At 40.2% G+C, this 72,089-nt stretch overlaps 3 protein-coding genes and 1 pseudogene across 4 annotated transcripts; all 4 read left to right on the top strand.

Annotated features, from left to right (window-relative positions):
• The first annotated feature begins 4,852 nt into the window (after positions 1-4,852).
• LOC128829208 (keratin, type I cytoskeletal 19-like) lies at positions 4,853-14,301 on the top strand. The gene is made up of 8 exons (XM_054014500.1): positions 4,853-5,400; positions 7,986-8,068; positions 9,731-9,887; positions 10,165-10,326; positions 10,455-10,580; positions 10,734-10,954; positions 12,128-12,156; positions 13,979-14,301. Coding segments are annotated over exons 1-7 (1,188 nt in total). The 5' UTR covers positions 4,853-4,962; the 3' UTR covers positions 12,129-12,156; positions 13,979-14,301.
• Positions 14,302-20,324: 6,023 nt separating this feature from the next.
• On the top strand, positions 20,325-27,686 carry LOC128829203 (keratin, type I cytoskeletal 15-like). Its single transcript, XM_054014494.1, has 8 exons — positions 20,325-20,964; positions 22,340-22,422; positions 23,634-23,790; positions 24,708-24,869; positions 25,171-25,296; positions 25,414-25,634; positions 26,673-26,698; positions 27,255-27,686. Exons 1-8 carry the CDS (start codon positions 20,362-20,364, stop codon positions 27,356-27,358), a joined length of 1,482 nt encoding a protein of 493 aa, XP_053870469.1. The 5' UTR covers positions 20,325-20,361; the 3' UTR covers positions 27,359-27,686.
• Positions 27,687-30,148: 2,462 nt separating this feature from the next.
• LOC128829349 (keratin, type I microfibrillar 48 kDa, component 8C-1-like) lies at positions 30,149-41,618 on the top strand (annotated as a pseudogene).
• A 1,050-nt stretch (positions 41,619-42,668) lies between these two features.
• On the top strand, positions 42,669-68,478 carry KRT23 (keratin 23). Of its 2 annotated transcripts, none has more exons than XM_054014420.1 (8): positions 42,669-42,768; positions 57,451-57,533; positions 59,064-59,220; positions 62,405-62,566; positions 62,673-62,798; positions 64,938-65,158; positions 66,480-66,511; positions 67,922-68,478. In XM_054014420.1, the coding sequence occupies exons 1-8, from the start codon at positions 42,748-42,750 to the stop codon at positions 68,023-68,025; spliced, it is 906 nt and encodes a 301-aa protein (XP_053870395.1). In that variant the 5' UTR covers positions 42,669-42,747; the 3' UTR covers positions 68,026-68,478. The 2 variants fall into 2 exon arrangements, with proteins under 2 accessions (XP_053870395.1, XP_053870394.1); XM_054014419.1 differs by lacking the exon at positions 42,669-42,768 and adding an exon at positions 53,143-53,641.
• The last annotated feature ends 3,611 nt before the right edge of the window (positions 68,479-72,089 follow it).

Raw genomic sequence — 72,089 nt, 5'->3', positions numbered from 1 at the left:
TGCACTAACTCGCTGTGTGGACAATGCTACAGCACAGTGAAAGTCCCAGGGTGTGGCTTAGCAGTCAGTGCTTTCAACCCTAGATTTTTGTAAGGCATTCGATCTAATCTTGCATGACATTCTGATTAAATCAATAGACCCATACAATATCAAGAAAGCACACATTAAGTCAATTATGAACTGGCAAATGGAGAGATCACCAAAAGCAGGTGTCAGTGGGGGAATCATAATTGAATGGGGAGTGTTTCTAGTGGCGTTCCACAGGGATCAGTACTGAGCCTGATGCTATTCAATATTTTCATAAATGATCTGGAAATAAATATAAAACCACTGCCAGTGGAGTGGTAAGCAATGTTGAGGTCAGGGCAATACAGAGCAATCTGGATCGCTTGGTAAACTGAAACATTCAAACAAAATGCATTTTGCTACAGCCAAATGAAAAGTAATACATCTAGGAACAAAGACCACAGGCCATACTTAGAGAATAGTGGACTGTATCCTGGGAAGCAGTGACTGAAAAGAATTTAGGGGTCATAGTGGACAAGCAGCTCAACATCCAGTGGGATGCTGTGGCAAAAAGGGCCAACGCGACCCTTGGATGTATAAAGAGGCAAGTAGTGAGTAGAAGTGGAAGGATGACTGTACCTTGGTACATGGCATTGGGAAGACCAATAATGTAATACTACATAGAGTTCTGTTTTGCACATTTTAAAAGGATGTTGCAAAATAGGAGCGTGTGCAGAAAAGAGCCACAAAAATAATTCACGGGCTGGAGAATATGCCTTACAGAGATATAAAGAGCTCATCTGTGTAGCTGATCAGAAAGAAGATTAAGAGGTGAACTGATAACAGCAGTTAGGGTTATTGGACTCTTTTGGCCTTAAACTGTGAATTTATGAATGAATTTATGAATCAGTCCTCTCAGTTCACCACTTTATAAGCACTAAATTCACTAAAAAAAAAAAAAAAATTCCCAAGCAGAGGATTGGGAATGGGGAGCCTCTTTCTCACACCACTTACCAGCGTAGTTTGCTGGAAGCCAGTTCTTACAAAGCACTCCAAGATTTGGCTTCTGCTTTAACGTTCATTACATCCACTTTGTTTTATTTTAGATCCCCCCCCCATTGTAGAATATTTGCATAGAAGAGCTAAAGACAAGTAATGGTGATACCACTTCACTCCCCAATAACCATATTATACATTACAAGAGATTGTGATATCTCACTTAGCAACCTTCTTATATTTAATAGTTTTTCCTGTATGACTTCTCATGAGATCACCATGCAGTTCAATGTTCATTTCTGTCACCACTCTGCTTTATGGCTGCAGAACTTAGATACTGAGGGGCAGATTTTCTAAGGAGAAAACAGCAGTTAGGCAATTAATTCCAATTGAAAGTCCACATTATTTGCTATCATGGAGGTCTAAAATTACAGCTGCCAACTTCCAGGGCTCCCTCTGATGTTCATTTGGAGTAGGGGTTAAAACTTCCATGATTGAAAGCAATGTGACACAATTGTCCACCGTGATGTGTGCAACAAATTGTGGTGAGTTGTAATGAATGATAGGATGGCATGATAGCAGGATAGTAGATAACCTAGACTAGTAAAAAGTTCAAGAGGAAATGGAAGCTCTCAGATACTGTGCCATTTAAGTAGATAAATAGAGAGGGAGGCTGTAATGATGAAGAGGAGAAAGGTCATCCCTATGGTATTCTTCAGGGCTACTTACCTGCTAACAGTGTGAAGGAGACTTAGAAACAAAGAATCCATGGGTTTGTGTCTATGTTTGTCACCTAAAGTACTCTGCTGCGATGTTGGCACAACACTATATTTTGGAAAAGAATAAATATTGCATTGTCTTTTTTTATATTCTGACATTTTAAAACAAAGGAATTAGAGGCAGAGTGAGTGCCCACAATTAGGTTTAGAGGAGCTTGTGCTGGAAATACGGATCTCTCAAACAGACAGCATGGCAAAATATGGAAGTGCCTCAATTGTCTAGTCACCATATGTTAGAAATGGCCATTAACAGCCAGCCCTATCCAGAATATATTAGGCATTTTTAGGATGGGTAGTCTGATGTTTGTCACACATTTGCCAACAGGACTATACAAACCAGACGCTGAAGTGGACATTTCTCATATTAAATGTAAGTGCAAATCACAAACTTTCAAAACAATGCCTGAATACAATAGATTACACTCTGTGATTTATCTTGTGACATGTTTAAAAAAAGACATATACAAGGAAACAAGAAGGAAGAAAACAAGCCCAGCTAGCATACAAGCCTTTGTTAAATTGGATTGTAGCTCCTAGCTACAAGCTATTTATCTGTATATTCAAATTTCTGTCCTCTGGAATCTGAGTCCCAATCCTTGGTGAAGAAATTGTGCGCAGAACTGCTGGTACCATTAAACAAGTCTAACTTGTTGATCAATATAGTGAAAGTTTGAAGAGCCCAGCTCTTGAGACAGAAAGTTCTTTTTGCTAGATTAGTCACTAAGGTGCCACAAGTACTCCTCGTTCTTTTTGCTGGAGTTTTTTAATGGTATAGATGACTCATGGGGCAATAACGGAGTATGGAGTTCTTCATCTATTGGTCACAGGTACTAACTGGTGACTAAAAATCATTACCATCCGATGTCTGATCATGGTCTTTGTTAAATGAATTGGTGGTCTCAGTGCAGTTCCTAGGGGGCATAACAAATACTATTAGAATTGGCTGTAATATCTTAGTGCTTTCTTGAGACCCAGAAGAGAGGCCAAGCACTGAGCAAGTGTGAAGCCTGGAAACTCTGCTCTCCCAGATGTGTTACTTTCATAGCAGGGTTGAAAGAGCAATGTGAGGAAAGCTAGCACTGCCACTGCCTGTGCATAGAACTTTTTGGAAGAAAAAATAAACTTGTTGGTCCAGGTAACCTGCAATTTCTACTTTGCAGCTTGGCTATTTACACTCTCTCGATGTAAATTTGGCCTGAAGTTTGCAGTCAGTGGAGTTATTTGAACAAGTTGCATGTAACACTGCTGGGCACTTTTAAACACCTGCTGCATTTCACTGTGTACGTGAGGATTATCCACAGGCACTGAGTTGGAGTAGGTATCTTGTTTGGCTTAGCTCTTATTTTTGTATTGTTCGGATTGTATCCAAGGAGCAGAGGCACCGTCTTTCTTAGTTGCCGGGGGGTGCTCGACCCCTGATCCACCCCAGGTCCTACCCCCACTCCACCCCTTCCCCCAAACCCCTGCCCTGCCTCTTCTGCACCCCCGCCCCATCTCTTCCCACCCTCTCCCCTGCCTCTTCCTGCCCATGCTCCTCCTCCTTCCCCCCAGCGCCTCCTACATGCTGCTGAACAGCTGATCCACAGTGGGCGGGAGGCGCTGTGAGGGAGAGGGAGGAGCTGATCGGTGGGGCCCGAGGCATTGGGGGGAGGGGGAGGTGCTGATCCGCAGGGCTGCTGGTGGGTGCTGAGGAGTGCCCCAGCCTGGCACCCCATGCTCCAAATGTTCCCCATAGTGGAAGCATTTCCAAATGGTGTAATGCTCCTCTGTTCTTGGAAGGGCTGCTCCCATCCTGCAGTGGTACCAATAGGATTGTTCCACAGCAATGCGCAATGCTGGTGGGCTGCTTTGCTCCTGCCATTCTACAAGTAACATTTCTTGACGCAGCTGAGGGGAAACAACTAAAGAAAGAGACGCAAACAAAGGACAAAGATAGGCCCAGCTGGAAGGGTTCTTGTAGATAAGTCAGAAGCACCAACAACATGACTTTTCTGGCCAATTCATCTTGGATAATAAAGGATTTTTACACTGCAGGAGTAAGGGATACTGCTCCTATCCCCTGCTTTTAGTGGCAGTCACACCCTTTGCTAAGTGAAAGGACGAGTTTAGAATCATGCACCTGACACTATGCTGCTCAACCCAGCAATGCTGTGCGAATGAAGGTTAAGGAACTATCTGAAAAACAGTAGGAAAAACTTCCGAACTGACAAGGTGGTGAAGCACTGGAATAAATTGCCTGGGGAGGTGGTGGAATCTCCATCATTGGGGATTTTTAAGAGCAGGTTAGACAATCACCTGTCAGGGATGGTCTAGATAATACTTAGTCCTGCCAGGAGTGCAGGGGACTGGATTAGATGACCTCTCGAGGCCCCTTCCAGACTTACGATTCTATGAATTAGGGCTAGGGGAAAAAAATCAAACCATGGCTCACTGAAAGAGATTGTCATATTATGAAAAGAAACAAAGATTTTAATGTAAGTCATTTCTACCATCAAACCCTTTGTCCTGCGGGACTCCTAGAAGGAACTGAGAGCAAAGAACCAGTGTTTGAGAAATTTTTCTTTGAAAGAAAAATTTTATAGGAGAAGTAATTAAAACGTTGGGTAAGTGTGGGAATTTATTTTTCCAAAGCTCTCTCCTCACAGTGCTGTTTGTCATCTGGGCTCCCTATATACAAGGCTCTATTAACAGCCACTAACTGCATTACTATGTGTTATAAACCTTCTTCTGAAATTACCCAAGGAAAGTTTTCACAATGGAGGCACTGTACAGTGCAGAAGGGGTGTGTGCTTAAGGATCTTTTGTTTCAGTATAAGTAAACTAGCATTCTAGAGTCACAAATGTCTCTTTGAGCAGAGCCACATACTGTAAATCACACCTTTTGTCTGAAGAGGAAGAGAAGGGAGAAAAAAAAGAAATCTGGTATGTCTGAAAGTATTTGGCAAAGAAACACAGCCCACTTCATATCGACTGACCAATAAGAAGAATTTCAGTGTTGGCAAAAGGCTTACGGCTGTTGAATTCCACAGGGCTTACATATCATGTTCTATGGACAACTCCCATTGTCACAGGCATAAAGGCATAAAAGACACCCGGTGGGAGAAAGAATCTTTCACTCCTGCTTCAAGAGCACAAACTGTGTGAACTGTGCTTAGAGTTGGATCCTTGCTATCTACTCACCATGTCCACTTACAGCTCAAAGCAAATAACTTCTTCTGGGTTAGGTAATATTAGTGGTTCCTCACTCGGTCGGGCTGTTGGTTCCTTCAGGGCTCCAAGTATCCATGGAGGATCTGGTGGCAGGGGTATTTCTGTCTCTACTGCTCGGTTTGTCTCTTCTGGGGTAGGAGGTGGCCTTGGTGGTGGATATGGTGGTGGTTTGTATGGTGGCTTTGGTGGTGGCTTTGGTGGTGGTGATGGCCTCCTTTCTGGAAATGAAAAGTCAACTATGCAGAACCTGAATGACCGCCTGGCGTCCTACCTGGACAAAGTACGTGCTCTGGAGGAGGCAAATTCTGAGCTAGAAGTTAAAATCCGAGACTGGTACCAGAAACAAGGACCAGGGCCAGCCCATGACTACAGCCTATATTACAAGACTATTGAAGATCTTCGAGACAAGGTAGGTGTTAAAGTTTATTAAAAAGCATCTAAGGATAGACCCTAGGGTGACCAGACAGCAAGGGTGAAAAATCAGGACAGCGGGTGGGGGGTAATTGGCACCTATATAAGACAAAGCCCCCAATATCAGGACTGTCCCTATAAAATCAGGACATCTGGTCACCCTAATAGACCCAAATGTTTGTTAAAACAGCATATATATCATGTGACTATTATTAACAGATGAAAGGAAAATGTTATTATCTGTAAATAATGATAACTGTTTTATTATGTAGTTTGCAGTAACAATGAAAGACAAATTCAGCCTCAATTACATTTCTGAAATTTAATAAGAAATGAAAAGAAAAGCTTCAATAGAAAACTAGCCAAAAGGAATGGTGGATTATGGGAGAGTAGAAGGGTGATGTGAGTATGTAGTGAATCAGAAGGGATGGACAATGATAATGCCTAGTATGAAATGTATCTGCTATTAAAATTGTTAGCTAAGAAAATGTGCACAAGTGACACCTTTAATAGTCAATGGTGAAATGATTTGAGGGCCCCACTAACTCCCACAAACACATTTGCTCAATGCCCCTGAAAACAGTAGTAAAGTCCTTACGTTTTTCTCAATTAATTCTGCACAGTTATTATACGAAATTTAGCCTTGGTGTAAGTGAAGGTAATTCCTACTGAAGTCAACGAGGGTCGTATCAATTTGGTTTTGGAATGATTTTGGCATACCAAAAAAAAAAAAAAAGTCATCCTTCAATTTAAATCTTGTCAAACGACTAGGTATCTGTCTATCTCTGCAGTCACCTACCAATCATACACTTTTGTTGGAGACGCTGGACAGCCAGTATGTGCACTGCTTTACCAGTTATCAGAGAAGATGACTATCTCTGAGTTGATATTTACAGTTAAAATAAGAACCGACCCAATACAGGGGTTTGCAAATGTGAGCTGGAACACTTCAGAATTTTAACACGTGAAACTGAGATTTTTTTAACCCTTTTTATTTTGCCTCCTGAGCTTGAACTTTGAAGTGTTTAAATATGTTACTTAATGAAAAAAGAAACAGCCAACATTAACTAAATTAAGTGCATACAATACAGGATTTATTCTGCCCCAGCAAATTCATTAGTGCACAATAACAGTTTGTTTAAGGGTGGTACACACCTTAGAAGAAATACATGATTGCTGATTGAACTATGTAAACACTCAGTCTCATGAGAAAACTTAAAGTTTATTTTTCAGATCTTAGTGTGAAGTTCATGACCCCACCCACACAGTTTCCTTTCCCTTGGGCTTACCTCGCTCACACTGTACTGATTTCGGAAATCAACCTCCGAAAAAGAAGAGCTGGAATTAGATTCTCTCATTTGAAATCTCCTGGGCTCTTGCTCTTTATTCCCAACTCATGAGAGTGAGCAGCTTCCGCTGCTTTCCCATGTGATCTATTGATTTCTGATACTCATAGAATTTAAGGCCACAAGAGACTACCAGATCATCTAGTCTGACCTTCCCTAAACCACAGGCCATCAACACCACCCAAGATCTAGCCATCGAAATTAGAGCAAAGTATTACAGTCCACAAGAGACCAGACTATTATGTGCCACAGGCAGAGAACTGGAGAGACCAATGCCCAAGGCCCTGCAATGGAAGGGAAATGATAAAGTGACATATATCCAGATAATTCTGGCAAGTGACCTGCATCCACACACCGCAGAGAAAGGTGAAACCCTGCCAAGGTCCCCACCAATCTGACCTGGGGGAAAATTCCTTCCCCACTCCACATAAGGTGGCTCATAAAAGTACATTTGTCAGGTAAGGTACACAGGGAAAAAGTTTTAAGTAAACAGAACTCTCTGTGTTACAGGAATCACTCAGCATTCTGGAGCTGGGGACCCTGCGGTATGATTAGGCTAGGAGATAAAATACATTCAAACTCTATACAAATGTGATATAGAATTTTCATATATTACTATTATATTGTATTCCATTATAGAGTTATATACAAAGGCATCATTTGTCTTTATTTATATAAAAGTAACATGAACCCCCAAATCTCTGGTCAGGGCTAACACAGATAAAACCTCCTGAGCAGAATTTCTGGCCAGGGAGACTCCGCAGACTTCTTTGCTCAGCACCTCTGTCTCCTTGTGGCTCTTTAATACCGTGGTAGGGTTAACTCTGCCGATGTCAGTGGAATTCAGTGAGCCTGCCCAGAGGAGGGGTCATTTCCTGATCTACATGCTACATCTCAGAAACTGATGGGTAGATCCTTAATGGCAGATCACACAAAGAAAGGGGCAAATCCATTCCTGGTGTAGCTTCACAGCCTTGAGTGGAGTTATATTCGAGATTAATTTTGTCCAGTATGTTAACTGAAGACCCTACTGCCCTTGAGCAAAGAGAGACAGGCCTACTTTAGGAATAAAACAAAAAGACCTGAAATGTCAGTTACTCAACTTTAAAGCCCCTCATAGCTTCGTCAGAATTTCACCAGAATTTCTTGCGTCTTGTATCCTGGATTGTAATGAATGAGGCATATGGTCATTTCAGCCTAGACTGTGACTCACGCGGTGCCACTTGGCTTTTTCCAGATTCTTGCTGCCACCATTGACAACTCCAAGATTGTTCTGCAGATTGATAATGCCAGGCTGGCTGCTGATGACTTCAAAACCAAGTAAGTAAATTCCTCGAAGGCCAGGAGATACATACTGAAAGGCAGGTTGCCGGCCGTCCAGTTTTCGACTGGAACGCCCAGCCAAAAAGGGACCCGGTGGCTCCGGTCAGCACCACTACCGGGTCGTTAAAAGTCCAGTCAGCGGTGCAGTGGGGGCCCTGGGCTAAGGCAGGCTCCCTGCCAGCCATAGCTCCCCATGTCTCCCGGAAGTGGCCACCAGGTCCTGCGGCCCCATGGCTCATGGACGGCCAGGAAAGCTCTGCGCGCTGCCCCCACCCTGAGAGCCGGCTCCGCAGCTCGCATTGGCCAGTAACCGTGACCCGCAGAGCCTCCCTGGCCACCCATGCATCTAGTGGCTGCAGGGACCTGGCAGCCGATACCTGGGAGCCACGGTAAGTGCCACCGGGACCCTGCACCCCAAATCCCCTGCCCCAGCCCGGAGTCCTCTCCAACACCCAAACACCCTCCCGGAGCTCGCACCCCCCGCAAACACCCTGCCCCAGCCCCCTCCTGCATCCCAAATCCTTCATCCCCTGCCCTAGCCCAGAGCCCTCTCCTGCACACTGAACCCCTAATTTCTGGGCCCACTCAGAGCCTGCACCCCCAGCCCAGAGCCCATACCTCCCCGCACCCCAACCCCTGCCCGGAGCCCTTTCCCAAACCCCAAATCCCTGGCCCCACCCAGAGCCCACACCCCCAGCTGGAGTCGTCACCCCCCTCCTACACCCCAACCCCCTGCCCCAGCCCGGTAAAAGTGAGTGACGGTGGGGGAGAGCGAGCGATGGAGGGAGGGGGGATTGGAGCAAGCGGGGGTGGGGCCTTGGAGAAGGGGTGGGGTAGGGGTGTTTGGTTTTGTGTGATTAGAAAGTTGGCAACCCTAACAGAAAGGCAGGCAGATCTTCATGTCATTATTATTTGGAAAAGCAAAAGGAATGTCACTAAAGCCCATGCATTAAAACTAGACAATAAAAATGTGGTCTGAAAATAGATATAGTTAATGTATAATATGGGTTTCACAATGTACCTGGCTTAATCAACCAACCTTAATGGGTTGGGTGGACCTCCTCCTATATGTTAGCAGACACAAGTCTATAAAAATCATGACACAATTCAACAAAGTTAATAATAGCTACAATAATGAGGATGCTAAGAATGACTCTGTAGAGCTATATAAGGAGCTTTATAAAGATTAGAAAAATTGTAGTATAGCATCCTACAAGGTAAATGTATAGCGTGTAGAGGGGAGATCACACAACACCTTCCTGCACAATGTCTTGCTCTATTAAAGTAATATCATTAAATTCCATACATTAAATTAGAGCAGTGCTGTACATGTCACGTAAGTTATGCTGCTCATACCAACCTATGTGCAAAGTATTGGGATAGATTCAGTATTACAAATATAGGGCTTTTTTATACAATGAAGAATCATAGAATCATAGAATATCAGAGTTGGAAGTGACCTCAAGAGGTCATCTAGTCCAACCCCCTGCTCAAAGCAGGACCAATTCCCAGCTAAATCATCCCAGCCAGGGCTTTGTCAAGCCGGGCCTTAAAAACCTAAAGTCAAAGTCAAACGCAAATGGTAATAAATACTATTTGCCCCTTGTTCTAGTTTTTAATAACTCTTGGTTTGTTTTGTTTTTGTCTGCTTTTTTGAAGGTATGAAACAGAGCAGGCGCTGCGTATGAGTGTTGAGGCTGACATCAGTGGCCTGCGAAGAGTCATGGATGAGCTGACCCTGGCCAGAACTGACCTGGAGATGCAGATAGAAAGCCTGAAGGAGGAGCTGGCTTACCTCAAGAAGAACCATGAGGAGGTAAAAAACCCAAAGCGTACATTTGAAAATAGCAGTAGGAAAAAGATGACTGATATGTAGGAGGGAATCTCAATTTTCTCAGTTATGTTGGGCTTTCTAGTAGAATATAAAAAGCCTCTTTATAGATTGGGTAAATAAAGCCTCTCACCTGCAAATATTTGAGAATGGTCAATCAGAGGTTAGCTCTTGAGGAGAGGGGGTGAATTCAAGAGAGATTAGTAGTGTCTTTCACTAATGCTTGTGCCTTCTTGTGTCTTTCTCTGCAATGTTACTATAGGAAATGAAAGCCCTGGGTGGGCAAACAGGTGGCCAAGTCAGTGTTGAGGTTGACTCTGCTCCAGGTATTGATCTGACCAAGGTCCTGGCTGACATGAGAGACCAGTATGAAGTCATGGCTGAGAAAAACAGGAAGGATGCTGAAACTTGGTTCAACAGTAAGGTAAAAAAAATAAAACAATACAAGACAGAAGAAAATAATTTCAAACCTCTTGTAGAAAAGGGCTCCTACAGCCTTTTATGATCTTCAGAAAACTGCACTCCATTTATCAAATGTTTTCCCTGCTTCAGACTGAAGAGCTGAACCAAGAAGTAGCCATCAATACTGAACAGCTGCAGACCAGCAAGACTGAAATCACAGATCTGAGACGTACCCTTCAAGGCCTGGAGATAGAGCTTCAGTCCCAGCTTAGCATGGTATGTGGCAATTTCTCCCAAGATTTTCAATTTATAAATCCCTGCTAGGAAAGATATGTGACCCCTAACCAAGGGTGTTTCCTTTCTAAAGACCAATCCTGTATTTGGTGACAGCCTTTGAATTTTTTTTTCTTCCAACTTCTCTATTCTCAGAAAGCTGCCTTGGAAGGCACCTTGGCAGACACTGAGAATCGCTATGGTGCCCAGCTGGCACAGATCCAGCACCTGATTGGAAACGTGGAGGCACAGCTGACTGACCTTCGAGCTGATATGGAGCGGCAGAATAGTGACTACAAGCAACTCATGGACATCAAGACCCGTCTGGAGCAGGAGATTGCCACTTACCGCCAGCTGCTGGAAGGCCAAGACTCCTAGTATGTAACTATACTCACTGCAAAAGATATTTGAGGGTTGTTACACTGTCATGATAGATCAGGGGGAGGGATAGCTCAGTGGTTTGAGCATTGGCCCACTAAACCCAGGGTTGTGAGTTCAATCCTTGAGGGGGCCATTTAGGAATCTGGGGCAAAAAAATTGGTCCTGCTAGTGAAGGCCAGGGGGCTGGACTTGATGACCTTTCAAGGTCCCTTCCAGTTCTATGAGATAGGTATATCTCCATATATTATATTATTATTCTGTGGGAACTCTGCACCACAGTGCATTCCATGTAAAATACACTTGGAGACTCTAAAATGTCCAGTGGACAACATTTGCAGGATACATGACAAATCTGCAAATGTCAGTGATCCTACCCATGTTGTGCAGATGGGAATTATTATTTTGCATTATATATAGCTACATTAATTATTTATTATTTTTATTAATTGATTAATTATTACTAGTTAATTATTTGTTTCCAGTAATGCCTACACCATGCTAGTTTCTTTCAAACAATAAAAGAAGGCACAGTCTCTGCCCCAAAGAGTTACAAATCTAAATGACAAACAGACAAAGGGTAGAGGAAAGAAGTAGAATATATAAGTAAAGTAATCAAGGTGGTAACTGGCTATTAGTTACACAATGTCTTAATAACACAATGTTGTTAGTGTTGTTTTATAAAATAAATAGATTATCTCCAAATATCCACAGCTGGTTCTTTTCAAAAGTAGGCATCATGGTGGAAGTGAATCTTAAGGAGGGATTTGAATGCAGACCCAGTATCTAGCTAATTTCAAACACCCGTATAACTTTACCCAGACATGGTGCCATAGCCTTCTCTCAGTTCATGTGTGGCACCAAAGGGAAAACATTCCTCATATTTTGGGCTTGGACAGATTCTTAAATTTCTCATATTTAATTTATTTCCTTAGTTCCAGAATCCGCTTTGCCACCTCTGTCCTTTTCTGACACATTTTCTGTAGTTTCCTCTTCCCTGAGCTAAGGAACAGAAGAGTCAGCACGGGAGCCAGCAAGGAGATAAACCTTTCGTTCCTGATGCTGAAACGGGCGCCTGACAGAGAGACTTTACTTTTTCATATCTTCCTCTCATCCAACACTTGATATTTGTGGTTGTTCTTTGCTATAATTATTTTCTCTTTGTGCCACAGGATGTTTTGGACCCCTTCTGGAACTGCTGGTAAGGATCCTTTCTCTTTATGGGAACCTTTAAAAGGCAGAGTATTTTTATCTATTGATGAGTGGTATCCATCTTGGTGCCTATGCCACACGTCCAGTCTTCACCTGGAACGCCCGGTCGAAAAGGGACCTTGGCGGCTCTGGTCAGTACTGCTGACTGGGCCGTTAAAGGTGCAGCGGGGCTAAGGCAGGATCCCTGCCTGCCCTGGCTCCGCGTGGCTCCCAGAATCATCCACCACCGTCCCTGCGGCTCCTAGGCGCAGGAGCAGCCAAGGAGGCTCTGTGCGCTGCCCCTGCCCCAAGAGCCAGCTCTGCAGCTCCCATTGGCCTGGAACCGTGGCCAATGGGAGCTGCAGGGGCAGTGCCTGCAGGTGAGGGCTGTGCGTGAAGCCTCCCTAGCCACCCCTGAGCATAGGGGCCACAGGCACCTGCCGGCCACTTCAGGGAGCCGCCTGAGGTAAGTGCTGCCTGGAGCCCGCACCTCTTCCCACACCCCAACCCCCTGCCCCAGCCTCAGCCTCAGCCTTGAGTCCCCTCCTGCACTCAAATTCCCTCCTAGAGCCTTCACCCCATGCCCCCTCTAGGGTTGCCAACTTTCTAATCGCACAAAACCGAACCATCTTGCCCTGCCCCCAGCCACGCCCCTTCCCCACCCTCATCCCCAGCCCCACCCCAGTTCCCGCACCTCCAGCTAGAGCCCTCCCCCTCCCCACACTCCAACCCACTCCCCAGCCTGGAGCCCCCTCCTGCACCCTGAACCTCTCATTTCTGGCCCCACTCTGGAGCCCGCACTCCTAGCTGGAGCCATCAACCCCCTGCCCCAGCCCGGAGCCCCCTCCCACACTCTGAACTCCTCAGCCCCACATCCCAGCCCGGAGCCCCCTCCTACACCCCAAATCCCTCATTTCTGGCCCCACCCCAGAGCCTGCGACCCCAGCTGGAGCTCTCACCCCCTCCCGCACCCCAACCCCTTGCCCCAGCCTGGTGAAAATGAGCAAGTGAGCGAGGGTGGGGGGAGAGCAAGCAACGGAGGGATGGGCAATGGAGTGAGTTGGGAGCGGGGCCTCAGAGAAGGGGCGGAGCAGGGGTGGGGTCTCAGGGAAGGGGCAGAGCAGGGAGAAGGGCAAGGGTGTTTGGTTTTCTGAAATCAGAACGTTGGCAACCCTACATTACTTCTGGTGATTGATAGAATTCAAACAATGAATTTATTAGAGCATAAGCTTTCGTGGACTACAGCCCACTTCTTCAGATGCATACAGAGTGGAATAAATATTGAGGATATATATATATATATATATACACACACATACAGAGAGCATAAACAGGTGGGAGTTGTCTTACCAATTCTGAGAGACCAATTAAGTTGCGGATACAGACTAACATGGCTGCTACTCTGAAACAATGAATGCCATTCAGTCTAGTTAGAAATTTTTAACAGATTACAGCTCCTTGCTAGGGATCTTTATATAGTCACCGCAAGATACTAAAGGTGGGGAAAAGTATCTAAGCACAATAAATGGCTATGTACACAGCCAAGCACATAGACATTCCTATGGGTGAGAGGACTATGAAGAAATTCAAGACTGACCAGTTCAGAACTATTATGCACACATTTAAGGAGAATTTGCTGTGAATGTTCTTGGGTCCACAGTATCTTGCAAAATACTGTGGAAGTGACACATGCTTCAAATTCAATGATATTACAAAGAAAAGTTCTGAGAGGGAGGATTAAGAGTTGAGGTTGGAGCTAAACTTTTCTCTCCACCCGCTGAAGCTGTTTTCACCTGTGTAATCGTTGTTCTTTACCTCCTTATGTACTGCAGGTTCTCAAAGCAGCAGCAAAAGAGAGAAGGTGGCTGATGGAAAGAACTACTGAAGAGACTCAGACTATCTTACTTTCGAAGAATAAAAACACTAGACAAGCAGGAATCAGTATTAAAGGGTGCCATCACAAACAGACAGTAGTGCTTTGAGATATTCATTTCTAAGAAATTCTAGACCACACAATGGTCAAGGTAGAATAGGGCCATTTATTAGTGATACATTTATGAACTGGGTTAGCTGTTCTTGCATTTCCAGTTCTCTTTTACTACTATTTTTGCTGTTTCTACTGTCTAATAAAATCATCTGATTTATGCAAACTTTACTTATGTCTGGTCATTGTGATAAACTGAATAGATATTATTATGAATAGCAATGGTTGTGGCCAACTGAAAAGGACTATTAAAGTACTCTTGGTAAAAACATGGTGAGTGGGAACCGGTGTTCATGGGTGGAAGAATAAAGTATGTCAAAAGTATGTCAATGGAATGAGATCCAATAGAAACATATAGGATCCCTCAAGATGGAAAGTTATGTAAAATCTTTTCATGCACTATATAGTCAAACACATTTATCCTCAAACTAAAACGAAGGGACCAGGAAGCCAATTCAACCTCTGCAGTGTTGATGTAACACATCCCCTGTAATTAGCGCTGATAAGTAAACCAACCAAAGCATTTTGTATCAACGTTAGTTTCAGAATGGTATTCAAGTGTAGCATGGCAGTAATTCTAATCTGTAGGTGGCAAAGGCATGGAGCACTGTGACAACTTCCACATTAGAGAGAACAGCTGCATTCTCTGTGCCAAGCACAGACAAGAAAAGGCACATCTGGCTAATACACTACCTGGGATTGCGAGAGCATTTGGGTATCCAGAAGTATCCCAAGACCATGAATCTCATCCACAAAGTGTGAGCAAACCCTTTTTAATCATGGGGGCAAACACCATACTGGTGCATTCATTTGGTAGTGACTCATGGGATTTGCCAACACCATTTCCTGCAGCACCCTGGATTTTCCTTGGAGATTTCTTTCCAAGTACTGACATGGCCTGTCCTGGCTTAATTTGTTGGAATCTGGCAAGATCACATTAGAAAGTTGTCTGATTGAAAAATAACCACAGGGGGAAAAATAATGAAAACACCTCTTGTCCCCACTACAGAATCCTACCCACACAGATCAGGTCTGAGGTGCATTGACAAAGGCAGGGGAATGAGGGGGAGACTAAGACAGGAACAGAAGTTGCACTGAGGTACCTTGGCAGAGCTGGAGGTGAGCACAGAATCAGAAGAGCTGGGAGTATTGCAGGTCATGAATAAAAGCATTAGCTTTGGTAGAGATGAAGCTTGTTCTAAAACAGTATATCTTTATATTTTACATCTGCCTGTGGGAGCAGAGGGAGAAGTCTGTAATGCATCAAACACAAAGAGGCTTCTGTATCTCTCATTCAAAGTTGCTGACTCACTTTCTAACAAATGTTTCATATCAAATTGCAAATCCTTTGTCTCCTAAACTCAGTGGTTACACCTGGAATCCATTCCAGATCAGCAAAGATCTCCAGTTCTGTCTTTATTCTCCAAAGGCTATACACAGGAACACATTCCATGTGGGTTTGTAAGTTTTGTCAGAGTTCTCTTTATTCCAAGTGTCTGAACAGAGAGGGTGTCCCAATAGAGTACTGACATTAGTTAGCTTACAGCAAGTTACATGCTCACTCAGTAAGTCAGGTTCTTTGGCATTGCAATAGTTAAAACAATACGTGAAAAATGCTTAACCCTCGAAGTGCTTTGCATTATGTGGACTCATGAGGCTGAGTATTTCTATCACGCATCGTTTGTGTAATTAAATGCTCCAGGGTAGAAGGTAAGATGTATGGGGACACTTTCCTGCATGGACATCCTACAGCCAACATTTTCAAATTTCAGTATCTAAAGTTAAATACTAAATAGACATTTAACCATGTAATGGAATGTCCTGATTTTTAGAGGAGCTGAATATTCACAAATTTTATTGAAGCCCTACCTGCAGATAGTCAGCAGCCCTGAAAATCAGGCCACCTTTATTTAGGCACCAAAATATGGATTTTAGTGCCTAATTTTAAGCACCAAAATTTGAAAATGTTGGCATATACTCTTACCGTACTGGAAGGTTTCAGGTGAAATATTCAATGTAAAATCATTCAGATAGTGTCACCTTAAATCTGAAGTCTGGCTCTCTCAGTTCATTCAGAAATGGACAGCCTCCCCTTCTTCAAGGGTATGTGATGAATCGTTATGGTTTGACCACACAAAGGCTGGGTAGGTCATGGTGACAAACAAGCCTCTTTCTGAATGGAACTCTTTGTCTCCATGAGCTGAAGGGTGAATATTTTTAAAAAAATCCATTAACAAAACTATGACAATACCAGAGTTTGCAGAGTGCAGACATGCCAGAGTACGTCTGCCAACAAAGCTCTGCCAAGACAGGACAAAGGGAGTAGTTTATACACAGCTTAATTTGGAATTCCTCATTTGCAGAGGCACAGTACTGAGTGTAAGGGTCAAGTATGAGGTATAAAATCTTAGGGAAAGATTAGTGTGAAGTGTGCAAAGAACACAAGTGGCAAGCTCAATACAGCTCCTACAATCTCAGTGGGTGGGGGGCTCTGCTGTGACTCCCTCAGTAGAGTCATTTCCACTTCATACCGTGCTGCAGAAAAGTGCTGGATGAACAAGACAGTGAACCAGATCTCAGCTGGTGTAAAACGGCATCGCTCCACTGACCTCAAAGAAAGATTCATTTGAACACAGGAGGGTGGTGAAACTGGGGGAAGTCAATGCTTGGGGAAATGTAAAGAATTGTTTAGGTGGTTCATACAACAAGAGTAACATACAGAAATAGTCTCTAGAAAAAGATACCCACATTTGTTAATATCAGGATTCACACCTAGATCTAGAGCTGAACTAATATTGGGGGGGGGGGGAAATTCAGTGAATATTTATTCAAATTCAAAAATGAATTTTGATTAGCCAAAGTAACTTTTGATCTCAAGTTTTACTAACGTGAATACTCAAGAAAAGCAACATCTTAGCTCAATTATTTGACAAAAGCCAATTAATTTCACACTGTCTATTTGACTATAAAATAATATATTGGCTAGTTAGAGAAGTAATCCAAACAAGAGCCAGTAATAATATTATGAGGCTTATGTAAATAACCAACAGAATGTGAATTGTGAACTATAGATACACACAAATTGTTTACCAGCAATCTGCACTCACTGTGGACAATTTGATCATTTTTCTTTCATAAGAAGAAGCAACACTCAGACTAGGACTCACTGAAATGAACTTTATTGTGAAAGCATCTGTAAGAAACAGCAATTGGTTCATGCTGTAAAAACTTGATCCAGAACTGAACTTCTCCAAAATTCACAGGTGTTTGGCACCTTTGGTAAGAAAATATTACAAACAATATAGAGAAAAAATATAAACTATTGGAACAAAGCTGGCCTTGTCATTTAAAATGAAAAACAAATCAAGAATAAGAAGATGGAAAGATGGAAAGGGCTGAGATCTGCAACTGCTGTGCCCTTTTGGGATTGCAGGATCTTGATCACGTGAAATATGCCCTGAGAATTCAGGCTCAATGTTCCAGAAGGAGGAATAAAAACATCAGACTCTCTGTCAAGCTGCTCTTCTGAGTTATGTTATAGGAGAATAAATTAAGCTGTCTTGCCACCAGATTGCTTTTATTTTTTCGGCTGCATCTGCTACCTACCGTTCATGAGATCCTGTCCAATAACAATCCCGTGTGTGCATGGAGTAAAATAAAATCAGTAAAGCATATTTCACCCTCAAGCGTCCAAAGGAGTTATTATGAACAGTAAGTGCAAAAAAGATTTAAAATTATGAAAAATCTGTTTAGTATCCCTTTAAAATCTATGATATTTTCCACAAAGACTTCTGTTGAAATCCAGGATTTTAGTGAAACGGAACTTGATCTTGCTTATTAGAGGATCAGTAGGAGTTAAACTGAGCCTAGTAGCATGTACGTTTCAGCATGCTTACATTACAGGGGTTTTATGGAACATTCTTCACTGTTAGAAGGGTTTGTTGAAACTTGTTCTTTAAGATACTAAAGACTTGGTGATATATAGATTTGGCAAGCTACTAAGAACTATCAATCAAGCCCATGGCAAGACTAAGCCTCCATGGCTTAATTCCAAGCTCAGTTTGAAACATGCTATCAAAATTTGGAAATATACTGCCTTTTCTCTAGAGTAGGAAAGGTGAGAAAACAGAGTGTGAGAGGGCAGTATCATAAGCAGTTGGTTAAGGTGTGGCTCAAAGAGGAGCAGTTGATATAGTTCTTGGTTCCCAGTGCCATGTCTTTCTGGTGATGTATCTCTAGTGCTCCATTCAAGTGTCAACTATGCAACCTCACAAAAACCTTGATACTGCGGACCGTTAATCTGAAACCTCCCATCCCATTTTCCAGTGTATTTATCTATATCCAATTCTGCAACTATGATAGATAGAAACCTCTTTTATTGATGTTGCCAGCAAACACATAACATTTGTTGTTCTTCTTTAAATGTTTGATTTTAATGTACATTTGGTGCTTATGAAGTGAAGGGCAGGAAAAATTTCTCCCTTCACCGTTGCTCTGTCAATACACATCAGGTCCTACAGTACAACCTCTGCTTCCAGTACTTGGCTCCCTATACATCACTCCCAATGCCAGTCAGTCATGACCGGCAGCATTTCCAGCTCCCTAAACCTACAATTCTGACTTGTAGCATGCCCTACTACTCCTCATGCTAACCCCCAGTCTCCAGTAAAAACCACTACTTTCATCTAAAGAACAATCTCCTTGGAAACTGTCATTCAAGCACCACAAAAGGGATGCAGGGGCAGAGGGAACAGGGGTTTTAAGAGCAATGCTACTTTGTTTCCATCCTCTCTTTCTCTCTCTCTCTCTCACACGCACACACACCACTCTAGCAGGATAGAACAAATAACACTAGCATCAGAAATCTCACAAGTTCAGTCTCATCCTGTCCACAAAGGATGTAAAGATGTTTCTTAACAGCATCCAGTTCATGTTGCACAATTACACTAACAGATGATTGATCTGTGTTGTGGAATTTCATCAGAGAATTGTTAGGACTGAAAGGGACACATAGTTTACTCCCCTGCTTTTAATGCAGGACTAATATCTTTAGATAATTTCTGATAGGTGCTCCTCAGGCTGTGATTTTGAAGATCTCAATTTGATATTGATTGCACCTTCATTTTCAGAAATTTGTTCAATTTCCATGTGGCTATCACCATTAAAACGTTAACTTCTATCTGACTGAAACTTTTCTGTTTAATGTTCTATCCAGTACGCATCCACTTGATGTGGAAGTGAAGTGAGGTTCTTACCCACGAAAGCTTATGCTCCCAATACTTCTGTTAGTCTTAAAGGTGCCACAGGACCCTCTGTTGCTTTTTACAGATTCAGACTAACACGGCTACCCCTCTGATACTATCCAGTATGTTTAGCCTTCGCAACAGTTAGCAGTGGGAAGCTCTGCCACTTCTTCTTTGCAGCAGCCTTTTAATTACTTTTCACTCATCTCGTATCATCCCCGTTCTTCTGTTTTCTCTTGACTGTTACCTCCCAATAATTATTCAGTTATTTTAATAACTATGAACACTGTCTCCTGGTCATTGATCACTGTTCATTTGAGATTCACACACCAGCAGGATTACGTGTTTTATGTCTTAAACATTGAGGTTCCAAACCCTTAAGGATGATTCTGAGCAAAGAATAGAAATAAAAAAGTAGCTGATTCTAAAGTCTTGATGGAAACAAACCATGATTTATTTATTTATTTTTAAAGGGTGGAGGGACAAGCAGCCGCAATGGATAAGCTGCTAAAGATGCATTTGAAATGACTGTGGAAGTTCATATAAAACAAACTTCACTTTTGTGGAAGACTTTTTCTTAAAGTGACTACAGTGTTTTTTGTTAATGCATAAATTGGGGGTGGTCAAACTCACTTGGTTTTTCTTTTCTTGAATGTAAAAAAAAAAAGTAAAACATAATCCGAGTGTCAGAACTGTAGCCTCAAGAAAAAACAGACATGCATTCATCCTGAATCATACCTTTTGTTTAGCTGAAGAAAAAAAGTTCAGCTCCTCAGGATGTACAGCCAGCTGTGTTAGTAAGCAAAATAATTACAACTTGGCATCACCCTTAAGGGTGGAGATCTTTTGGGGGAGGGTTGGCGAGTGGGTTTGTCATAGAACACCCACCGGGGTTGGTATAAATGGAGCCCCACCACAGTGCAGAGACTTACTCTCTTCTCCTAGGCCAAGCTGAGTAACTGACACCGGATCCTTCAGCGCTGCTGTCATGGCTACTTCCTTTATGCAGAGCTCCTCTTCTAACTATGGTGGTGGTCTGGGGATTGGGGGCGGTGGCTCCTCTCGTGTTTCTTCAGTCCGAATGGGAGGATCCTACAGAGCCCCAAGTATCCATGGAGGATCTGGTGGCAGGGGTGTTTCTGTCTCTTCCGCTAGGTACGTCTCCTCTGGAGGTGGATATGGTGGTGGCTTGGGCAGTAGCTATGGGGCTGGATATGGTTCTGGCTTGGGTGGGGGCTATGGAGGAAGTAGTGGCTTTTATTCTGGCTTTGGAGGAGATGCTGGTGCTTGCTTTGGAGGAGGTGCTGGTGGCGGCTTTGGAGGAGGTGCTGGTGGCGGCTTCGGTGGTGTTTATGACTTTGGTGGTGGCTTGGGTGGTGGTGATGGAGGCCTCCTATCTGGAAACGAAAAGGTAACTATGCAGAACCTGAACGATCGTCTGGCGTCCTATCTGGACAAGGTGCGAGCTCTGGAGCAAGCAAATACTGATCTAGAGATCAAAATCCGAGACTGGTATCAGAAGCAAGGTCCCACTAGTCCAGACCGTGACTACAGTCCTTATTACAAGATAATTGATGAACTCCGAGACAAGGTATGTCATTCATATTTAGAAAGGATTGTTATAGCAATTTGTTATTATTAGTGAATTGCACATTCCAACTTTTTAAACCAATTAGAAAGAATTACAAAGTCATAATTTCTTGCCAAAAAAGTAAATGCATTGTGGATAAAAACACTCCAGCAGAAAAGAAGGGAACAGCTATTGCTGTTTACTGTATTGAAATAAAAGTCTCACACTGAAAATGGAGGCTTTTTTTTATGTTAATTGAAAGCTCTAAGACAATAACAAAATGGGACACAATACATTAAAGTTTATCCATAAATTGTAAATCAATCAAATATTAAACAATGTAACAAAGTATAAACCATGGCCTTCAAAAGTAAGGAAGTCTCCAGGGCAAAGGTAAGGTGAAATATTGTATTGTGTAAGTTTATTTTCCATTTACCCTAGGTGTGAATTGAACGTACAGTTTAACTTCCCAGTGTAATTAATTTATAAGGATTATAAAATTTGTACAAAAGTACCACAGAATAAATTTAAAACGAGAGAAACATGCTTATGAAAAGTTAGATTTATATTTTGAGTTGATTATTTCATACACATTTTGGCAAGGAGAATGTTTCAATATTCTGTTGCCATCAGAACTGTACAGGGTAATAATGTGCTGTCAGTTTTAATTCTTATTTCATTTTTTATCTTAAGAACATTAGCCCAGAGAATGAAAGGGTTGGAATTTGTTGCCATTAATTGCATGAACTGAGAGATTACATGAATAGGAAGGAGAGGGAAAATCAAGCTGTCTAATTCCAGTCTGACACACCCACACTTGCTCCAGATAAACCTCAAGATCTCTGTTCTACACTCAGCTCCCGGGTCCACGTTTAGAATATGAATAATGTTTAGCTTTTTTTAATTTTTCCATGTATAAGCTATGAATAGTATGGTGTGGGGTAAGGGTGATATAATGAAATGTGTTTTTTGGAATCCATAAATCGTGTTTTGATTAATGATTTATCACCCAGATCCAATCCTTCTCCCTTCTTTACTGCTTTACATGTCTCAGTAACTATCTATTATCTACAACTATCTAACCCCTCCCACACCCCAACCCCCTGACTCAGCCCAGAGCCCCCTCTTATACTCTGAACCCCTTTGCTCCACCCCCAGCCCACAGCCCCTTCCTGCATTCCAAACCCCTCATCCCTGGCCCCACCCCAGAGCCCACACCTTCAGCCGGAGTCTTCACTCCCTCCCGGATCCCAACCCCCAATTTTGTGAGCATTCATGACCCACCATACAATTTCCATCCCCAGATGTGGCGCTCAGGCTAAAAAGTTTGCCCCCCCCGTACAGTGATTTTTCACCATTATTCACAGGAATCTTTCTTCTGTCTCCCAATTGCCAGATTCTTGCAGCTACTATTGACAATTCCAGAGTCATTTTGGAGATTGACAATGCTAGGCTGGCTGCAGATGATTTCAGACTGAAGTAAGTTAATTTTGCTCTCACTGTCTCAAATGAATATTTCTGAAGCTGAACATCTCATCATAGTAGCAGAGAGTATGGATTCCCAAACACTGCTCACAAGTTTAGGGATGGAATTTTCTCCCTTAGAATTTACAAGAGAAAATCCTGGCAAAAGAATAGATATGCTAAAGGAAGAAATGGGAGAAGAAACTTTATCAGCAATGACACCAAGCCAATCAAGATGCTTTCCTGTTTTGTGATACCTCATGTCTTAACTTCTATACTGTTATTAACTTTTTGTACAGTTCATTCTCACTGAAAAAATTATCACTTAAAGATATTAAAATGAGAAAGGGTCTGAATTTGCTTTCAGCTAGAAGTGGCATGATAGGATGGGGGGATAATCTCTTTCTTGTACTCATTCTCTCTCAGAGGATGTAAGCATTAGGAGAGGAAAGCCAGACAGGAAAGCCAAAGAGTGACTGTACTACTGAAATTCAGGGACGCTGTTGAAATGAGCTTGTCTGCTGTCAAGATGCCAAGATGCCACCAACTACTTTCTCTTACAATGAAGTAGCTCCAGGATTATATTTTCTCACCAAGCGCCCTGGGCAAAGCTAACAACATATGCCTTTCTTCATAACTGAGAGGTCACTAAAACTGGATTGTCCATTATCTTTTTTATAGATGTTAATAGCCCACTCTAGTTATACAAACCCATAAAGCTCATATTTATCTGTACTTCAGAAATCTAGTTCAAGTCCAAATACATTTGTTATTTTCAAGTTTTCCTCTTTAAATATGGTGATTTTCTTACTGCTTATGAGCACCAGCCTGATAACCCAGTAGGTGGGCATTTTGTAAGTTCCCACACACAGTTCTGGCATTGCACCTAAATCCTGATCTGTCTGTCAGTCTGTCTTATAGTACTAATCACTGTTGTAACTAGGTGCTGGTATCTTGGGATTGCCAAAAATGCCAACTTATTTGGTGGTATGATGTTGTCAAATGTCAACAAAGAACCAAGATGGCTATCTCACAAATTTTTGCATAGCATACTTTAAAATTGGAACAAACATTCTAGATTACTATTTTTGGTCTCTCTTCTGACTTTACATTGCTGTTGTCCTGTTCCTCTCTGACACAACGGGCATAAGATTCCCTGTTTTTATAATTACATAGGATACAAAGCTATGTGTTTTCAAATGTCTGTTTCTTTTTTTTAATTGCAGATATGAGAATGAGTTGTTCCTTCGCCAGAGCGTTGAGGCTGATATCAATGGCCTGCGTAGAGTCTTGGATGAGCTGACTCTGTCCAGAGCTGACCTGGAGATGCAGATTGAAAACCTGAAGGAAGAGTTGGCTTTCCTCAAGAAGAACCATGAGGAAGTGAGTGCTCAAACATGGAGTGGGGAGAACCATCCACATTTAGAATTCAGTTTGGGATTAAAAAATACCCCAAGGAATGATAGTTTCACAACTGGATGATTTATAAAATATCTTTAAACTTAAAACAAATCCAAAGGGCTCCCCAGGCTAACATCCCTCTGATTCCAAACTGTGTTAAAGATGTGAGTTGTGTACCTGCTTTGACATGCATGAGCATGCGGTCAGAAATTTTTAAATTATTCCATAGATAACAATATTTGTTATATGAAATGTTCCCATTCATTTAGAAACAAAATATGCCTTTTCCAGACATGTTATTTAAAAAAAGATCACATACATAGATAAACATCAATCCACAGTAATCAAGATATTTCATTTAAAAATTTCAGCTCCAACCACATAAGCAAACAAAAATTCAGTGTCTGAATAAATTTCTTCATGAAAAGGAACTGTTAAAGAACCCATGAGTTAAGATATTAAAGTTATAATACATGCAATAGAAATTATACATAATAAAGTTAAATTCTATATAAGGAAAGAAAATAAAAACTTCTAATTTAACAGAGGATGTTGCAACCTGTATCAAGGTAGTGAGGTAACATCTTTTATTGGACCAAATTCTGTTGGAGAAAGGCACAAGCTTTCAAGCTTCTCAGAGCTCATCTTCAAGTCTGGGGAAGGAAATCAGTGTCTGAGCTAATTACAAATTGGGACAGATTATTAAGCGTAAGGGATTTACACATGCTGTAGGAGCCCATTTAAAATGAAATGGGGAATTAAGGGCTAGCAGGCAGTGAGGTGTGTAATAACCATAACTCAAACCACACGTTTCCCAATTACGCTATATGGATTGCTGAGGGCAGAAAGTGTACAAGGGAAGAAACTATAACGTCTTTTGTGTCCTTCTGTCTGTGTAGGAAATGAAAGAATACAGCAATCAGATGGGTGGAAAGGTCAGCGTAGAGATGGATGCTGCTCCTGGGGTTGATCTCACCAGTATCCTGTCTGAGATGAGAGAGCAATATGAAATACTGGCTGATAAGAACCGTCGAGATGCTGAGGCCTGGTTCTATAAACAGGTATGGCTATCCTAATGAACAAATAAATTGATGCATTAGCAGCTCATCATGGCCCCAGTTTCTTTGCAACACTACTGCATTTGCTGATCAGTTTCTGCATTCGGTAAGAAGCTAAGAGCCCTGATACACCTACCAAGATTTTAGACATTATTCCTCTTTTCACCATTGGACCATTGCTTAGATTCAGATACAAAGCAAGCAGCACCATGACGGTGATCAGAATGGTACTTTCCTTTTGGGAAATAAAACATTTGGCAATCCAATTTGCATTTGATTTTTATTGTATTTGTTTTTCTTCCAGACTGAGGAGCTGAACCGTGAAGTAGCCACCAGTACTGAACAGATCCATACCAGCAAGAGTGAGATTACAGAACTGAAACGCACAATGCAGGGCCTGGAAATAGAACTCCAATCCCAGCTCAGCATGGTATGTGGCTGTTCCATGCCACAATAAGTCACTATTAGCGCATGCCTCCCTTTGATCTCTTGCTCTACTACGGAATGAATCTGCATAATAACCCACTTTAACTTTGTTTTATATTAGAAAGCTGGGTTGGAAGCCAACTTGGCAGAAACAGAAGGAAGATACTGTGCACAGCTAGCACAACTTCAGGCCATGATCACCAGCATTGAGGAGCAACTGGCAGAGCTTCGATGTGACATGGAACGGCAGAACCAAGAGTATAGGATGCTCCTGGACATCAAAACCAGATTAGAGCAGGAGATTGCCACTTACCGCCGTCTGTTGGAAGGCCAGGACTCCGAGTATGTAACTATGTCCAAAATAAAACCCTAATGGCAATTACATCATCTTGTTAACATGGCATATGTTATAACAGTAACGTATGGAATCTGCCCTGAAATTAGGTGAACTTGAGCCTCATTACAACCAGGACTACTGCAGATTTCTGAATTGTACTGACTGGCTACTGGGCCTAATGTGGGTGCCAATAGGTGTCCAGGAAAACCCCAAAGGCTGCCAAAATGCAAGTCCATCTTCAAAGGCAAATGAGCTGATAATGAAAATTTTAATTATGAAGTGGGAATGCACTCATATTAACTAAGATGAGCTACAAGATGAGCAATAGATAAAGGTCCTGCATGTTTCTTGCTGCATGGGAATCATGGCCATTAGCGTAGAACCATCTATTAAAGTCTCTTCTCACTACTCATGTAAATGTCACACCCCTGGTTCCTCCATAGAAAGATGAAAATATGCACTGTTATACGGTGTAATTCTAAGCCATTTCCTCATGTTTCCAGGGTGTAGAACACTTCTTAAATAAACTTTTCCCTTGTTGGGGACTATTCCCATCTCTGATCCACATACGGAACTGGCATTAATGCTAGTCAGACATTTGGGTGTGCCCTGAAGCACTATTTTGGAGGGGGAAGTCGGCTCTTAGTTTTTATTTGTGTAAATAATGAAATGTTAAGAGAAGTAAAAATGTAGAAATGTCAAGAATGGAAATAGGAATCTAAAGGGCTACAACTGTACTGGTTGCTCTTCACGTTCTTTACTGTTACTGGACCTTCAGAATATGCCAAAGAGGATACGCAATCAGATCAATAACAACCCAAACTCTCTAACTACTGAATGGTCACTGAAGGGCCACGTTTTCAAAAGGACCTCCATTTCGCAGCTGCAGTTTTTCACAGTCGATCTTTTGTACACAAAATGTGCATGTTCCAACTTAGAGGCCGTGCAGTGGTCAGACTACATCAGTAGGATTGAATCTGCTGCACAGTGCACAATTGCAGTGGGACTCATTAGTTTAATCCCATATCTCTTCTCTTCCACAGGCTGTCGGGATGGACCCCTAAGGATGGTAAGGAGGATTTTGAAATAAAGAGGGGAAATAAAATACATTTAGTAGTGAGGTTGGTGGATGCAACCACCATCCTTGTGGCAAAATAGAACTGAACAAGCCCATCCTCTATTGACTAGAGGGATTACAGACAGTATCTCCATTTCTCCCCCCAAAGATTGATCATACTGTCTCCATAGCCCCCACAGCTTTTTAGGACCAAAATTATTTTATCCCTGGTCTAGCAAACTGATCACTTGTACTCATATCTCTGAAATCTAAATAATTATGGAGAGCTGGGTGTCCCTTGATCGGCTTCTGCTGAGTCATACCAACAGTAAGGTACAGCCAATTTTGATATGTAATTTTCATATGGAAATTACGTAAGCTTTACTTAGATCTCATGATCCTCATATTTCAAGACTGTGACAGTCTAATGTCGTGAGAAGAGGCAGGGCTGTGTGTATGATCAGTGAAGGAAGCGTCTAGTGGGAGAAAAACAGGATTCTTCAGTGTTCCATGAATGTATATTTATTTCCCCAGTTGTAATTACTGTTTCCCATTCTCTTCATCACAGCATCCCTCAGCAGCATCAGCAGCAGCAGCAGCAGTAAGGTTCGCATCAGTGTGGAAGATTCAGTCGATGGAAAAGTAATTTCGACCCACGAAAGGAAATACTGATTCCCTTCACCCACATGAGACCACCTGTATTGTACCAGTTCTAACCACAGCAGGCATCTGAGAGGGGAATCATGAAACAGAGTAACAAGGAATCTGTTCAGTACGCACACGAGAAAATTCCAAAAGGAAATGATAATTATATAGTCATACCAGTGTAATCCAAAAGTGCACAACAGCTTGGTGTCTTTCTTATAATTTCCTCTCTGTCTTTTACATTGACTATCTGTTCTTAAATCCTGAGGTGAAGGGCTCGTTTTACTGCATACCAGCCGCTTTACTGCATTGTATGAGTCTGGATAATAAAATTTCTCTCCTGGCTTGAAATAAATGTATGTTGAGTTTTTGTTTAAAATTTTTTCATAATCAGCAACATGGTTTTGTGTGTTAGATGTGGCACCCATGTCACGTGTCCAGGACAATCCAAACCAAATTACTATCATCAGACATCAGCCTGCAATTGTCTCTAATTCTGAACAGCTTTTGGAGTAACTGAGATATGAATAATTCTATATACTATTAAGTTCCCAACACTACTCCTAATAATACATGGGCAGAAATAAAACAAAATTAGGCTACAGTTAATACATCTGGGGAAAATCATCTAAAATACAGATAGTGAAGGTGAGGGAGAACCCTGGAGAGCAGTAAAGCTTACAGAGACGGGTGATAGAGGAGAGCAAGCTAGACATGAGTTTATAATGTGATTTGGAAGCAAAATGTCAGTATGATTTGGGGCTGCATACATACAGGCACTAGGTCCTGGTGCAAGAAGGCAATAGTCCCTTGATCTCCAGTGCTTACACCTGTAATATTGAGATTGCACCTGGGATATACCTTTAGGCACCAGTTCAGTGGAGGAACGATATCCAGAAACTGGAAGGATAAGAAAAAAATGATCAAGGAACTGGACAGACTGATTTATGAGGAAAGATTTAAAGAACTAAACATTTATGTCATGGCTTACTAGGGACACAATAGGACAAATATAATAACCACCTCCAAACAGTTGAAGCCCTGCTTAGCACCTTTTCATATGGAGTCTTCATTACTTCCTGAAAAGGAGAAACAGACATGCCCTTTTAGACCAGGAAGTTCCTTTTCCCTATAATGTCATTTGGAGAGTTGAAATAGGAAAGTAGGACTCTGAGGTAGTGGAGAAAGGCGGGTGGGGTCTGTGATTACACAGAGTCTACCTCGAAGAACCTCGGTTATAGGTAAGTAACCTCCTTTCCTCCTTTGATTGTCCTAATTATACAAGGACTGAAGGACTGTGTCGCAGGGCTGGCTGTTCAGTCAGCAGGCCTAGTAGTGAGAGCCTGCTGCTCCAGTCTCCCTTTTAGTTCAATGTGTTCTGAGCTCCCTGGATCAGCTTCTTTGCTGAGAATCCCCTAATCCTGCCCATCCTAGGGCTGGTGTAGGAAAATTTGGGGTTGGTAGGGGGACCCAGGCCCTCCTGCTCTGCTGGATCCCAGCCCAGGGCCCTGAAGGTGTGATAGCATGGGATGGCATATGTGAGACCCATCTCCTGCACATCTTGCCCTGGGCCATGTCCTACCACACCCAATGCACTAGTTTGGGGCATGGCTGCTGTTAAATTATAGTCCATTGTTTCAAACCTCACAGGCCCAGGGCTGATGCAGGTGACTCTCTGGTACCCCTGCATGCAGTTCTCCTTACCTCTTGGGTGATGTCTAAAAGGAAGGAGGGAAAGACTAACTGCTGGACCGCCTCAGTAAGGGGCTCCTTTTCTTACTGTTGCAGGGCAGTGGTCCTCCAGGAAATGGCTTCTCTCCTTCCCCTTGCCTACACTGCTGGAGCTCTCCATATACTGCTCCTTTCCCCAGGACCATGCTCATGAGTAGTACCTAAGTAGTACCTTTCCTGGCCCAGTACTGCTCCAGCCTTTTCCTTGACTCAGCCTCAGTGTAGGGTTTGTACACTACATCAGAGACTGCCTTGCCAAATTTTGCATCAGATCTAGATTCCAAATCTAAGGAATAAGGTTTAGTAAAGGTCTGAACAGAACTCCACTGTGTTGCTCTACATATCTTTACTAGAGGAAAGTGTCAAGCCCTACAGACTGCCTTTGCTGTAATCAAATGCTTTCTAATCCCTTCAGGAATGGGTACCGCCTTCAAATTATAATCTTCATAACTACCTAATCTATCCCATTGAGAAAGTGTTTGTACAAAAATAGCTTTCCCCTTGTTCTTCATTTCATAAGCAATACACAATTTTAAGGACTGTCTAAATTGTTTAGTCCTGTCTAAATAAAATGATAGAGCTCTTCTAACATCTAGTGGTGTGTAATTTAGCCTCTCCATCATGAGTATGAGGTTTGGGACAGAAAACCGGTAAAATAATAGACTGATTTATATGGAAATCGGAAACCAACTTTGGTAAAAAACTTAGGGTAAGTACAAAGAACCATTTTGTCTTAATGAAAAACAGTGAATTGCAGATCAGCCATTAATGCATGTAATTTACTTGTATGCCTTGGAGAAGAGATTGCTATAAAAACACTGTTTTTATAGACAGATGGAATAATGAACAACTCCGCAAAGGTTCAAAAGAAATTTTAATCAAATGTAACAGTATAAATTCAGATCCCAAGATGGCATAGGGTAACTTGATGTCTCAACAAGCCATTTTATGGTGAGTCAGCCAGTACTAAAAGGTTTAGATAAGTCAGGACTTATCACACTAAGTTTTGCCACTGTAATGTTATTTTTATTGCATCATCAAAGGGACCTTTCATCAGACCTAAACAATAACTCTCATTAATTGGGCATGGGTTCGGTAAGTGGCATTTGGACTGCCCAGTCTGGGTTTGATACTGTGCTGTGATAATACTGTCCCCACCATCTGTCTATCGCTGTTTCTATGGGATTCTGATTGATTTAGCAATCAAAATCCTCTCCTGGTTGCCAGCCCCATTAGCTTATTTTCCCATTTGTCTCCTTGTTTACAACTCCTCCAAAGTGTCAGCAGTACATCCCTCAACACTATCTCTCAATCAACCAGAAGGACTGATATAAAGTAACAGCATTCCCTCCTGCAGGACCTGATCACACCGCAATCAAAATGCTATTAGCCCTTGCCAGCCCACGGTGAGGGACCAGTCCAAGCAATCATACAGAAGGTACACCATTAACTCCCGGACACTCAGAAGCATATACAATTTTTCAAGTTAATATATTTCAACAGCACAGTACGTCTCCCTCCTCTTTGCTCTCTCCCCATCCCCTTTCCATCATTTAACTTGTGTAGTATTCTCAGTGTTCTCACCTCTTATTGGGCTGGTCATGCACTTGTGTATAGATTTGATGTCCCACCACTACAGCACTGTAGCTTTCCTTTTATTTTCTAGGTATTTTCCAATAAAGCATAAGATAGTAAAGGAATCAAATCTAATTTTGCCCTCTAACCATGGTATTTTCTTTGCTTTGTAAAAACAGACTCAATTTAATTGTTTCTGAGACAAGATGTCTTGCACTATTCTGACCCCAGTGGCTTTTATTCTAGCTGCTTTTAGAACACAATGTATCTTTTGAACAATATTTATTTTCTCTAGTAAATCTGAGTGTGCTTCTGCAGTTCTCAATATTTTCAGCAACATTCATTTTCCATTACTAATTGTATCTGTTTTGGTGCAATTCATTCACGTTCTTCCATTGATCTCATTCTACTTTTAGGTTTAGCTTTGTATTTTTGCAAGACTGGTTTGTTCCAAGTCTTTTTCATAGAATCTCAGAATAGAATAATAGAATATCCGGGCTGGAAGGGACCTCAGGAGGTCATCTAGTCCAACCCCCTGCTCAAAGCAACTCAAAGCAATCCCCAACTAAATCATCCCAGTCAGGGCTTTGTCAAGCCTGACCTTAAAAACCTGTAAGGAAGGAGATTCCACCTCCTCCCTCGGTAACCCATTCCAGTGCTTCACCACCCTCCTAGTGAAAAAGTTTTTCCTAATATCCAACCTAAACCTCCCCCACTGCAACTTTTTCTTTGCATCCACCGGGCTGACATACCCCTATATTTATTTGTCAGTTCTTTTTCATGGTTCTTTGAGAATATATTTATGGCTCTCACTTTCTCTCATAGAGCATATCAATGACATTTCATTTTTGCTTCTCAGCTATCTTTGCCCTCTCAATATTCCAGGACTTCTGTACAGCTTTCTCCACCTTAGTCAACAGCTATGAGAAATCTGTCTCCATCTTCTTCTGGTGAGTAAGACTGCAGTAGTGAAGCAGTATTAATTGTCAAATGGGTTTGATCAACTAGTGTGTACCCGGCTTCTTGTCATTCCCTATCTGTTTTACCATGACCCAGTCACATAAGCTCAGTTTTCAACTGACTATGCTGCCTCACTACTCTGGTGATGGTTTCCTTCATGTCATGGTTGGCTCAAACATCATATAGTTGAACTAGGGTAATCCTTCAAAATGCAAAGTCTTCATTTGTATATGAGTCTCAGCCCACATCCCTGTTAGTGTGACTGAGCAAAATTTCCATATCAATGAAGTTGTCCAACATCTTTTGTTTCAGCTTCAGGGCCTTATTCCATCTTTTGGCTCCCTCAAGATTTGCAAGGAATCATAGAATCATAGAACTGGAAGGGACCTCGAGAGGTCATCTAGTCCAGTCCCCTGCACTTGAGGCAGGACTAATTATCTAGACCATTCCTGACAGGTGTTTGTCTAACCTGATCTTAAAAATCTCCAATGATGGAAATTCCACAAACTCCCCAGGCAATTTATTCCAGTGCTTAACCACCCTGACAGTTAGGAAGTTTTTCCTAATGTCCAACTTAAACCTCCCTTGCTGCAATTTAAGCCTATTGCTTCTTGTCCTATCCTCAAAGGTTAAGAAAAATATTTTTTCTTCCTCCTCCTTGTAACAACCTTTTACTTATTTGAAAACTTATGTCCTCTCTCAGTCTTCTCTTTTCCAGACTAAACAAACCCAATTTTTTTCAATCTTCCTTCATAGGTCATGTTTTCTAGACCTTTAATCATTTTTGTTGTTCTTCTCTGGACTCTCTCCAATTTGTCCACATCCATCCTGAAATGTGGTGCTCAGAACTGGACACAATATTCCAGTTGAGGCCTAATCAGAGCAGAGTACAGCGGAAGAATTACTTCTCATGTCTTGCTTACAACACTCCTGCTAATACATTCCAGAATAATGTTCGCTTTTTTTGCAACAGCATTACACTGTTGACTCATATTTAGCTTGTGATCTTCTATGACCCCCAGATCCCTTTCTGCAGTACTCTTTCCTAGGCAGTCCTTTCCCATTTCCTTCCTAAGTGGAATACTTTGCATTTGTCCTTATTGAATTTCATCCTATTTACTTCAGACCATTTCTTCAATTTATCCAGATTATATCTGAAAATGTGGGTCATTTCTGATAGAAAAGTGAGAGCAGGGAGAGACCATGAAGAGGGTCAGGAAAATTTCAGAGGGTGCTTGGTGATCAATAAGAGGAAAAGATCCTTTCTGTATTGTTCAACCTCTTACTCTTTGATCTCCTCAGGAAGCCAAACTACTTCGCAGTTAGCTTGGTGACCGAATCAATGTGGAGGTGGATGCAGCTCCATCATGTGACCTAAACAAGGTCCTGGGAGAGATAAGATATCAGTATGAGATCTTAGTTGAAAAGAACCGTGTGAAGTTGAGGATTGGTACTGTGCCCAGGTGGGTATCTTGTGGTAGACAAATCAAAATCAAATTCCAAACCCAGAGGGTGCCCGGCTGCCTATAAACTGGAGCCATCATTTCTCAGTCTGACTGTTTCCTTTCACCTTATTTGTATTTCAGACAGAGGAACTGAATAAGGAGGTGATCTCCAGTGGAGAACAGCTGCAGAGCTGCCAGACACGGGTCCCTGAGCTAAGACACACAGTTTAGGCTCTGGAAATTGACTTGCAGGCCCAAACCAATATGGTGTGTAACACTCAAAGCACTCACAACATCTCTGGAATGTCTGAAAATGAATTAACAGGCATATATGACACAGCACTGTAGAGGAAGCCCAAAATAACGGTTGGCTGTATATTTATTGGTATAGCTGAGAGTTTTGCTACACTGCAATTGCAACCATCCTTCAGACATATATGTGACAAGTTGCTTTGGGGCACAGGGAGAATAAGGCACTGCCATTTCATCTCTCATGGGATGGATTTGAAATTAGACAGAAAAGTTCACTTTTCTCAGCCTAGTCTTTAGTGGATGTTTATTCCATTCTCAGAATAAGGCATATTTTAAGAGAGGCAGCCCCCCACAAAAGCTTATGCTCAAATAAATTTGTTAGTCTCTAAGGTGCCACAAGTACTCCTCGTTCTTTTTGTGAATACAGACTAACACGGCTGCAACTCTGACACTCTTCATAAGATGTAGTTAGAAACAGGGTACATGACAGGTCATCCGTTTTTATAGATTAGAACATTCCGAACACTGAGAATTGAACAGGAGTAGGTGGGTTTGTCTGTAAGCCGCAGGCAAACACCAGGTACTCATATTTACAAGCTTGCATGAATCACAATATCTCTTACTTACATTTTTTCCCGTCTCAGAACGCTGCTCTGTAAAACAGCTTGGCAGAAACACAAACTTGCTATAGTTACCAACTCTCAGAGCTCCAGTGCCTGATCAGCCGTGGGGAGGCACAAATAGCTGACCTTTGATCTGACATAGAACCCCAAAACTGCGAGTACAAGGTCCTCCTGGATGCCAAGTGCCAGCTGGACTGTGAAATCAGTGTTTACTGGAGGCTCCTGGATGGAGAGGACTGCAGGTCCATATTAGGAAGTCTTGTCCTGGATGCTGAGGGTATGCCTCTAAGGGTATGTCTGCCCTGTGGCAGGAAGGTGTAATTTCCGGCTTGAGTACAAATACCCACTCTAGGTCTGATCTAGCTATCACAAGAAAAATAGAAATGTACCTGCAGCAATACAAGCAGCAGGAAGGGCGAGCTGCCCCAGGTACGTACGGGTCTCATATGGGATCATACTCAAGGCAGCGAGCCCCTTGTGCCTTCACTTCTATTTTTAGCCTCCATGGGTATCGACCTTCCAGCTGTAGTGTAGACAAACCTTAAAATGAATTATAAAAGAAAATCCTCTTGCACTCCAAGACAGCCCAGCTTTCCCTTTTTTAAACTTCAGATATATAAAGGAAAGGATCCAAATGGCTCAAAGTTGAGTTCTCTAGATTTAGATTTACTATATAGCATTTTATTGTACATTTTTCACATTGCTTATTTTTTGTTTCACGATGATTTCTGTAAAGTCTATTCACCTCACATTAAATCTATCCAAAATGATTTTGTTTTACCAGGCTGCCTCACTACCCCTGTAACTCGGAGAGTACAACCTCCATCTGCTCATCAGTTTGCAAACCAGACTGTGCACCAGAACCAATCTGTGCATGAGCTTTTCCTCCTGACTGCAGCCTCTGTGTTCCAATGGTTGAACCAAACCTGGCTCTGGCCTGCTGCAGTCCCTGTTCATCAGTAACCTGGGGTCACCACTAAAATCTGTCGTATTTGAAAATCCTCAGCAGCAGAAACACTGATTTGAGGCATCCAGACAAAGACACAGAACGGTGGTAGAGAAAATACACTATACTCAAGACTTACCATGAAGAGCCTAGGCTAAGATTTTCATAGCCACCTCATGGCTTTGGATGCACACTTCCAAGGGAAGTTAATGGGAATGGGTATCTAAATCCCCTAGTTGGCTTTACAAATCTCAGTCCTATTCTCGTGAAGGTGCTGAACTTCTTACCATTTCAACATACTCTTCTGCTTTTTTGTTGCCACTTGTATTGCATTTCCTGTCTCCGATTCTGTTTCAGTGCCTAAGGCCGTCTAAAGCTGCCTTGTTAATTTTCTAATAAACTTCCTTTCTTTGGCACAGCAAAACTTAGTTACCATTGCTATTCATTCCTTTCTGTGTGTTTGTTTTGTTCATCGAATACACACAAAATAGAAAACAGTTTATTTGATTTCACATAGGGCCCAATTGGGGGCTCTAGACAATACTGTAATGTGAACACTAATAAAAATTAAAGCCAACACTTCAAAATTCCAAAGCAAAATAAACGCTAAATTTAGCAATTAAATGTATACAATTTCCTTTTCAAAGTATGAAACAAGAAATATATTTTCTCATTGCAAGAAAAATAAACATCTGATAAATATCAGTAAGATATATTTCAGTAACAAGAAATGTTTCTGAACCGGTTGTATTGGTTCATTATTGTTTGGCATTTTGGTCAACCTGTGACTGACTCTAGATCAGAATGTGAGAATCTCATTGCCCAATCCGGGTGGCAGTGTGTCACTGCACCATCTTTTACGCCTTAAGAAGGGTACTGCATGAACTCACCTTCCAGACCAACCAGCTCTGCTGGCCAGCTTGGGGACAAGGAGGAATGACTCTGCCTTTTCCCTGCCATTTTTGGGTTAGATTATCAGATCCAAGGGACACTAGCAGGAAACAATCCCCTCCCTCAAGAGAGCACAGGCACTGCAGATGTGGCTGGTCCCTCCATGAGACATATAAGCATACTTGTACTTTTCCACTCTGATTCTTCAGCCATAACACAAGAGCCAGTGACAATCTGGTCCTCTGTGCACTCAAAGGACTGTATCAAGATAAAATGATGAAGATTTACTCATATCAAAGAAATACACGAGGGCGCACAGAGAACTGCTCCCAGAACAAGAGAGTACATTTCAGCAACTGCCTTTTCAATTGACCCACACCAGGGCTGGGCTCATAACAAATACTGACCATGCAGTACAACATTACGGGGTACTGTACTGTTAGAGGAGTAATCCTTTGGATAAGGGTGAACTGAAGTCCCATATACTCATCTGATGTGGATTGTCTATGTGGAAGACAATGATCACCGGGTAGTTTTCATAAAGAGTAAGAAAGAAATCTGGTGTCTTGCATAACTTTCCCTCAATACAGTAAGTTCTAACATCTATGGCTGTGCTCACTCTGAATGTTTCATTTGTCTCCAGAGTCACTGCACACTAAAGTTGGTGCAAAAACAGGGTTTCTCCTCACAAGAACATTTTGAAGGAATTTTTTTTCTTCAAAAACTGTAATTTTTTATGGAAAATTCAAATATAAAACATATATATTCGTTTCATTTTAAATTTTAATTTGAACAACAAAATCAAATTTAAAAATTTTTGTTCTTTAAAAGAGAAATGTTTCAACTCTTGATTTTGGGGGTTTCCCACTTCTCTCCCCGTCCCTCTTTTAAACTCTTTCCCTTTTTTCCCCACTGGAAGTACTACTTTTTCTCTCTTTCTTACTGCCCTTCCCTCACCCCCAACCCATATACACATTTTTCCAGTTGAAAAAAAAGTTTAAAAAAGTGTGAAAATGTGGTCCCCTCAAAGGCTTCCTCTCACTTTTGTAATGTATCTAACCAGTTTCTCTTTCGTTCTTTCAACATTTTCTTAAGTGTACATAGAAGGTCTTATGCCAGTCCAAATTTTCTAAATCACATACAAGAGGATCAATTAATATTATTACTTTTCTATTTATATAGTGCCAACAGCATGCAAAGGTATTTCACACAGGTATAAAATAAGGTCCCTGTCAAGTATCAGCTGGATTGTGAGATCAGTGCTTACTACAGGCTGCTGGAAGGAGGGGACTGCAAGTTATGTATACCAAAAATGATTGCTGGTTAAGCCAGGTACATCTATCTGAATCTATTGGCAGTAGGTACCCATCCACAGTACCTGAAACTCACAGGACATGAAAGTATATTTGAAAAGTGTTAAGTCTTGAACAATACTTTATTAAGAAGCTTTCCATTCCAGTGCTTATCTTCTGTACCTATTAGGAAATCTTTCAGGCTTTCTCAAGAATTGTTTTATGGTTGCATGAAGGATCAACTGAAAGGGGCATTCAATTATCTAAAGCACATACCCTTCTGATGAAGTTGCTGTCTCCAATTGCTGATAGTTTCATAGTGTTTCACACTCCATTTTCCCCAGTTGCATAATTCCACCTTTGATTCTCCCATATATTTCCCCACTCCTTTCTTTGCCCCTTCCACTAACAGGGGGATCCAGTTGTGTGTTGTTGGTGATGCTCAATGACCATTCGTAACTGGGCTCAGCAAAAAAAAAACTATTTATCCTGAATGCCGAGGTGAATTATTCCAAGGGAAAATCCCCTTGCCTTCCAAGACTTCACACAATGACATTGTCTGATTGCCTTATATTATTTTTTACTTTATACATATAAAAGAAAAAGGATCTAACTTGTCAAAATTGAGATTTTTCTGGATTTAATGTTTTACTATATATTCTTTGTTGCTTTCTTTTCATGGTTCACATTAACTTCCGTAAAGTCTATTCACCTCATATTAAATCTATCCAAAAATATTTCGTTTTACCAGGCTGCCGAAATACCCCTGTAACCCAGAGAGTACAACTCCATGTGCTCAACAATCTGCAAACCAGCCTGTGCATCAGAATCAATCTGTGCACCAGTTTTTCTCCCTGACTATAGACCCTGTCTGCCAATGATTGAACCAAACCCAGGTCCATCCTACTGTAATCCCTGTGCACCAATGTGTGCTCCAGCCTGTCTACCCTGTGTATCTGTAACTTGTATTTCCACTAATATTTGCCGCATTTGAATATATCCAGCACCAGACATACTGATTCGAAGCATCCAGACAAGGACGGGACCTGGCAACTGAGAAAAGAAACATACTCTCTACCCTTTGCTAAGAAATCTAATAAGGCTTATAACTGAACTTCTGGTCACTGGAATTTGCTGAAGATCTTTTCACTTTAGCATGTTTTTGCTTTCAAGGCTTCTCTTGTATTGTGTTTCCTGTCTTTTATTCTACGTGCTTTTATATCTTCTTTGATGCAATGAAATTTTTTTCCTTATATTCTAATAAATCTTATTTCTCTCGCACAGCAAATTAGGTTCCCTTTGTTATTCATTCCTTTCGGTATGTTTCTGGTATGTATTTCATAATCATTTGACACTGTATGTATGGTTTAAATGATTTCAGTGGGCAAAATGGTTCCACAGCAGATTCCTCAACAAAATAATGGTAGAATGAGAGGCCCACATATACAAAATGGTAAAGCAGAACAAATTGTTTACTCGATATTTAAAACATGCATGTGAAACAAAGGAGGTAACTGTTTTGGGCACCACACTTTAAGAAGGATGTGGACAAACTGGAGCGAGTACAGAGGAGAGCAATAAAAATGGTAAGAGGGTTAGAAAACCTGATTGGTGAGGAAAGGTTAAAAAACTGGGCACGTTCAGTCTTCAAAAAAGAAGAATGAGGAAGGACCTGATAGCAGTTTTTAAAATATGTTAAGGGCTGTTGTAAAGAAAATGGTGATCAATCATTCTACACATTCACAGAGGAAGAACAAGAAGAAATCACTGTAATCTGCAGAAAAGGAGATTTAGATTAGATATTAGCAAAACTTTCTGACTATAAGGATAGTTAAGTACTGGAATAAGTTACCAAGGGCGGTTGTGGAATCCCCATCTTTGCAGTTTTTTAAAGAACAGGTTAGACAAACATCTGTCAGGGATCGTCTAGGTTTACTTGGTCCTGCCTCAGTGCAGGGGGATGGTCTAGATGACCTCTTGAGGTCTGTCCCTACCCATAGAACATTTCTATGGTTCTATGGATCTACATTTCTGTTATATTCCAGGTGTGTTTTCTGTTCTGTTGAAGATTTGCAAATTTTTGATGACCCTTTCAGTTGCTTCTACATCTAATGAGAAATACTTCAGGGTCTCCAGATAAAGCCAAAATAACCTTGCCACACTCTTTGAAATAATCTTTCCTTAAAAAAGGAATATTACAGACAAAGTAAAAACTGGTGAGATTGCCAGCATCTGGAGAAGGTGTTCATTTGAGGACTGCTGGTCTTCTGAATAAAGCCATTCATGTTCTCTAATAATGGATGGAAGCGGCCTGATTCTTCTCTCACTTACATTGGTTTTACATCAGTATAACTCCATTGTGACAAAAGGTTCAGGCCCAGTGTTTCCAAGTAGATTTCACAAGACATAAGAGGCAAGGGTCCCAATGTTAGTTTCTATAAATAGCTATAGAACCTCCCCTTGCATATCCGGACTGACCCAAATTCAAGCACTTTGTAGAGAATTTTGACATCGCTAGATGAAATTTACTAAATCAGAGTAAAGCCACTCAAAAAACACTGTGTTTGGTCTTTCAGAATCATTAGTCGATTGGTCTCCCTGGAGAATGGAGCCTCTACAGAAGCACTCCTCTGGGTTTCCTTGCATTTTTAAGGATCTCTGAAACATGTCTTTTACAGATCTGGGGGTTTTTTTTAGATGAATTCAAATTCTATGGCCTGTGTTATGCAGGTCAGACTAACTGATCATAATGGTCCTATCTGGCCATGAAATATATGAATTCCTGGTGGGAGATAAAGATGGCTGCCTCATTGAGGGGAGAGGGATAGCTCAGTGGTTTGAGCATTAGCCTCCTAAACTGAGGGTTGTGAGTTCAATTCTTGAGGGGGCCATTTAGGGAACTGGGGTAAAAATCTGTCTGGGGATTGTTTTGCTTTGAGCAGGGGGTTGGACTGGATGATCTCCTGAGGTCTGTTCCAACCCTGATATTCTATGATTCAGTTTAAGCACCGGAAAATGGATTTTGTGGAATGCTCTAAACAGATGAGATATTGCCTATTTGTTTTTTATTCATAATGAACTGAATAGAGCTGAATGTAAGGTTAATTTCTGATTTCTATGGGGCTTGGCTGCCTTTCTAAGAGGCATATGGTGAGTAGTCAGCGGAATGGATCGCTTTATCACACTCACTCTCTTACTTTTCCAGCTCTACTGGAAGCTAATCCACTTTGCTGTCGGTCAGTGACAGAATCAGGATGGAAGTGGATGCAACCCCCGCATGCAATCTGAACGAGGGGGAGATAAGATATCAGTACAACACTTAGCTGAGAAGAACTGGTGTCGAGTTTAGAACTGGTACTTGCACCCAGGTGAGTATTTTGTGGCAGACAAGTCACCACAAAATTCCAAACTCAAAGGATGCCCAACTGTCATGTAAAGTGGAGCCACCATTGTCTGACTACACTACAAAAGTTTTTTTTCTCCTGCTGACAACAGTTCATCTTAATTAATTAGCCTCCTAGAGTTGGTTGGGCAACTCCCACCTTTTCATGTTCTCTGTATGTATATATATCTCCTCACTATATGTTCCATTCTATGCGTCCGATGAAGTGGGCTGTAGCCCAGGAAAGTTTATGCTCAAATAAATTTGTTAGTCTCTAAGGTGCCACAAGTACTCCTGTTCTTTTTGCGGATACAGACTAACACGGCTGCTACTCTGAAACCTGTCATTGTCTGACTGTTTCCTTTTGCCTTATTTGTATTTCAGATGGAGGAACTGAACACAGAGGTGATCACCAGTGGACAACAGATGCAGTGCAGCCAGACCAAAATCACTTAGCTAGGACATGCTGTTTCTGCTCTAAAGATCGACCTGCAGGCTCATCTCAGCACGGTGTGTAATACTCAGAGCACTCACAATACCTTTGACATTTCTGAAAATGAATTAACAGGTATGTCTGACACAGTATTCCAGCAGAAGATCTAAATAACTGGTGGCTGTATATTTATCTATATATCTGAGGATTGTCTTACACTGAAATGGCAACCAGCCTTTAGCTGACAAGTTGCTTTGTAGCACAAGGGGAATAAGGGACTTGTCATTCATCTCTGATGGCATGGATTTTAAATCAGACACTGGACACAAGTAAGGATAGTTCACCTGTCTCAGCCTAGTCCTTAGTAGATGTTTATCCCATTCTCAAAATAAGCCACATTTTAAGAGGGAGGGCCTCCCAATTAAGTGCAGCAGGGCAGGCCAACTTCATAAAAAGTACTTAGAAGCAAAGTATATCACAGGTCATCTGGAATTTTCTAATCTATAAAACCAGACATTTAGAAGTGAACAGAACTTACTGCATCTGTCTGTAAACTTCAGAAAAAGCACAGGCAATATTGGTTGCTCGGGACTTGTCCTGTGCGAATAATAATATTTCTTACATTCATGTTCCTTTTTCATCTCAGAACGCTGCTCTGCAAAGCACCTTGGCAGAAACAGTAATTCATTCTAGCAACCAGCTGCCGGAGCTCCTGCGTCTGTTGAGCAATGTAGAGGAAGAGCTATCTGACCTTTGATCTGACATAGAGCACCGAAATTGTGAGTAAATGGTCCTCTTGGATGCCAAATTGTGAGATTCAACCTGCTGGATGAAGAGAACTGCAGTCACTGGTGTCAGTATAAAGCTCAGTATTGCTATCATGGAGTAAGATGGAGTATATTCTGTCTCGTGAACCATCAGCGTCACTGCTAGCCATGTTCTGACTCCACAGTGAGTATGAAGCAGAAAGGCTGCAGTTTAACTTTCATACACTAGACTTAACCCACAAAGCTGTCAGTCTCAGAAGTCCCATTGAGCAGACTTGATATGAGTGTTATCAGTGACAAGTTATACTGGATACCAAGAAGTCACGTTTTCCCTTACCATATCCCCATTTGATTAGATTAAGCTAAATAGCTATAATTTCTGGCCAGCAATTCTAAGCAATCTTCACTTCTACCAATCACTAATTTTGTGCAGCAAACAACAGAAAACAAACCTTAGCTGTTAGTGCCATCTGCTGTCAGAATAGTTTAATTCAGAAAGAGAACAATAATTCTGTATTTACTAGATAATAGTGTTTTTAATTTGAGTATGCTGAAGTTCTTTATAAAAGTGGATAAATTGCCCTCAGCAATTTAAAATGTTATGTGCCCAACACAGCTTGTACATATGCAGTGATGTATACACACAAAAGAAGGAAGATGTCCTCTGAACGGGAATCTGACCTGGGAAGAATTTTAAAAAGAAAAGTCAAAGCTCTTTGCTAGTTCTGAGAAACCTCTACAAAGGGGAGTTTAAATCCCGTGCAAGTCAGCGAAATCGGGATGAGAGTGTGTTATATCATGTTCCTGTATTTGTCTCTTTGGTAAGGATGCTTCATCAAGAATGGGTAAAGGTGACAGCAATACCTACTGCTAGTGATATTACTGGAAACGTCAACAAACAGAATAAAAATATAAAAAGCTATATTTAGCCCAGTTATAAAAGGGTGTAACTGTATTACAGCCAATTGTTATAAAATAGCTGAATTCGATCCATCTTCTAATATGAAGCAACAGCATGCTGCACTTGTTTGTGCCTGTCCCACTGTCCTGAACATTTCAGTTCAGCTTTAGGTAGTCTACATGCTAAGGATGATGCTGAGAATTGCAGACCACTGAGTGATGGTTCAGGAGCAAGTAAATGTAAGTACTGGTTAAAATATTTTAATTGTATGCAGCAGGATTTAGAACTACTGGCCAAATCTGGCAGGCCTTATTGAAGACTTATTTAGGCAAATCTCGGATGCATTTCAATAAGAGTTATTTCGGAGTAAGTTCTGGCCTTAAAAGAACTGACTCTGTATTAATTCAAGTTTATCCTGCTCTTGTTTTCTTGGGTCCCATGGACCTAAATACAAAACAAACTCTTCTGTGAATTGCCATCAATTGTCCTTTTTCAAACTACCGGTAATAAATGTTTCCAAAATATAATATAAAATGAAAAGACCATATATAAAATAAGTTGTTTGAAGTGTTGTTGTAACCTTGTTGGTCTCGGGATATTAGAGAGTCAAGGTGGGTGAGGAAGTATGTTTTACTTCTGAAGAAGAGCTCTGTGTAGCTTGAAAGCTTGATTCTTTCACCAACTGAAGTTGGTCCAGTAAAGATATTTCCTCACCCACCTTGTCTCATATATAAAATAACATATTTACAAACATTTTAACTGTAAAGAATTCAAATGAATAGAAAACTTCCTTATCCAGGACAAATATAGTGCCTTTCCACACTATTCCCCGCATTTTGAAATAGCAACGTAGAGAGAGTATCAGAGGGGTAGCTGTGTTATATCAGTGTGGAGATAACTAACCTAGTTATCTCCACACTGATATATACCTGCCTCTGGAGATTTCCATTACTTGCATCTGAAGAAGTGAGGTTCTTACCCACGAAAGCTTATGCTCCCAGTACTTCTGTTAGTCTCAAAGGTGCCACAGGACCCTCTGTTGCTTTTAACGTAGAGAGAATCATTTCAGTTCTACATTTTTCACCAGTAGGTGGTGCTCTCAATACTTTTTAATGTAAACCAAACTCCCTTGAAGACAGTTGTTTCAGTTTTAGTTTGTAAAGATGTTTTTGTCTGTTTATGTTGAGACAAACATTGGACATGTAAGATTATTACAATTAATATAATACTAATGTGGATACAGGGACCCCAAGTGATACAATGGGTAAGACAGAATTTTTGATGAACCAGTTTTCAAATCCCCAAGTCAGAAGACAGTTTGAGTTGCTCTCTCAAGATAGCACCTAGAAAGGAAAGACAACCCCATCATTCTGATTGAGAGTAGCAGCTCTGAATATGAGCAATCACATGCAGATACATAGACTTGCACTCGCTAAGAGAAAGAAATGCTGGACTGTTTCTAGAAAGAATGGTCCCATCTCTTGTCATCCTCTGGGAACCTGTGAATGTTCAGGTCGTCATAAAAAATCATGGGTGACCAGATTTTGAACACTAAAAACTGGACATCACTCTTGGAAGTAAGGATGCTTTTTTAGGGAAACTTGTTCTAGGTATAGTACTTGGGAGCATTTTACAGCTGATGAGAAAATAATGTGCGGGGGGCACTGACTGGGAAGTAGGTTGCTTCATGGGGGATGCTCATTTCTCTCTATTCCCCGAAGTGAATTTCTTCTATCTTCTCTATTTGCCTCTTCTGCTCTTAACTTAATGCTGATTAGGTGCACAGGTGTGCCAATTCCTCCCTCTCTACCAGTCTTTTCAATTCAACCACGTTATTTTAAAATGGTGAATGTAATGCATATGAATTTGAAGTGACTGGCAGAGAGTTGAGAGGCAGTGTTTGTTCACTTAGTATACATTCAGTTGGGTCAATAGTTAGTATTAACATGGGAATGGTGAAGGAATATCATAGGAGGAGAGAGGACGGAAAAGGGTAGAAGAAAGCCACAAGCGGAGGAGGCAGTAAGTGAAAAGTGCCCCAAACCAGACTCCTCTGTGTCTGTTCCTGGGACCTAGTGCCAAAATACACATAGTTCATTCCAAATTGCAGAGCCGGTCTCTTAATCAAGAACTGGCTCAATATAAAAGCAACACAAAGCATATATTATGAGGGCTTCATTCCACCATGATGAACATACTCTACTCAGGACAATATGTACAGTACAAATGTGCACATTTCTTCTTCAACTGCTTTGTCATACCTGGCATGCTACAGCAATTTCACTAATAAAGGGTTTTCCAGACATCTGTTGAAGAGTTTTGTTTTGATTAATGTCCACATCTGCTTTACTGTCTGACAAGGAGAATTCTATTATCTACATTATTTAATATTTCCTGCATAATGGTAACCCTTACCCCGCCTATCTTTTCTGCAGGCTATCAGAATTCATTGGGTGGCTTTTTATCCTCTCCTATTTATCCTCAGCTCTTTAGTCCCAGTACCAGTAACCTCATGATCCAAATGTCCAGATGAATTTTTCTATATAGGGTCCATATCAAAGCAAACAAGCAGCTAATACACCTCATAGAAAAAGCTCAGTTTTCAAATCTATGTTCCTTTCTTTAATAAATAATCTAAATCTTGCATTTGGATACTTGAATTAATGCATAAAAATAATGTAGGTATTAAGTGCTTATTTGAGCATCCAAATGCAGGATTTGGCCATTCTATTAAGATGCTCATGTTACCTGTGTTATTAATATATTTATTAATAATCTGACATATACATAGTATCCATTTGATTGACAACCAAGAACATCAAGTTGGAGTGGAGGGAAACAATCCCATATTTGAGACCTTTCTTCCAGATGATGTCATGGTATCCTCTCGCACTGAGGATTCCTCTCTGTGGGAGGGGACCCTCATTAGCAGGAAGAACCAAATAACAGTAACAGAAATATATTAGAAATATTATTAGAAATATACATAGTTGGGTTTGTGATGACCAGAAGAACTGCATGGTGAATTGCCTACCTGGTGCAAAAGTTGCGGATCTCTCAAGACATCTAGACAGACTGATATGTAATGCTAGAAAGGAGCTGGTGGTCATGGTACATGTAGATAACAATGACATAGGGAAAGGTAGGAGAGAGGTCCTTGAGGCCAAATTTAGGTTGCTAGGTCAGAGATTAAAGTTTAGGACCTCCATGCTACCATTCTCTGAAATGCTTCCAGTTCCACACGCAGAGCCACTTAGACAAGCAGAACTGCAGGTCTCAATGCATGGATGAGATGATGGTGTTTGGTGGAGGGATTTATGTTTATTTAGGAAATCACATCTCACCAATCTATTAAAATTCTCTGAGGATGCCAACAAGCATGTGGACAAAAGAGTGCCAGTTGATATAATGTACTTGGACTTTCAGAAAGCCTTTGACAAGGTCTCACACCACGACTCTTAAGAAAAGTATTGGGTCAGACCAATGGTCCAGCTAGACCAGTATCCTGTCTTCTAACAGTGGCCAGTGCCAGACACTTCAGAAGGCATGAACAGAATAGGCCAATTATCAAGTGATCTATCCCCTGTGGTCCAGTTCCAGCTTCTGGCAGTCAGCGATTTAGGGAAACCCGGAGCATGGGGTTGCGTCCCTGACCATCTTGGCTAATAGTCATTGATGGACTAATCCTGCAAGAATTTATCTAATTCTTTTTTTAACCTTGTTATGTTTTTGGTCTTCACAATAACCCTTGGCAACAAGTTCTGCAGTTTGACTGTGCATGTGAAGAAGTACTTCCATATGTCTGTTTTAAACCTGTTGCCTATTAATTTCATTGGGTAATCCTTGGTTCTTCTGTTATGTGATGCGGTAAATAACAATTCCCTATTCGCTTTTTCCACACCGTTCATGATTTTGTAGACCTCTATCAGATCCCCCCCTTTAGTTGTCTCTTTTCTAATCTGAACAATCCCAATCTTTTTAATCTCTTCGCATATGAAAACTGTTCTTTACCCCAATCATTTTTGTTGCCCTTCTCTGTACCTTTTCCAATTGTAATATATCTTTTTTTGAAATGGGGAGGCCAGAGCTGCATGTGGTGTTCAAGGTGTGGGCATAACATGGATTTATATAGTGGCATTATAATATTTTCTGTCTTATTATCTATCCCTTTCCTCACGGTTTGTAAAATTCTGTTAGCTTTCTTGACTGACCAGATGTTTTCAGAAAACTATCCATTATGACTCCAAGATCTCATTCTTAAGTAATAACAGCAAATTTAGACCCCAACATTTGGTATGTATAGTTGGGATTATTTTTTCCAATGTGCATTACTTTGCACTTATCAACATTAAATTTCATCTGCCATTTTGTTGCCCAGTCACCCAGTTTTGTATGATCCATTTGTAACTCTTTGAAGTCAGTTTTGGAATTACCTATCATGACTAATTTAATAGTGTCTGAAAACATTGTCACCTCACTGTTCACTCCCTTTTTCAGATCATTTATGAATATGTTGAACAGCACAGGTCTCAGTACAGACCCTTGGGAAACCCCGCCTATTTGCCTCTTTCTATTGTGAAAACTGATGATTTATTCCTACTCTTTGTTTCCAATCTTTGAACCAGTTACTAATCCATGAAAGGACCTTCTCTCTTATCCCATGTCTGCTTACTTTGCTTAAGAGTTTTTGGTGTGACCTTGTCAAAAACTTTCTGAAAGACCAAATACAACTGTATCAACTGGTGCACCCTTGTCCACATGCTTGTCGACACCCTCAAAGAATTCTAATAGATTGGTAAGGCATGATTTCCCTTTACAAATGCTGTGTTGACTCTTTCCCAACATATCGTATTCATCAATATGTCTGCTAAATCTGTTCTTTATTATAGTTTCATTCAGTTTACCTGGTACTGAAATTTGGCTTACCAGCCTCAAATTGCCCGGATTGCCTCTGGTGCCTTTTTTAAAAATTGGCATTACTTTGCTATCCTCCATTGATTGTGTACAGAGGCTGATTTAAACGACTGCATACCACAGTTTCACTTTGTGTTTCCTATGTAGCATCATTCCATACCTTTCTTTCTTTATGGTCCTCTACTCACATATTTGTCTTTTTCCCCATCAAATGTTGTTAATTTTTTGTGTGTTTGTCATTTTTTCTTTGCTCTGCCTTCATGAGATCAGCGTGATCTTTCTCTCCATGTCACTCTCTCTATTGCCTCTGAACTGTTGGATTAAGACTCTGCATGTAATGTTGATTTTCCGTGGGAGGGTTGGATTAGATCATTCAACATTTTTAATCAATCATCATTTCACTTGTTGATAGAACAAAGTGAGGGAGCTGAGCTATTTGAACCACAGACTGAATACACTATTTAACAGCTAATATTTGGTGAGAAGAATTACCAGAGTACCTAGTACAGCCAGCCTTTTCCATCGACTCTCTTGCTTCTGTATTATTACATTTGTTTAGCCTAACTTGTAATAAGCACCAGGTCCATGGAGAATGAGGAGTACATTTTCAAAGAGCCTTGTGATGGGGTGTACTCCCCACACTGGCCCTGCAAGAGCTGCATTAGGCCAAGTGGGTCCAATAAACCAGTTAGGATACAAGCAGGAGAGATTTAGGCTGGATGAAGCTAATTAGAAGGTGAGGGAATAGCCAGAACTTTTATAAAGCTAGGAGGCTGGAAATAGTGTGGGGAAGTAGCAGCGAGGAAACCTGCAGTTCCTCTCCCTGTGGTAAGGAAGAAGCACAGTAGGAAGACATCCAGAGGTGAGAGCAGTAAGGTGGTGTAGATGCAGACCTTAACTGGTCACTACAGGGCCCTGAACTGGAATCTAAAGTACAAGGTGGGCCTGGGTTCCCCTACCAATCACTGCAGAGTGGTATTGCTAAGGGCTGTGGATATGAAGACTGATGGAGTCACTGTGAGAGTGACATAATCAGGACAGCAGATGTGAGGAACGCCTGATGCCGCTTATGGAAAGAGACTTTGAAAGACTCCCCCTGGAAGTGGAAACCACGTAGCAACCTGGCCGAAAGGCCGAGCCATGACGAGGCAGCAGCAGCTCCTGGAGCAAGAAAGGGACTGCAGACTGGGAGAGAGAGACAGAGGGCAACCGCAGGAAGGAGTGTCAGCCTCGCAGAGCTAATCCCCAGAACCGCCACAGGGCAGTGCCATCCAGTGCTGAGTACAGCACCCCATCACAATGTCTTAGCTTAACACCCAAGGGATAAAGAATAATAGGGAGGTGTTTGGGAGGGTCAGAAATGGTAGGAAAATATCACAGAGGGCTCAGAAATCAGAACAAAAGTCAAAGATATGCAAAGAGTTAATTTCTTGCTTTCTTGAAATCAAGTAGGGCCTCTGCACTCTCTTATAAGCACCTTTATCTTTCTTTGTATTAACCTCTGACTTTAAGGCTAGGAGCACATTATGTGTCTTCTACTGCACTCTACTGAAATAAAGAACAAAAAAGCAACCATAAATAAATATATCTGGACAGATTAAACCAGCTCATCCTGTCTTTTCTCAGAGGTGAATGGGAAGTCTATGTGAGGGAGATACCAAGTAAGATATGTGTCCAAAGCCCATGGGATCCCAGCTAGGCTATCATAACTCCAAAGGAGCTATTTGCGTTTACAACACATGGCTTAGGCACATATGAGTTCTTCCACCATTTATGTAATCATTGACAATCCATATGATTATTTAATAGATGGTGGTAGCGGAGGAGTTTTCAGACTTTTGAATGTCTATCAGCTTATTTTAATGAGATTTAGCAGCTGAAAATAAAGAGGACCAGAACTATGTGATTAACCAGTTGCTGTTTGGGACCCTCTGGAGAAGAGGAAGCTGACAAAAGTACAAGCAGAGCAGTGAAGCTCTGTAAGTAAAATTATGTACAGAGACATGGAGAGAAAGAGGAAAGAAACATACTTAGGCAAGAAAGGAGTCTCATAAGGGAAAATCTTTAAGTGATTCTAGCCTTTCAACAAGAACACATGAATTATTTACAAGCCTATTAAGGATCTAATGAGAAGTGAGGCTTGTTTTCCTTTAGGCTAGATTAGAAATTGCCAAGCAAGATACATTTAGGTAAACTGAAATGAAATTTGAATCCTCCTGAGCAAGTCTAAACAGTAAAGACATGATAGATTAATGGAGATAAATTGATGATTACATCCAAAATAATGATGTAATGATAGTTTCTTAAGGATAAATGTGTGAAGTACAAAGTTGAGAATGAAGTAGAAGAGAGGCAGTTCTAGGTGCTGATAGGGAGGGATGTAATTAAGTGAAGAGTGCCCACCATGACAAGTAGGAGTATTGTATTTAAATCCTGTCTCTCACTCATAGTTCTACAGTGAGGTGATTATTAACATAGAGATAATAAAGGGGAAGGCTTTAGGAAGTAATTTGAAGGTAGATCTCAACTATATATATTTTTATGGCCACGCAACATTATTCTCTCTAGTATCAATACACCTGTGAAAAGACTGAAAAGCTAGTTGGTAAACCACTGAGTTATATAATAGACACTCTTCTTAGAACAGATGCATAAATACAGATGAGCACATGCTTTGGTATGTCAGAGGAATGTGATGCATATTAATAGTTTCTTTCCATTAAGGCAAAACTTGAACAGCTTGTTGTTGAAAAGAACTCACCATACGATCATTCAGAAACCCATTGGCCAAGGTTTCAAAAGTAAATTGTGATTTGGGGCAAGTCAAATTTTGAGTGCTCAACTTGTGACACCTCCGAGGGGCTTGACATTCAGAAAGTGTTGAGCATCCACAGTCTGAAAATCAGACCCCTTAAAATAGGGCACTCAAAAACGGAGGCACTCAAACCCACGAGTCTCTTCTGAAAATCTTGGCCAGTGCTGTTGTTGTTTTGGTTTCATCAACAATGAGTTTGTCTGCAGTTTTAAGGAAAAAAATAAACTTCTGTGGTAGCTTTGATGTATGGGATAATGCCAGAGTAAAAGCAAAAAGAACACGGGAATCTGTTAAAACACAGCTCAGTGCCAATTATTTTTGTAGGTATTAATATTCAAAAGAAGCTGCCCAAAGAGGAGCTGGCCTCATGCATTCAGAGGCCTTGGCTACACTTGCGAGTGTAGTCGCACCACCAGCGCTGCGAGAGCTCTCTCGCCGCGCTGCAAGTACTCCACCTCTCCGAGGGGAATAGCTTGCAGTGCTGCGAGCGAGCGTGCAGGGCTGCAGGCGCTGATTACACTGGCGCTTTCCAGCGCTGCACTCGCTGCGCTCAGGGGGGGTGTTTTTTCACCCCCCTGAGCGCAGCAAGTGCAGCACTGTGAATTGCCAGTGTAGCCAAGGCCAGAAGGGACCACTCTGATCATCTAATCTGACCTCCTGTGTAATGCAGGCAACAGAATTCCCCCCGCCCCCCCCCCCCCCCACATACACATAAAGCAGTGTACAAACAATACAAACTACATTCTCAAATTACCCACTTGAGATAAGCAAGTATTATTATATAGATGCAGAAGCTGATACACAAAGAAGGAATGTGATTTGCCCAATATCAGGCAGTAAGCCAGTGGCAGAGCTTAAAATAGAAGACAAGAGTTTCTGTCTTCCCATGTTCTGTTGAGTCTACCAGAGCATGATGCCTCAGTATTCATAAATGTTGAAATAAAAGCAGCAGAAATTGCCAGTGTATTGTTCACACCCCATTCTGTAGACAAGAGAAAGATTATGTTTCAGCTAAAATAAATCATACAGCAGAGCAGCCACCATATGGCCCCAGGTCTGGAGTAGCACTGGGTAGCTTTTAAAAAGATGGATTTCTCTGCTGCCTGGCTTACAATTTAATATATTATCTAAAATGGACCAACAAATGGGTCAGTTATGTGTCCTGGTTGAAGTTTAATAGTTGACTGTTTTATATATTTCTCAGTGCAAGACATCAAAACTAATGTGTAGTAAACAGGAATATTTAGGGTAATTTGGGAACAAATGCACCTGATATATGATTTTTTTTTTAAATACTTGTGATAATTGTAAAAATTGTCTTTGAAATGTTTGGATATATTGAAAGAGCATAATTTATCAGAAAGCATTCAGCCTTCTTGAATCTTTGGGTGTTTGTGGGAACGGAATGCTTCGTGCTAAGAGGGATGGTGAGTAGAAGGAAACAGAAAGATGAAGAAAACTGGGAAATTTGTCATGGTTCAAGTTGACACGCAGCAACAGCTAGAACAACAGAAAGTGTGTTAAGGGACTAACACCCCCAAATAAACGATTATTTTTGAAGGAAAAGCAAACATCCCAAAATGTTTTAACTAAGTTCATTACTGGCTCCAAAACCAATTCCACATAGAACTTAATAAATATCACTCCAAATCACACAAATAATTAGTGACATACATCCAAAACAAACCATATGCTTCCAAAATGTTACAAGGGAAATTTATTTTTTAATCCTACAATATTTATGAAGCCATTTCTACTGAAACTGCAGCTAGTATATATTCTATAACCATGTTACTGCTGCTTAACATAAAAATTCGGTAAGAAAATGTACTTCCAGTGCTGACCAATGTACCAATTTGTAAAATAAGTAAAATCTTCTGCCCCCGGAACATTTGCCCATTTCTAGAACTGGATCCAAACTAAAGCAAACCTCTTTGAATGACAAATGATCGGTCACCTTCCCTTCAGTGCCACTGCCAAACCCCACTATTTTGTATTTTCACGCTGCCTTTGCAATTCTGGGTTCAGCTCATGCTGAAATTATGGGAAAACTGTTATTGCACTATTTTTAGCCTATCCAGACTTGGGAAATAACTGGAATGTCTTGAGAGCCCATTCTGACAAGATTTCCAGGCAAATTTTTGAGTAGGTTCAGAGAAGCATTTGACTTTTTGGGTGTCTCTTATACAAACTCAAACTCCAAACTTTTTACATTTTCCCATCACTACCTGCTATACTAGGTTCCGATTTAAGTGGAAATTAGGCCTTTCTCCATTGGTCCCGCGCAGAATGAAAGAACAAGTGGAATGTAGCACCAAAGCAGTTAGTAACACGGGGCCAGATCTCCAGATGATGTTAACCGGCCTAGCTTCATTCATTTATATTACTTGAGGCTCTACCCCTTTTTTGTTCCTTGAAGCATTCATAACAGCTTCATAGGAAGTGGTGTTTAACATGCAGTTAAAATTCTAAAGCTTGTTATAAAAATACTGACATTTATATATATATTAAAAAGGTCTGTTTATTAAAAAGACACGTGGGAAACCCAACCCTGTTCGGACCTTTAGTACTCTGTGTAATTCAAGAAGCTCTTCCCACTGTAGACAGGAAAACACAACATATTTACTGTGAGATTAGACTGAGCCAGAGCTGATCCTGCTCCACACCTACTGCTGCTAGCCACACCTTACTGTTATAATAATAAGAAGGGGGAAAAAGAAGAAAAATAATTGAACATGGTATGCAGTTGTTGTTCCAAATAACAACAGTGTGTGCAGACTCATAAATGGCTCAGAATTGACCAAGAGGAAATACATATTTAATGATGACACAATCCTGTTGCTACAGTCATTCACGTAAGGGAACTCCCACAGGGAAAGGCATAAAAAAGCTTAGGGAAGGTTGAGAAACTGCTCAGTCAGTGCTAGTAAGTCAAACGTTGTGTTAGATCCCTAATAGATGTGATCATGAACTCCAGCCAAGGCCGTTTCCAGTTTTCTTCTGGATCCCACAGGGGTAGTGCAGGGTGTGATTTGGCTCTGCTAGGAAGCTCCTACAGACCTTCAAGTGCACATGGAGGGGCCATTGGCACATCTGTCTCCATTTCCTCCACCAGGCCCCTCTGGCTGGCCTCTGGAGTGGGGGTATCTTGGGGAGCCTTTGGCAAGAGCCATGGAGATAGCATCTTTCTGGGCGGGAATGAGAAACAGACCATGCAAAACCTGAATGACCGTTTGGCTGCTTATCTGGAGAAGGTACGTTCTCTGGAAGCAGCTAATGCTCAGCTGGAAAGCTGTATCTTGGAGTGGCACAAGAAGAGGTCTCATGAAAAGAAGCATGACTTCAACCAATATGAGCAAAACATCACTGACATGCAAGGACAGGTAAGTCAGAGCTGCATTTGGCTATGCATTCTGCATCCCCCCTCTGTAAAATCTGGGTACTCCTTCAGGCAGACAGCCCTACTTTACAGAAGCATAAATAAAATATTAGAAACGTTAATGAAAGTGATTACCAGAGCTGTGCATAAAAGTCCATTGTGCACTCAAGGAGGCGGGAGGGGGATAGGAAAGGGTGTAAGGAAAGAGAGGTGTCAGAGTCTGTAGATGTCTGTGATATATAGAAATTAAAATATTGTCAAATGTTCTTTTGAAGTTGTGGACTGATCTGCGATTTCTTGCATAACATGTTCTCATTGAATGCCCAGTGTGGTAAATCACACAAAGAAAAATTGTAAAGCAGGAAAAGTGAAGAGACTGCCTTATTTCAAAGGGGAAGAAAGGCAGATTGGACTCCCTAGGACTATTGGAGTGAGGGGAAGAGCTGGCCTATTGTGGAAAATAGGAGAATGGGGGGTTAAAAATTCAGAAAATCTGCAGAAGTCATTCATGAATGCCCCTTAAGAGCACTGACAAAGATACTACAAATCTTCCAAATAATCCAAATCTTGTAGGTTTTATACCGAAAAACCATAAAAGTCTTGTGTGTAGTCTAGAAAGATGAGTCAGTCAGCAGATGCCATATAGAAACCATTACCTACAACTGTTCTTCCTCCTATCTAGCAGTTCCTTGCAGCAGGCTTTGGCTATACCAAAGATACCTATAGCCAAGTAATGAAATCATTCCTGAAATCTCATGCAAAAATGATGTCACTCCAACATTCCCAATATAGCACTTTTGAAGGGGATAGGTTCTGCAATGCCTCAGGAAATAACAGAAACATAAAAGACCTCACAACACATTTGTAATGGAATGAGTAGAAATACACATTCACACAGGCTATTCTTACAGGTACCTTTGTATTTCATTCACTGATTTCTGTGGTGGTGAAGGAGGAACATATAATGATCATATCCAAATAAAAAAGAAAAATGAAATGTCCATTCTAATTATGAAAACAGCACTGACAAATACTCTTTGGCATGTTTTCACTGTAACTAAAAAGTGAATTTATGGTTCCCACCACTATATCATATTAGCGCTCAACAATACATCTTTCAAACTCATGTATCTAAAAATGTAAGAATAATATTAATCTGCATACATAATAAAATCTAATTAACTCAGTAATCATCCTGTGACTAATCAGAACAATTAACTTTACATGACCATATAAGGCAAGAAGCAAAGCTACTCAACAATGCTGTTTTTAGTTTTTAAATGGCACTTTTTGTTGGAATGGGGCTGTTTAGGATTTCTTATGACCTTGAGAACTTTTTTCCAGAGATATCTGGACATTGGGATTAACTGGCACCTTTGTTGACTTATGGTAGGGAGGCCTGGGATTGAATAGACATGGATAAAACTTCCTTCTGACTGCTAAAGATGTTGCCTTCAGGCAGAAGATGAGGGACACTGGCCCCAGGCAATGCATAAGGAAAGCTAGTTCTACTGCTGCCGTGGCCTGCTCTGAGGATAAAAACAGGTCATCAGTCTCCAGACCTGACAGTTCAGCAGTGAATTCATTTTAAAAGAAAAAAAAATCTCTAAACCAGAGATAAATACTTGGTCTCCAGCTAAACAGATTTTCTCACATCTTGTATGAGAACCCAGAGAAGTTCTGATTCAGGGGGAAAATCCAGACCTACAGAATTCACCCATGCCAGAACCTTTCTTAAGAAAGAAAGAGATTCAGAAAGATGAAAAGACGAAATCATAGGATTGATCAGGATAAAGCTCTAAGTGTACCACCAATATAACTCTTGTATCTACCATTCACAGGTGAGGTGGGTTATCCAGTAGTTACTAGCATCAAGCCTCTTAGACCAAGTATGTATTATTTTATTAGTATGTATTATGTTACATACCATTCATCGAGGAGGTGGGATATCAGATGGCTATTTACAGTGGGTACCTCGGACACCTTTAATCCAGAATTTTCATTTATTTTGGAAGGAACTCCAGCGAACCTCATAATCGCCACCATTGTGAATGACAATGAAATAAATCTTTATTAATCATAATGAATTAATCATGTATTAGTCAAAGTGCCCATATTTTCTGATTGAATGTGGAATATGTCCCAAAAGAGCTTGTATGAATATCCATCATCCATCCACACAGCAGTAAAATGGTTATGGTATTAGACTACAGCTTGCAAATATTTACTGCCTGACCATGCCTCACAGTTGAGGACTTTACTGCTATTTTAGCTCTTCAAAGTCAAGATCCCTCCTTACAATAAAACCTGGCATTTGCAGTTTCCGAAGCTAACAGCTCCCACCTCAGTGCATATGGTACAAATGATACAGGCCTTTCAGCATATTATCTAGTGCTTTGTTAAATCTACCTTTACAGCCTCAAACAATAGGGTTTAGTGTTGGCATTAGGGATGGAAAGTTGTTAAATTATAGCGGTTTTGTGGCCACTGTAAAACAAATTGAAAGGCTCATTCTAGCTCTAAGCAGATAAATGTCCACATTCCAAAATCAGCAGCAACCAGCATTCGAATTGGCATTCTTCAGCAGTCCACAGTGCAGTGACAGTAAATCCCACTTAGTATATTTCAGATTAAGTCCTTCACTTCTTTGCCTTTTAGATGCCATGGACAGAGTCTCTTTTACTCTTAGGCCCTTACAATGTCATTATTTTTATTGTTGATTTGCTATATTATAAAATGGTTACAGAACTCAAGACACTAATGCAGCTTTCAGATTGGCTCTCAATTATGCTCTTCCACAGTATATTCTATAATGCTCTGGAAATGGGGTCAATTATTATCTTTATTTCTTTTCCCTGCCAGCAATAACAAACCCCAGGCTGCCAAACATTTAGGATATTATTGTACTTCTCAGCTGGCCTTCATTATGTCTTAGGGCAAAACCTGAAATGTGCTGTAATTGGCCAGGAATGTACTGTGTATTCTGTATTATTGATTGATTAATGCATTCCAAGGACACCTTGATTTTTCCATTCAAAAGTCAACTTGGAGCACTTCAAGATATTTTTGTCATGTTTTATTTTTCCTGGTTTCTTGCTGACTAGGTGCAGAAAGTTTTATTTGAAAAACCATTGGATAAAGATATTTCTGATTTTTGGACTATTTTCACCTTTTATTGCCATCTAAGTGTTTAGAGAAGGCTGAAGTGAGAAATTTCCGTGTGATTACCTCTTTTCTCCTCATCCCCCTTAATTAGTAAAAGACTTGATATGTCACAGTTCTTAGTTCATGCTAATTACATATTAAATTAATGGTTTGAAGAGAACTGGATTGCTTTTAAGGATTTGGAATGGAATACTGAGCCTTTCACATTCACATTCAAACCTACCCCAGGTTGGTGGAGACTGAAAGCCATTACCTTTTGATGGCTTGCCCAGTATCTTCTGTAAAATGAGCTAGTGCTCTTACTTACTTCTGTTCCTTTAGAGCAGGCTTCCACATCACAAAAGCCACCATTGGAATTGTCACTAACTAATTTCACATTGCTGGTAGTTTTAACATGGGCAAGAGATGACATTTAGTGAGACTTAGGTTCCTAAACACCTATGTAACTTTTGAGAGTGGGGCTTAGGTTCCTAAGGAGTTACATACATCTAAATACCTTTGAGGATCTGTGCCCAAGTCACTAAGGTGCATTTGAAAATTTTACTCTAAATCCATTCACACTTCAAACAATAGGAATGGCAGAATAGCGAAAGACATCCACTATATGGCATATCTGTGGGAACTTAACTCTCTATCTGTGGTTTACAGATTGAGGATGGCAAGATCACCAATGCCAGTATTTTTCTGCATATTGATAATGCTAAAATAGCATCTGAAGATTTGAGTCTCAAGTAAGTTCTTTCTTGGCTTCTTCATATTTGTAAGAAGGGTGAAAGGAAATAAATCCAGGCTTTGTCCATGATAATATAATAAAACTTGTTTCTGGTGAAGTTCTTTGGTGACATCTGATCAATAAAATGAATGTAAAGCAAAAATAATAGGGAGAAGAATGAGAACTTAATGTTAAAATTACAAATGATTGCTGAACAATCACAAGCGACTCTGTTTATGAATCGTAGATCAGGGCCTGAAGAACAAATTTTACTGCAGGTGTTTAATTCTTATCACAAAAAGTATGTATAGAAGGTAAGGCTGAATATAAATTAACTCTGGTCTGCACCTCATCCTCTCCCCCAATTCAACCAAATTATTCTGTCTCCTGTGGTCTTCAGTTCATTCTTCCTGACCCCTAGCATGCCCCTCTCCCTCACTACCTTTTGCTGGTCTCCACAGTGGGGTTGCCACAGTAACTGAATCAGTTCCTGATGAACCACTAGTGTGCCATCTCAGTGGGCAATACATAGTATTAAGAGACTTTTTTCAGGAAAGTCTAAGAAACCTGAATGGTTTAATTTGAATTGCAAACTTCCAGGCAAGTGTATGCCCATGAGGGGAATTTACATGATTGTAGGCTAGTTTCTGATGGACCCTGAACAGACTCCTCCATTCAGCAAAAGAAGCTAGCACTGTAAGGCAATATTTTTTTTAATGACTTTTTTCTTTTAAGACTCAAAACCCCAAGTCACTATCCCATACATTCTTTATGCTTCCTTTCACTTCATTACTAGTTACCAAGATATTTCATAGAACAGAACCACTAAAAATTGGAACTCTGAAGCTTCTTAAATGGAAGGGAATGTTGTTCTGTATAGGATTTCTGTGTGATTATCGCATTCTGAAGAGAGTCTGGTGAATTAGTTGGAGGAAACATTAGTTGACCCCACAAAAATTAGCGAGGAAGAGATTTTGGTTTCTCTTATATTTGAGATTGGGGAGCAATCAGAGAATCAAAGCCGTTTCAGAACTGAAAGTAACTGCAGTACCAGTTTCAAGCGTTGTTTTTGTCTGGGTTTTTTTTGCCCAGGAGGTGTCAACTTCCTAAATGCGGCTAACTTGAAGAGTTTTAAAGGATATTACTAACTAGTTTTTAAGCAATTTTTACACACAGTGATTTCACCTGGCTTGTATGGCAATCACTCTGGGGCAAACTGCAGGAGACATTAAATTCTAGATGCTGTTTTAAAATCCCTAATAGCAATTTTTTTTTAGTTTTGAAAGCCCTATTTCTAGAGCTGTGCTAGTCATAAACAAGAAAATTAAGAAAATGCTATCTTGTTAATTTCCCTTTATCATATATGGGAGTGGTATGGTGACATTTCATTTTAAAGGATTTCTAAGAAATAGCGAAGAATATGTTTTTAAAAGAGCCTACTTTCTTGTGATTTGCCCAAGCATTTGCTTTTCTTTGATGCTATTCATAGAGAACTCATGCATTCACCTGTTCTCAGCATCCATGTTTTGCCTCCTTTTTCCTGGTAAAGATATGAGGCGGAGCAGTCTCTCAGGCAGGGAATGCAAATCAGTGTTGAGAACCTGCGTAAGGAACTTGACAACCTGACCATTGTCACGACAGATCTGGAAATGGAGATTGAAGGCATCCAGGAAGAGCAGATCCTCAGGAAGAAAGATCATGAGAAGGTAGGAAAAATCTAGACCCTAAAATCCCAACTAATACAGTTTTGCTAATGAATGGAGCAGTTTGTGTAATATCTACATCCTATAAATGAGGCAGATAATTCAAGGCCCACTTGTGCTCCCACTGAAGTCAATGAGAGTCTTTCCATTGACTTCAATGAGAGTTTGGTCCAACCCACAGTTTGCATTATACATGATCTAGTGGATTAGGATTGGACCTCTTTAATTCTAATCCCAGATATGACAATAACTCACTGTATGTCCTTGGAAAGTTCATTTTGCCCATTTGCCTCTCATTTACCCCACCTGTAAAACAAAGATAATAAAACGTGCCTATCTTACAGGAATAGTGTGAGAAATAATTAGATAATATTTGTGCAGTGATTGCAGATGAAAACCACTGAGATAATTATTATCATTAGCTGATACAGCACCATTCATGTTTATGATCAGCAAAGCAGATACTAGCAATGTGGTGAAATTATTCAGATTATATATTGTGTTTCCTAAGGTATGAAATGATTGGTACTGGTGTGTTCGCCCCCAAATTTACCCTCATACTCTGGATATGTCAGTTCTGAGGTTTGCTTTGAGATTTTGGTTTTATCTGAACCCAAAGTTCAGAATGAAAGTTTGAAAGAGACTTGGGCAAGAATGAATACAGACAGATCAAAATTGAAGAAAATGTTTGCACAAATCCCTCCAAAGTAAAAACGAATTACTTTTCCAAAGCTCTAAACATAGCTAAATAGACAGTACTTAGTGTACTTAAGCCTTGACAATTAAACCTTACTACTCTGAATTCTCACTTTGTTGTTGTGCGGTATATGTTGCTACCTCCACACAGCACTGTGTCACTGCTTGACAACATGACATTTTCATGCTGACTGCTGTATTGTTGTCCTTAGCTGTTATCCATTGTAGTACCTAGGTACCAAGTATCCTGCTCAGTGATCATCATCTTTTAAAAAGTGGAACAGAAATCCAAAGGGAAGATGGTAAAAGATCAGACTTCCACTGGCTGACTCACTTGTGTACCCAGAAATATTAATAAGCTATATTATAGCAATTTTTGGAAGCAGGACAACCAAGAAAGACGTTACTATGTCCAGTTAATCTGCATTTCAAATGCTGTAGTATCATATCTTGGAGTGTTGCTTTTTCTGGGGGCGCTTTTGGAAATGGTATTTAAAACATGAGATTATGCTACATTGAAGAGAATTTTACCAAACCTGTTTGACTTGTGCTATAATTATGTTGTTTACACAGTAATTATATGTTTTAATTTGACTGCTCCTCTAGTAATTACACTGAACTTTTATAATCTTCTCCTGTAAACTTGGCTATAGTTTCATAAATACTATGTATGCTCTGAAAGGTGAAATTACAATGAGAGTTGAATGAATCTGGATGGTTTCAAGTTTCATTCAGATAAACATCCAAATGTGGCAATACTTCTTTCAAGTGTCTTGCTTCTAGAAATAGTATGAAAACAAGTTTTTTTGCGTTTTTTGTTGAGTTCTCTGACCCAGTCCTACATGCACTGAAGTCATCAAGAGCAGAAGCAGGCTGCTGGTTTTGGCCACGTCAGATACACCATGACATTACCTACCCACAATATTTAATCAAACTTTACTGAACCTCCCAAAAAAGTTTTGAGCACTGGTTTGAGTCACATTTTAGATAAAGATATATACTGGCTCTTATTGTGGCCAGACTAATTTGCAGACCCATAAGAACAATTGAATTTATCTGGAAAATCATTCATCTCAAGTGGAGAACAAACTATTTTATCACCCAAGAGGTGGTCTTTCCAGTTTAAAGTCATGTCATGGAGTCATGTTAGTGGATGACCTGGGGGAAGTTGCACTGCTCTTGTCCATGCTGTACCTGTTTTGTGGATATAGAGGACTTCAGTCTCCAGGATTGTCAGTAGAACATCTTTCACCAACAGAATATTAATTTTAAAAAGAGCAGTCAATAGGGCTTGCAGATTGTCTGCACCAGTCTCTGGTGAACAGAAGCCCAGCAACCGAGTGGGGATAGCCACAGCTCAAAAGTATTGGTACAAAGATATCAGAATGAACAGCTTGTCTATGGAGGCATACTTCCAGCCCTAGGTTCTTTGTTATGTTTCAGAGTAACAGCCGTGTTAGTCTGTATCCGCAAAAAGAAGAACAGGAGTACTTGTGGCACCTTAGAGACTAACAAATTTATTAGAGCATAAGCTTTCGTGGACTACAGCCCACTTCTTCGGATGCATATAGAATGGAACTGTTATGTATGTCTACAAAGCAAGAAAGTGGGGGAGGGGGTTGTAGGTTGGAATGAGACAGCCCTTATAAGAGTTTAATCTTTTGACTGGTATGGGTGTGAGACTAGTGAGGTAAAACTGATTGGATCTGGCATCTACATTGTAAAGAAACCCCACAGAATTCTTATTACATAGAGGGTTCCACACCTGCCCTGATGGCTTGTAGTATATTTTGCAGATTAAATATATATTGTGCTGTAGACAAACAAAAATCACGTACATTTTTTAGGAAGTGAACTCTTCCATTATGGAATTTTGCAATAGGAATAAAATCAACTTCCTTTCCAGCAGTCGGAATTCCCTAATGGTTTGGGAGCTTCCATGATTGTCTTTGTTGCAGCTGATTCTGCGCAGTAATTTACTCACATTGTCATATGATAAAATAGTGTTCCAAAAGGTTGGGTCTGGAATCTGAAATAAACAGTCAGATGAGTAAATGCTGAAACCCAGATATGTGTGTGTTCCCTTATTATAAATGAAGAGTCAGTGCAGGCAGTGCACTTTCCTGGCTGAACAGAGAAGTGATATGAAAATACAAGCTTTTACTAAGAAGTTAAGAGACCACAAAGCATAGGTAGGTGAGAGTCTTTCTGCAGGAAGTGTAAAGTAATAATCTTTTTTTTTAAATAATTTAAATAGATTGCTCTTTTTAAATTAAATAAAAGTGTGTTTTAAGTTTATCCAGGTCAAACTACTGTGAGATAAGCAGTTGTTAACTGTGTGTATAACAATTAATTCACTATAATGAGACTAGTCTTTTAGTGCTACTTACTGAAAATAGGAACGAAGGGGACAAGGTGAGAATGGGCAGTTCTTTGTCATTATTTTCATAAATGTGTCTACTTATTTTCTCTTCTCTGCTAATATGAATAGGATATGGGGGAGCATCATTCATCACAGGATTTCAAGGTCAATGTGCAAGTGAATGCAGTGCCGAAAGAAGATTTGGCCAAGATTTTAGCAGGGATAAGAAAGGATTATGAAGCCATTATTGAAAAGAACCACCAAGGCCTAGAGGTCTGGTACAAACAGCAGGTAACAAAGGAGTACATCAAATTCCCTTCTGCTGATTTCACAGAGCCCTATTTGCATAAAAGATTGACCAGTATCAGTCAACTTTTCAATTACTTTTGCTCCACAGACTGCAACTGTGTCCCCAGCGACAAATATCAGTCCAGAAGAAATACAGAGCAATGAAAGTGAAATCAAGAACCTGAGGCGGACTTTTCAGGCCTTGGAGATTGAGTTGCAGGCACAATTTAGCAAGGTACCTTCTGGGGAAATCAATGGCAGGTCACTTTTTATCCATTAAGTTCTCCAGGAACACATACCTTCATCCAAATTCTGCCCTCATTCACACCCATGAACTACATTGACTTCCGTGGAGTTATATATAAATGAAAGCAGAATTTGACCCTTTTTGTCTATATTTAAACTCATGGACATGAGGAGTTTGCCTAGTGGTCCAAATGTCAGGTTTGCAAAATCATAATATGATATGTGAAATCCTACTACCAAGAGTCACACACACTAGGAAGAATATTGGCTGAAAATCTTAAGAATTCCTCAGATTTCCCAGAGATTAAAGCTCCTGTGTCCATGACATGGAGATCTTAGAGTAACACTGTATAATAAGAGGAAAACTGACAAAATGCTCGAAGAAATGTCTCATTTACAAAATATAAAAGTGTATTTTGCAACTCCAGAGAGAGGAAATCCGTAACTTCCAAAGTCAGTAATCTAAGGTTAGAAAAATTCTGATATGCCATTGTATAGTAACATGTATATTTGCCTCCCTTTTTTAAACTAATCAAAAAGTATCCTTTGTGATTTGCTAACACCCCAGATATAATCTTTAAATTTAGAAAAAGTTAATTACATCATAAAATGCACATTTGGTGTCAACCTATTGTTTCCTTTTCATTTTAGACCATTGTAAAAACAAAGAGAGTCATAGAGGAATTATCATAATTGAGCTGCAAATATAACCTTAACATTTCACCTTTCTAAAAAAAAATTCTGGATATGTCAATATTATGTTAATAACTTTTGCAGAGGTTATTAAGAAAAAATAAATGTGACCTTAGAAGATCATATTAAAAAGTTATATTGAGAAAGAGAAAATATTTCTAAAATTTAACTTGAGATTTATTTATATTTACTTAGTCCTTGTGGATACCAATTTCAGATTGATTGTGATAGTTAATGTCTGAGAAGAGCCTGATTGATCACAGTATGAATGCAGTTTTATGCCAGTGTAATTCTGTTTAAAACAGGAACTATATTGTTGTAAAAGTGAAGAACCACAGTGGTGAATCAGGCCAGAAAAGTGCTAAGTATTATTACTACATTACTGCTGTTGATAAATAGAATAATCAATTGTTTGACCACACTTTGATTTATTATGAAATATACTCTAGAGACCAAATAACCAATGTCAGTTGGGTTTATTAATATGTACAGGAAAAAGGTTCTATGATACCCGGCTCCAAAGAGCCATCCTATGTAGCGATGTTACATTCATCTTACATAGATGGTGTGCTCTCCACTTTACACTTTTCAGCTGGTATCATTTATATGATGATTTTACAAGTTACACATCTCTTTACAGATCACTAAAATCCAATCCATCAGTTTGTCTCAGTTCTCTAACTTCTTGTTCTGTCCCTTCCTTATCGTTCTTTTTTTTTTTTTTTTTTTTTTTTTTTGGCTACTAGCATTCCAGGTACTGGTCCATGAAGGTACTTCCCTAGCATGTACTAAGACACAGAACAAATATACCTTGATTTTGCAAGTTTCCTTTCTGTTTGTGCCAACGGCCTACCTAATCAAATGCCAAGAGTTATGGTATACTTAGACTATGGTAACAGGATTATTGTATAGGCCACTTTAGGGTGTCTCACTATTACAATATTTGTGCTTAATTTTATTGTTGTTTAATAGATAGATAGATAGATAGATAGATAGATAGATAGATAGATAGATAGATATGCTAGCCAGCATATATTAGTCAACAATGCAAAAATTCATTTTTGTACCTTTTTGTGAGGATTGTGCATAATTATGGAGATTGTCAGAGTACAAGTCAGATGGGATCAAAAGGCCGTTCCAAGATTTCCTTAAAGACTGACTAGGTTACCCATTGAGCATGGAGAACAGGGATGGGATGATTTAGACTCCATTCCTGCAATTATGCACATACAACACTTTATTCATGTGAGTAATCCTACTGATTTCAATGGGATTACTTACATGAGTAAACATGCATGTAACTTAAATGTTTGAAGGACTAGAGCCTTATATTTGGAAGCTCTTCCGGTTAGGGACCATGCCTTCTGGTATTTTTGTACAGTATTTACTGTAGCCATCTCATAAATAATGATACTAGTATTTTCTGCTCTTTCAGAAATATGCCCTCAAAGGTACTTTGGCCGAGACCCAGGCTCACTATACATTTCAGCTCCAGAATATACAACAAGCCATCTCTAACTGCGAGGAAGAGCTGAGTCAACTCCGCCAAGACATCAAGTGCCAGAACAATCAGTATAAGATCCTCCTTGGGATCAAAACCCGCCTGGAAAAGGAGATTTCCACTTATCGTCAGCTCCTGGAGGGAACTGCTGATGGGTAAGACAAAGCTAGCCTAATTTGGGTAAAGGAGAGGGGAGTCCTTATGTTTATGTAACTTATTTATTTATGTTTAATCAGTATTTGTGGGCACCATGAAGATGGTAGTAAACATTGGTATTTTTATGTGTATGGACCATAATAAAATCCATGAGACACTTACTGCACAGTGAAACTTGCATTGATATTATTTTGATTAACTACATTTATTTAACAAATATCTGAATGTATTGCTCTTGTGTCTAGTAATTGGGATACTTGAATTATTATAATATTTTGTATTTGTATAGTAACTTTCATCCAAGGCTCTCAGAGAACTTTAGAAATATATATAAAAAAATTCACAATACCCATGTAAGTAAAGTACATTTAATTAACTCTATTTTATAGGTAAGGAAACCAAGACACAGACAAGAGAAATGCATTACACAAAGCTAGAATTCACCCTGTACTAACTGAAGCATCTCAAAGTCTTGTAATGGAATGTGCTATGTACTTGTGTAACACCTAGGCTAGATTCTTCGGGGCTGTGATAATTTAGTTAATTTGTTTATGTTTATATATATTTATAAATTTAACTAAAATTTATCTAAAACAAAATTGTTACTATGTTCTTACACTGTGTATGATTCAGTTGGACTCAGGAAAAGATGGATATTTCACTAAAACGCTTAGTTATTTTTTTATTTCCAGCCCAATTTGCTGTCTAAAAAGAAGAATGGAGATATGTTTGGATAGGCTTTGGATAATCATCCAAATTCACAATTGCCTCCATACTGCATCTCTGAAATTTTGCCCCTCACTAATGAATTATCTAGTCTATCCACTCTTTGACTCTATGAATCTCTGCATTCGGAAACCTCTTAGCTCATAGTTCTTTGTTCTGTCAATTAAAATCCACAACTTGCTTCAAACACATGAGACCTGGGAATTAACAAACCAGATGGAGGAAGATTATTAGTAATTAGTAGTAATTTACAGCTCTGCTGCTGAAACTCCCAGAGAGCACTCTCCTCCCAAATATTGAACTCCTTATCAGAAACCACAGTGGGCCCAACACTAACCATTTATAGGACATGATGAAAGATACACTTTTCCTCAAAAGCAACAACAATAAAAAACAAAGGAGGGCATTCAAAGTAGAAACGGCTGGACCCAAGAGTAATGAAGAGCAAAATCCCTCATGGTAAAAAATACATGTGGTCAGTTTTTGTTTTTGCCTTTTAGATATTGGCATGATGGTCACATTAGAAATACCATTGATGGATATATTGAACTGAGAATATTCATTTATTTTACCTTCATTTTATTATCTTTACAGAATAACAAAAAACTTTGAATCAAGCACTAAAGGTAAAAACTCCTTATTTTGTTCTCTATAGTAAATACTAATCACATTCGCGTTGGGTGAATTTTATTCCTGTGTGGAGGGTCTATGGAAAGCTTATGCACAACTTAAGTCCCACTTAAGCCACATTTTGATATGGTTTAACTGGTGCATATATGTCTTATGCAGGGGTGAATTTCACTCAGTTTGTCTACACTGCAATAGAAGGTGTGATGACAGCTCAGGTAGGCATACCTGTACTATCTTGAATCTAACTAGCCCAGCTAAAACTAATAGTGAAGCTAGATGTGGGCTAGGAATATGAATACATACCCAAGTGGATTGGGTGCACTTGTAAGAGCTCGCAATGAAACCAGTCCTGCTGCAGAGTCCCTGATATTTTTCGCTGTCCTAGCTAGATTAAAGATAGCATGGGTATGTCCACCTGAGCTGCAATCACACCTTTTTGTTGCAGCATAGACACATCCTCAGTGTATGCGGCTGTGTCCACCAGCTTGTAGCCATTTCTTGGTACAGACTTCCCCAGTTACTGAAATACATCATCCACAGCTAAGACTCTAGCTCAGGCCCTCATGGTCCATCACAGGAACAGCAGCTCCACAAGGCAAGCTAAAAAGTAGCATCCCCTTTGGCTGAGCCAGTACGTTTGGGCTGTTTGTGCCAGCTCCAAGTCAGTGCTGTCTCACATATCTAGAGACAACATTTTGTCTTTTTCACATATTTCTTTTAGACACATTAAGACACTTTGACTAGAGACGTGGGCAAGTATATTTATGTGATAACCTAAAGGTGAACCATCTGGATGTGTCTATCATCACTCCATTCTGCGTATGGAAAAAATCTGCCTTTGTGAATTGGTGCCCAACACTTAATATGCAAGCACCGAGTGGTTGTTTTGCATAAAAGGGGCATACTAATTTTTGCAAGAGCAAATAGCTGTGCCCACAAAGTGACAGTGAAAAACTGGAAGCTACAGTTGACAATTTAGCCCTAGCAGGGTCAGAACCCAGCATTAGAGACTGGAAATCAGTTTGTACCCTGCTTCAATACCAATTTAAACATACAGCATAAGAATGTTGCCATGTCAAGCCAAAGGTGAAACATACAGAGCTTTTGACTAGCAGCTCAAACAGAAACATTTCACCATTCACATGATGTACCATAAACCTATTTATGAACTATACTACCCCAGAAAATCTCTTCATGGCTACGTCAGGTCAGGGCCAACGAACATATAGCATTACATTTTCAGCTGATATAAATCAGAATAGCTCCAATTACTTCAAGAGAACTATGACAATTTACCATATCTGTGGATCTAGCCCATAAACTATGTACAAAAGCAAACTTTCCCCTGCTTGGTTTCTTTTCAATACTCCTCGTGCCTAATAAATCTCTTATTTACTTCCCTTCAGAACATGCTGGAATGACCAGTCAAAAGCTCAAAACAGTCACGCAGGACAGTGTGAATGGGCAAGTGGTGTCCTCCACCATAAATGAAATCGACCAGCAGATGTGAAGCAAGGCACATTCTAGGCCCTGGCTCTACCAATGGCCTAATATGTGGCCTTGGGGTAAATCTTTCATGCTCTGTGCTTCAGTTTCTCTCTGTGGAAAATCAGCATAATAATACTTACCTTCTTTTTGTAAAGCACTTTGAGATCCACAGATGAAAAGTGTTATATAAGAGCTAGATGGTATTATCTTTTTTTAAAGAAAAATTCTTTTCCCATCAAGACATGGAAGAAAAGCTAGGTAATGAAAATGACTCGGGAATGTTGGTACTGAATGTGGTATGCATTTCTCACCAGGACCGTGAGTATGCTAACCTCCTTCTATAATTGACATATTGTTTTCCAAACTGACTGTAACTGAATGTGTATTTAATAATTTTCCACCTTCGCTGTCAGTCTCAATTACCTTTTATCTTTTACAATAAACCTCATTGTCTGTAATAAACGTTATTCAAATACTTTCGCTGGTAGTTATTTTTTTACATTAAAAAACTAGAGGGCGGCAGATCCAAGAGGCCTGAAAACCTTGTGTGTCTTGGGCAAGTGTGAAGCTGGATGGTAACATCATCATCAGTCATCATAATAATCAAAGAAAAGGTTGACACTGTGCACAAAATCCTACACTTGCCAAGTATATAAACAAGGTACATTAGGCATTTCCTGTGTACAACTTTTTAAATGTCAGGTTTTAAATATATTACTTTTAGCATTATTTTAAAGTATATTTTAATGAAATGCCCATTCTGGAAATGTGTGTTTTCTCTTGAAGACCAACTGTAGAGAACTCTGCCTGTAAAACCCTTCTTCGATCAGTCCATATAATTAAATTCCTCTTTTTCATCTATAGTTTAGAGTGAGTTTGCCCAGATACATCCTTCAGCCTCCATCTTTGAATTCCCAAATTTTCTCTGTGATCTGATTAATCCAACCCATCACTTGACTGTTTGCCTTCATAACAGAAGCTCATATCCCATGTTGATGAGTGCTGTATAAGAACATAGACATATAAATAGGTGTCTATTGACATATCAAAGAATAGAACCAAGGTCAATCATATTATTTTAGGAGTTCATGAACAAGTGAGCTGAACTGGTTAAAAAATTTTAATTTGAAATTTTTTAAAATGAAAAATGGCTTTTTTTAAATCAAAACAGAAATTTACATGGGACATGTTTGATTTCAATGAAAATTTGTGGAGGTCATCAAAAAAATTTCAACTGAGAACTGAACATTTTGGGTGTTTGGTTGCCAAAACCTGAAACATTTTCAGTTTTGAGGTTTTCATTTTTTCCCTCAATAAAAATCATAAAAATGTTGAAGAAAAATTTCAATGAAAACAAAAAGAATTCATTCTCATAAAAAATGTTGCAGGAAAAAATTAATTCTCAACAAACTCTAGTAACGAGGAGAAAGAGCGCCTGATTTTCAGATACAATTAACAATCTGAATTGCACCGAAAGTCAATAGCAGTTCTGGATTCTCAGCATGTCTGAAATTCAGGCCAACAATCTCTGTGGCCAAGGCTTGCAGTTCCTCCCTACATTTCACATCAGCACATTCACCAAATCAGGAGAAAATCCTGACAGTGATGGGACAAATGACAGTGAAGTATAATAAATAGAGACTCTGGCAAACAGAATCAACACAAGTGGATATTCAGCCAGGGAGGATTGGAAAATGAAGCAACAGAAGAGAGACAGCATGGAGAAGTATGAGCAACTGCATGTGATTTGCACTCCCCAGCACACATGCACACCAGACAAAACAGTTCTGGTCTGACCAGCCTTATGTCAATGGGAGAAAATTACATTGTGTTCCTTCATACCTGCTCATCCTTTGCTTTAATGGGTTTGCACATATATTCTGTTGCTTAGTGTGCACTGAAACAAGGATCACAAAAGAGGGTGAAAGTCTCAAAGACTCAGGAAAAATGTACTTCTAAAATGCACTAAATCCAACCCCCATGACCCAACCCTTTCTTACTGGCATGTTAGGACAAGTTAGTGATCTCCCCTACACCTGGTTGCAGAAAGAATCCCAAGGGCCTTGAACAAATTACTTAATGTTTTGTCTAAATTGGGTCAAACTGGTAATACTGGATTGGTGGCTCTAGACTAATTGAAGTTGTATTCCTTAGTGCTCAGCAGCTCCAACCAGCCAGACCTGTTACTTAAAGCACCTGGGCTGGAATGTACCTGGCTGACTCTAAACAAAAATTTTGGATTCTTTTAAACTACCTTTCCACTCCCCCAATCCTAAAGTCTGCTTTAAATGATACTGGCTGGATTGGTCCCATAGTTACCCTCCCAACCCTTATGTCAAGGATGGGGGAGTAGGTGGCTATGCCAGCTCTGTGCTATCAAAGGATTCCCTTGCACTGGGGGAATACTTAGATACCTGCCTGTGGTGGCTTTAAGCACCCCTTGCACCACCGGAATCTCCAACAAGAACCAAGGAATCACAAGCTTTAGTCTACAAAACTTGTAGACATTTAAAAAAAATAATTTAAATAGTGATTTTCATCCATATATCTCAAGGTGAGGCAAATACAAAATATTATTATCTTCATTTGACTGATGGGTAAAGTGAGGCACAGAGAGGTGAAATGACTTGTCCAATGTCATATAATAGGCCAGTGGCAGAGCTAGGAATGAATCCCAGATCTCTTACTGCTACATAAGGAGCCCATCCAATGATTCATATTGGCACTCACCGAAAAGATTAATTATGTCACCCAAATACATTACTATTGACTATGCGTTATTTCTGACTATATGACAAATAGAACAGGAGCATAACCATTTAATACAAAGCGACAGTTCTATTGGCTAAACCTGGTGGTATCACAAAGCACAAAAGCAGAGCTCAAATCACCAATACCCCAATGCATTTGTTTTGGTTTTGATCTAAGATTAGAATAATTTTATGTGAATGTATGTATGCTTACATTTCTAAAACTTCTAACTAATATTTCTTATCAACATTTTGATATGATTGTTTACAATATTTATTGTTTCTGTTATGCAATATTTGAGTATCATTTTTTCACAGGATGTATTTCGCTGACAAAATGTTTGATTTTAAAAAGGATTATTCTAATAAAAGTGAAACATAGGTACTATATTATTAACTGGAACATAATCACTGATATGTTCATGTATGCTGTATAAGGCTATGTGTGTTATGTTTGTGTTTTCTTTTAACTGTGAAATGATAGCATTCATGATTCTAATGAACGACTGGAAGAAAAACAGCACAATAAAGACAATGGATTTCAAGAAGGCAGACTTTAGCAAACTCAGGGGGTTGGTAGATAAGATCCCATGGGAAGCAAGTCTAACGGGAAAAATAGGTCGAGAGAGTTGGCGGTTTTTCAAAGAGACGTTATTTAAGGGCACATGAGCAAACTATCCCACTGAGTAGTAAAAGAGAGGAAGTATGGCAAGTGATCACCCTAGTTTACCCAGGAGATCTTCAGTGATCTGAAACTTTAAAAAGAGTCCTACAAAAAACAGAAACTAGGTCAAATTACAAAGGATGAACATAAACAAACAGCACAAGCATGTAGGGACAAAATTAAAAAGGCTAAGACACAAAATGAGATTAAACTAGCTAGATACATAAAGGGTAACAAGAAAACATTCTACAAATGCATTAGTTGCAAGAGGAAGATCAAGGACAGGGTAGGCCTGTAACTCAATGAGAGAAAGACAATAATAGAAAATGTAGAAATGTCAAATGTGCTAACTGACTCCTTTGTTTCAGTTTCCACCAAAAAGTTCAGTAGCAATTAGATGTCTAACATAGTGAACGCCAGTGAAAATTAGGTAGGATCTGAGACCAAAACAGAGAAAGAACAAGTTAAAAATTACTTAGACAAATTAGATGTCTTCAAGTCACCAGGCCTGATGAAATACATCCTAGAAGCTGACTAAGGAGATATCTAAGCCATTAGCAATTATCTACAAAAACTCATGGAAGAAAGGAAAGATTCCAGAGGACTGGAAGAGGGCAAATATAGTGCCAATTTATAAAAAGGGGAATAAGGACCACTCAGTGAATTACAGAC

Source organism: Malaclemys terrapin, chromosome 25 (genome assembly GCF_027887155.1).
Source record: "Malaclemys terrapin pileata isolate rMalTer1 chromosome 25, rMalTer1.hap1, whole genome shotgun sequence".
Lineage (NCBI taxonomy): Eukaryota > Metazoa > Chordata > Testudines > Emydidae > Malaclemys > Malaclemys terrapin.
Note: the sequence above shows the minus strand (reverse complement) of the source record. Positions and strands in the feature narration are given on the sequence as shown.

Bases quoted from the DNA above. Each gene is read 5' to 3' on its own strand.
- LOC128829208 (XM_054014500.1), top strand. From the start codon at position 4,963: ATGTCCACTTACAGCTCAAAGCAAATAACTTCTTCTGGGTTAGGTAAT. The intron at 9,888-10,164 runs GTAAAAAACCCA...ATGTTACTATAG, and splicing joins TCAAGAAGAACCATGAGGAG to GAAATGAAAGCCCTGGGTGG. The intron at 10,581-10,733 runs GTATGTGGCAAT...CTCTATTCTCAG, and splicing joins TTCAGTCCCAGCTTAGCATG to AAAGCTGCCTTGGAAGGCAC.
- LOC128829203 (XM_054014494.1), top strand. From the start codon at position 20,362: ATGGCTACTTCCTTTATGCAGAGCTCCTCTTCTAACTATGGTGGTGGT. The intron at 20,965-22,339 runs GTATGTCATTCA...CCCAATTGCCAG, and splicing joins TTGATGAACTCCGAGACAAG to ATTCTTGCAGCTACTATTGA. The intron at 25,297-25,413 runs GTATGTGGCTGT...GTTTTATATTAG, and splicing joins TCCAATCCCAGCTCAGCATG to AAAGCTGGGTTGGAAGCCAA.
- KRT23 (XM_054014419.1), top strand. From the start codon at position 53,225: ATGAACTCCAGCCAAGGCCGTTTCCAGTTTTCTTCTGGATCCCACAGG. The intron at 59,221-62,404 runs GTAGGAAAAATC...TAATATGAATAG, and splicing joins GGAAGAAAGATCATGAGAAG to GATATGGGGGAGCATCATTC. The intron at 62,799-64,937 runs GTACCTTCTGGG...CTGCTCTTTCAG, and splicing joins TGCAGGCACAATTTAGCAAG to AAATATGCCCTCAAAGGTAC.